The 72,089-nt window shown below is 38.4% G+C and overlaps 2 protein-coding genes and 1 non-coding gene across 3 annotated transcripts; all 3 read left to right on the forward strand.

Moving 5' to 3' along the window:
• The first annotated feature begins 11,568 nt into the window (after positions 1-11,568).
• LOC130949663 (uncharacterized) lies at positions 11,569-12,027 on the forward strand. The gene has a single exon (XM_057878321.1). It carries the CDS (start codon positions 11,569-11,571, stop codon positions 12,025-12,027), a length of 459 nt encoding a protein of 152 aa, XP_057734304.1.
• A 14,330-nt stretch (positions 12,028-26,357) lies between these two features.
• LOC130952371 (small nucleolar RNA R71) lies at positions 26,358-26,461 on the forward strand. Its single transcript, XR_009074552.1, has one exon. It is a non-coding gene; the product is annotated as a small nucleolar RNA R71 (small nucleolar RNA).
• A 33,438-nt stretch (positions 26,462-59,899) lies between these two features.
• Positions 59,900-60,307, forward strand: LOC130949664 (uncharacterized). The gene has a single exon (XM_057878322.1). The coding sequence runs from the start codon at positions 59,900-59,902 to the stop codon at positions 60,305-60,307; it is 408 nt and encodes a 135-aa protein (XP_057734305.1).
• The last annotated feature ends 11,782 nt before the right edge of the window (positions 60,308-72,089 follow it).

Below are 72,089 nucleotides of genomic sequence, written 5' to 3' on the forward strand. Positions count from 1 at the left end.
ACAGTGCCCAAGATTGATCTCCTTATAAGTTCATACCACTCTTTTGCTTCAGGAGCGAGATCCCCTCTTCTCAAATGTTTGTGCCTTCCATTGATGTCCCTCTTCCAGTCAGTATGAATCACACAGATATCACTAGCGATTTCATCATAGTTCGGATTGCCATTTATTCTCTCCTGGTAATTGGATGATCAAAGTGTGCTGCTCTCAGGCCTAGGACTTTCATGATGGTCTTCGGGCTAAAGTCAACCTCCACACCCCTTACATAACTTTTATAAGTAGTGGGAATGGTTGTGTCAAGCCTTACTGTGTTGGCGTAAAACTCCTTTATAATGCTAGTGTTGATTCTGGTGATTGGATTGGTGAGGGCTTCCCATTTTCTTTTCCTGCTCTTCTCTCAAATTTATGGACATTCATCTTCAGGTAGCTGAAAAGGGATCTCTGGAAGTATCCTTTTGGTATCTGGTGCACGAAATTGTGATCAATACTTTTCACAACTCAAATAATCCCCGGTAATGAATCCAAAAACATGGCGTTCAATACCATGGCATAAACACAACTTCGCATAACTAACCAGCAAGTGCACTGGGTCGTCCAAGTAATAAACCTTACCCGAGTAAGGGTCGATCCCACGGAGATTGTTGGTATGAAGCAAGCTATGGTCACCTTGTAAATCTCAGTCAGGCAGACTCAAATGGTTATGGATGATATATGAATAAAACATAAAGATAAAGATAGAGATACTTATGTAATTCATTGGTGAGAACTTCAGATAAGCGAATGGAGATGCTTTGTCCCTTCCGTCTCTCTGCTTTCCTACTGTCTTCATCCAATCCTTCTTACTCCATTCCATGGCAAGCTGTATGTTGGGCATCACCGTTGTCAAAGGCTACAGTCCCGTCCTCTCAGTGGAAATGTTCAACGCACCCTATCACGGCACGGCTATCCAGCTGTCGGTTCTCGATCATGTCGGAATAGAATCCATTGATTCTTTTGCGTCTGTCACTAACGCCCCACAATCACGAGTTTGAAGCTCGTCACAGTCATTCAATCATTGAATCCTACTCAGAATACCACAGACAAGGTTTAGACCTTCCGGATTCTCTTGAATGCAGTCATCAATTCTAGCTTATACCACGAAGATTCCGGTTAAAGAACCCAAGAGATATCCACCCAATCTAAGGTAGAACGGAGGTGATTGACGGTCACACGTTCATAGGTGAGAATGATGATGAGTGTCACGGATCATCACATTAATCAAGTTGAAGAACAAGTGATATCTTGGAACAAGAACAAGCTGAATTGAATAGAAGAACAATAGTAATTGCATTAATACTCGAGGTACAGCAGAGCTCCACACCTTAATCTATGGTGTGTAGAAACTCCACCGTTGAAAATACATAAGAACAAGGTCTAGGCATGGCCGTGAGGCCAGCCCCCATGATCTAAGATAGCATAAAACTCGAAGATAGCTACCAAGATGTCTAATACAATAGCAAAATGTCCTATTTATAGGGAACTAGTAGCTTAAGAATTACAAAGATGAGTAAATGACATAAAAATCCACTTCTGGGCCCACTAGATGTGTATTTGGGCTGAGCATTGAAGCATTTTCGTGTAGAGACTCTTCTTGGAGTTAAACGCCAGCTTTTGTGCCAGTTTGGGCGTTTAACTCCCATTCTTGTGCCAGTTCCAGCGTTAAACGCCGGGCAGTTTTGAGCTGATTTGGAACGCCGGTTTGGGCCATCAAATCTTGGGCAAAGTATAGACTATCATATATTGCTGGAAAGCCCAGGATGTCTACTTTCCAACGCCGTTAAGAGCGTGCCAATTGAGCTTCTGTAGCTCCAGAAAATCCACTTCGAGTGCAGGGAGGTCAGAATCCAACAGCATCTGCAGTTCTTTTCAGTCTCTGAATCAGATTTTTGCTCAGGTCCCTCAATTTCAGCCAGAAAATACCTGAAATCACAGAAAAACACACAAACTCATAGTAAAGTCCAGAAAAGTGAATTTTAATTAAAAACTAATAAAAATATACTAAAAACTAACTAAAACATACTAAAAACAATGCCAAAAAGCGTACAAATTATCCGCTCATCAGTATCATCCATTCAAATTGAATTTGGAGGAATTGTGATTTGAACTTCCATCTGTCATATTCGTTTTCACCTTCCTCAACAGGTTCTTTCCCTCTAATTGTTTTAAGGATTGAAGAGGATGGAATAACTGCCTTGGTTATTGACCGAATGAAGGTAGAAAAATGATGAGGAAGGGTGGCTGGTGTTATAGGATATAGGATGACAATATAGCTTGAAGGTAAAGTAAGGCTATTGTTCATACCCTAGGTCAAGCTATGCAACCCGAGATGGTGGAAGACAAAAGCGACCAACTTCTTTAGGTTGGGTTGCCTCCGACCTCTCCTTAAAGAGTTCGGCCAAAATCACCATAGAGGCCCAAGCAGGCCCAAACAAAAGAACACAGCCCATTCTAAAGGTGGCAAAGCCTAGAAAGATAAGGCGGTTCCCCTAAAAGATAAGATAAGATAACTATCTTATCTCAAGGAAGGCCACTCAACATTAATATAAATACACTGGAGCACCCAGGTATAACTCATACTCTGATTCTACACAAAAACCTGTCAAAAGCACGCGCTAACTTAAGCATCGAAGTCTCTTGCAGGTACCACCACCCTCGGGTGACCAAGGATCAGCAACACCACTGGCTTCAGCAAGTCGGACACCACCGCTCCGACCTCATCAGGAGATCTCCTCCGAGATCGATCTTCAGTTTCAGGTAACCCTCGAAACAGCTTTGAAGGCAAATAGAACAAGAATGATTTGCAGCACAAGAGAACACAGTTATAAATTTGAGCTTTCAGGAACACAAGACCAAGTTTATGAGTGAAAAAGGATGGACACCTGAGCTATGAGGCACGATTCACTTAAGGCTATATATAGCAAGCATTGATGAAGAATGGATGGCTAGGATTCTTTGTGAAGGGTTGAGAATGAAGGGTGTGCATGTAAAGTTGAATGAGGACAAAGTTTGCCTCTTCATTGGGCATGTGCCTCGGTCATTTAGGTGTGGTACACCTCCCAGTAATGTGCAGATTCATACTTCCCAATGAGTATCTTCCAAAGCCATGTGACCCACTTTTCCTCTTCATGTCAACCGTACTTGTCCTCTTTTCTCCCTTTCATCCATCTTCCCTTTTCTATGCTTGAACAAGACAAAATTGAATTAAAGAAGTGGCGGTAACAATTGAAAAGTTATGGCAAAAGAAAAATTAATCCCAAATGTTCCTCATGACACATCAATCAACCGTGACTCCTTTAAGCATTTATATGTCCTTGGTGGACACCAAACTTAAGATTTGGCAATGCACTCAATGAATTAAATCCACCAAGTTGTTCATGGAAACTTAATGAAGCTCTTGTCACTATTGATTTATGCATCTTGAGGGCACCTCTTCTATGCTCAAGAAAAAAATTTATATAACTAAAAACAATGCATAATATGGTTCACTTTTCATGATTACTGCCTGAGAACAAATTGACACTTCTCGACTTATAGCTTATGTCACAACACCAAACTTAGTGTTTTGCTATATCATGATGGCAATATGGTCATTACTTTTGAAAAACATCTTAGGGTGCCTATAAGCACACCAAACTTAGAGATGGATCATATGCTTCAAGATATTATCAGTAATTGTCAAATTTGTCTCTGGAAGCTTGAATTCATGTCAGGATGCCATTGAATATTCATATTAAAGAATTAAAAACAAGGAAACTAAATCATGGGCTGCCTCCCATGGAGCGCTCTTTTATTGTCACTAGCTTGACATTGGTTCTCTGTTAGGGAGGGTTATAGTGCCTCAGGTCCTCCCCTCACACAGTGAAGCTATCTCCACTTGATTCCTTGATGATTTTCACATGTTCCAAGGAGAGGATCTTTTTTATTGTGTACACTGGAGGTATCTGAGATGGAATGGTATGAAGATGAGGTTGAAGTAGTGGACAATGGGTTGATATCACTTTGTCCCTTAGGAAAAATCCTCTGTGGGAACCTTTTTATTTTTCCACCTCATTGGAATCTTCTTCTCTTTTCTTTTCTCTCCTTCAGGTGATGCTTCAGCTTGACTTGTGTTAGGTTGATCCTCCTTTCTTGTCTCCAATGAGGACTGTGACCCTGACTTCTTAGTAGATTCCTCTGTTTGTAACATCATCTTTACTTCTTTCTTCTCTTTCAGGGATGACTTCAGACTCTCTAGGGCTGATTCATTGGGTGCTTCTTTCATATTAGTATCTCCCAAATTAATCTTCATGCAATCCTTTTCTTGATCTAGATCATGTGATGGTTTGAAAACATGGAAGGTGAGTTGCTCATCATGTATTCTCAGTATTAACTCGCCCTGTTCTACATCTATAAGTTCCCTGGCAGTGGCTAGGAATGGTCTCCCCAGGATGATTGGATGAAGGTAGCTTTCTTCCATTTCAAGAATAACAAAGTCTGTAGTTAGGAAGTACTTTCCAACCTTCACCAGTATGTTCTCAACCATTCTTAGTGCTCGTTTCTAGGTTTTGTCAGCCAACTAAAGGATCACATCTGTGGGTTTAAACTCATTAATTTTTAGCTTCTTCATGAGAGATAGAGGCATTACATTGATGCTTGCTCCCAAATCACAGAATCCTCTATCAATCATGGTATCCCTATGGTACAAGGGATGTGATAGCTCCCCGGATCCTTTTTCTTTGTAGGCAAGTCCTTCTGGATGATGGCACTACATTCCTTGTTCATTACCACTGTTTGTCCTCCCTTCAGGGTGCTCTTCTTGGTAAGTAGCTCCTTCATACATTTAATGTATGTGGGCATTTGTTGCAGTGTCTCAAGGAAGGGAATGTTGACATGAAGAGATTTAAATATGTCTAGGAATCTAGTGTATGTTCTCTCCTTCTCACCTCCCACTAGTCTCTCAAGAAATGGTGCTTGTGGCACATAAGGCTTAAGGACTTCTTTCTCTTTTTATTCCTTCTTCTGTTCAGGGCTAGTCATTTCTTCTATCTTCTTTACATCCTTCTTTGACTCTCCTACATCATGCTCTGAGTGTCTGGAGCATTTTTCCTCTAGGACTTCTTCACTGCTTAGATTGATTAACTTGCATTATTCCCACCTTACCTTCTTGGTCTCTCCTCTTGGGTTCTTTTCAGTATCACTTGGGAAGCCGTCAATGGACTTTGGAAATTGTTGAGATAGATATCCCACTTGGGACTCAAGCTTCTTAATGGTTTCTCCTCGACTTTTCATACTAGTCCTCACTTCCTCCTTGAAGGTTATGTTATCTTGGACTTCTTTGCAAAGACTTTCAAGCATAGCTTCGATCATGGACATCCTATCCTCAGAAGGTGGGTTCAGAGTGTAATGTTAAGGCTGGTTGTTTTGGGTTTGGTATTGTGGCTGGGAATAATTATTTTGTGAGGGTTGACATGGTCTTTGGTTGGGGTGTTGGTGAGTGGAATTGTTGAATTGATGGGGGTTGTAAGGTCTATGCTCTTGGCTTTGGTTCTGTTGGTTTTCCCATCCAAAGTTTGGGTGGTTCTTCCAACCAGAGTTGTAGGTTTTAGAATATGGATCATGAACTTGCCTAGATGAATTTCCAATGTAATTAGCTTGTTCCCAGTCAACTTCTTCCTCTGTATTTAATTCTGCTTATGGTGATGATTGAGTATGGATAGCTGCAGCCTGATTCTTCTCCATTTGCTTGGTCAAATAAGTTAGTTGCTTGGTGATCATCTTATTTTGGGCCAGGATTGCATCCATGTTGTTCAACTCCATGACTCCTGTATTGTTGCTTCTCTCAGAGGCATAGAAATACTCATTGTCAGCCACTGTTTCTATGACATCTATGGCCTCTTCAATAGTTTTCTTCTTGTTGAGGTAACCTCCAAATGAATGGTCTACAGCTTTCTTTGATTCATGTGATAGTCCTTCATAAAAGATATGCAGTTGCACCCACTCATTGAACATATCTGGGGGGCATTTTGACATCAGGATTTTTGCCAATAAAGAATTTCATAAAAACAGTCGTGTTGTAGATATAGTCTCTAAACCGACAGAAATCCCTTCGTACAAATGTTTTGGTTGTCACAAGTAACAAACCCCTTTAAAATTGATAACCGAGTATTTAAACCTCGGGTCGTCTTCTCAAGGAACTGCGAGGAAGTATGTTCTTATTATTGGTTATAAAGGTTGTAATCGGGGTTTAGAAGGTGAGAAGCAAGTGATTTAAATGACGAGTGAATTAAATGGCAATTAAAAATAAATAATAACTGTAAAACAACTTTTGGCAAGATAAGGGAAATTAGAAGTCCAACTTAGTTATCCCTCTCAACAATAATGAAAGTTGTATCTTAATTCCACTTGGTCAACCTTTACCAGGGCAAAGGAAAGTCAAGGGACTAATTAAATTGACCTTTGAATCCTAATTATTTCTTAAGAAAAGGTTGGGATTATTTAAGTTCAGCTCAATTAGCAAGATAACGATTATCAATTATGTTGAGTTTAATAACTGTTGAGTTACTGAATTCTTAACCAGAACCAAAAGGGAAAAAATAAATTTGCTGAAATAATAAAAATATCCTTAGATGGGAAGCAATGGCAACTTAAATCAAAGAGAACAATCATAGACTGAAAATACCTCAATTATCATTAATTCAAATAACAATCTGTGACATGGAATAATTCATAAATCAGATTATAATAATCAATTCAAATGTTGGAATAAATAATTGTAGAACTAAAAATAAAAGAACATTTAAACCTGGATCTAGAGTTACTCCCAAAACAAGAAGAAGTCCTAAATCCTAAGAGTGAGAGAGAATCTCTCTCTAGACTAAATCTAAATCATAGAAAACTAGAAATTGGCGAGCTCTCCAATTGGATGCATTCCCCCACTTCTTAACCTCTGGTCTATGCCTTCTGGACTTGGATTTGGGCCAAAAAGGGCCTCAGAACTCGTTATGAGCGTTTTCTGCAATTTCTGGTGCGTGGCCTCTGTCACGCGTCCGCGTGGGTCACGCGGTCGCGTCATTCGGAGCTTTTCCTTGCCATGCGGTCGCGTCAGTCATGCGACCGCGTCATGTGCGTTCTGCTTAAGACGTGCGGTCGCGTCAGTCATGCGGCCGCGTTGCTGCTGATTCGTGCTTGGCACGCGATCGCGTCGTCCATGCGATCGCGTGGATACCAGTTTCCTTAAAGCTCTGTTTTGCTTTCTCCTTTCCTTTTAGTATGTTTCCTTTTTCATCCTTTAAGTCATTCTGCCTTAGAAAATCTGAAACTACTCAACACACTAATCACGGCATCGAATGGAAATAAAGGTAATTAAAATAATTAATTTTCAAAGCTTAGGAAACATGTTTTTCACAATATGACATAATAAGGAAGGGAAAGTAAAACCATGCAATTAATGTGAATAAGTAGGTGAGGGATTGTATAAATCATTCAAATTAAGCACAAAAGATCTCATGACATATGGGTTTATCAACCTCCCCACACTTAAACACTAGCATGTTCTCATGCTAAATCCAAGGTAAATAATTAAGGTTAAAGTGATGGAATGTCATGCAATGCAACCTAATTTAAATGCAACTACCTAATGGGTCATGCATCATGCAACTCTAATTTATTCACTCATATATAAAGCTTACATGTAGCTAAGTTAATTCACATTCCCAAGGAGTTATGTATATATATATATAGCCAACCCTTAAATAATAAAGCATTTTAGCAAATGAGATGGGGAAAGAAAACATTGTACAAACTTGCAAAACAATTAGTAAATTTTAAGCACAGATATATGTTGATGAGTGATTGAACCCTCACTGGATTTTGTGTTTACTCTCTAGTCACTCAGTGTTTATTGGGTTTATTCACTCTATTTTTCTTTTTATTCTTACTTTCTTATAGCTTTGTTTTTCATCTAACCAATCAACAATTATAGAATATAGTCGTACCAAAAAAATCATGAGGTCTTAATTAAGGTTGTAATGGGGCCAAGGTAAAGGTAAGGATTTATGTATAGGGTCAAGTGAGCTAATAAGTGAATCCTTAATTAGACTATGATCTCACCTAACATACATATTCAGCAAGATAAAACTTCTTTACCTATTTTCCATATTATCCCACTTATTGTTTACATGCTCATATTTCACTTTTTATTTTTATCCCATGTGCATTGTTTTCATTGGGGAATTTCTTTTTGTATCCTCTTTTATTTAGATGCTGAAAATATTTTTTTTAATGCACATGGTAATTGAATCACTTTGATTTTCTCATAAGCATGCTTCCCAAATTTATTTTTATTTCTTTTTAACTTTTCTAACCCTTTGTTTCTATCACTCATGTTCCCAAAAGGCTTCCCACATTTTACTCTATTCATAATTTTTTTTTATCTTAAGCTAACCAAGGATTCACTTGGGATTTTATTTTGTTTTTCTGCTTAAGGCTAGTAATTTGGCTAAATAGAATAGAGGGGTTTTAAAAGGCTCAAGGGGGCTAACAAGGGTGATGTAAAAGGTAGGCTAATTTGGGGTGAGTGAGCTAAAATCAAATGATGGCATCAATCATTCTTTTGGTATGTATCTACATTCTATATTCTATAATTGGACATATAGATTAAAGCAAAGTAAAGAACATCAGAATAAAAAGAAGCGAAACACACAGGAATAAAGTTATGGTTTGAATGCAACCATACAATCAAGCTCAAGACTCACAAGTTGTGTGTTCTCTAACTCAAGCATCATATATCATCTATATATTGTATGCAGGTTTAGTTCAAAATTCCCATTATTCTCATAAAAAAAATTATTTAGGGTAGCTTTTAAACTTTTAATGTTCCTCCTTGATGAAATGTTGTCAGCTTAACTACATCATGTAATGCTATATACAAGGTTTATAGATTGGAATCTGTTATGTTCACTTTCTTAGCTTACTTCCTTTTTATATTTTTCAATTTAAACTATGCTATCTTATGTTAAAAAAAAGTAAACTATACTAATTAATCCACTAATAGGTTAGAATTGCAAACTAAACTAAATAACTAAAATAAACTAAATGGCTAAAATATGAACTAAAAATGCAAAATGCAGAAATAGAGTAGAAATACATCAAAGTAGCAATGTATAAGTACTCAGAAAATAACAATAAAAAGGAAGAATACAGAAAAATATCCAAAATAAAAGAAAAAGAGATGTAGTGGTTCACCAAAATAAAAACGCCAGAGATGGCGACCTCCCCACACTTAAAATGAAGCATCGTCCCCGATGCTCAATCAAGCCGGGTGTGAAGGAGTGTCATCACTGGTAGGGATGGTAGCTGGGGTCTCCGTGGCGGTGGTGGGCTGAGAGTCTGGCTGCTGTAGAGGGGGGACTGACTAGAGTGGGATCTCCGGATCTGCAACCTCATGCTGGGGCATAACCTCCTGATGCGGGGCAGCCTGCTCTGTGGCTGCCTGCTGATGAGTCTCCTCCTGGAAATGAGTCTCTGCCTGGGAATGAGGCTCCTCCTCGTGCTCATCCTCCTCCTCCTCTGATGGCTCTGATGGAGTGTCAGGCTCGGAGGGGATGTCGGCGCCCTGTCTGATCATCAGCTTCAGATGGGAATAGCGTCGCCTGCTGCGGCGCTCTAATCTCTCATACCGGCGCCTGTTACGGCGCTCCATCTGATCAAGCTAGCGGAATAGACGGTGCACGAGGCGATAAACCGGCTCAGAGGCGGGTGGAGGTGCAGTGGTGGCAGCAGGGGCAGCTGTGGATGAAGAGGGTCCAGCAGACGGAGGGGCTGTCTCATCAGTAGCAGTGACAGGTGGTGGTTTGTAGCCCAAAGCAAGGAAGTTCCTGCTGTGCAGGATGATCTTCCTGCAGTCCGCTGCTGGTGGTCGCACATCGGCATCCTCCCAAGGCACATCAGCCTGACGGCCTAGCCGTGTAACTAGATAAGGAAAGGGGAGGGTGCCTCAGATGTGGGCCCTGGCCATATAATGCCGGATAAAACAAGGCAAGTACAGGTCCTTACCCTCCAGCACACACCAGAGGAGGGTAATCATGGCAACCGGGATCACAGTCTCATGAGTACTCGGCATCACATAGTTGCTCAAGATCTGATGCCATAGCCGAGTCTCATCATTCAAGTACACTCTCTTGATCCCTCTAGGCATAGAGATGTTCTGACCCATCTCCCAAGGAACAGCAGGGTCGACAGCTATCCGTGCCTTCACAGCATCCCAATCAAACTGCATATGGCCCATGTCCTCCTCAGCCTGTGCATAACCATCTGGCTGGTCAGACTTGGCTGGGAGCTGGAGAATGGTCTCTATGGCCTCCTCGGTGACCAGAATTTACTTTCCCCACAGGTTCACTGCATCTAGGGTAGTAAGGTAGTAGTTGCAATAGAATTCCCGGACCCAAGATGCATTGACCTCTGTCAGTGGTCTCTCCAGAAAGAACCAGCCCCTTTGCTTGATTTGCTCAGTGGTGTATTGCTGGAGGGCTTCTGGAATCTTCAAGGAACATTCCAGGTATAGATTTCTGGAGTTTACAAAAGTCGAGTACTTCAGCTCACAGTACCGGTTTGCAAATTTTATAGGATCAGTCGAAGGGAGCAGCTGGTCAGTTTTTTCCTGCTGTGTGAAGTTCTTCTCCCGCCATGAGGAATCGTGCATTATAGCAATGATGGACTGGAAGGAAGCTCCTCTCTTGCGCTTGCCAGTAGCCTTGCCTTTGTCTTTCCTTTGTGAGGCAGACATCCTGAAAAATAGAAAACCAGGGAATGGATAAAATAGGAAAGCAAATAGGCAATTTAAACAAAGGAAACTCAAAGCGCTAAGGGAGAAATAAAAGAAGGAAAATGAGTAATTGAAATGTGACTGAATGAATGTTAAATGGAAAGAAAAAAAATCAATATGCCATAGTGAGAAAGTTAGAGGAAGTGAAAATAATAAGAAAAGATATCAAAAGAGTTAGTATGGTAAAAGAAATTAGTAAATTAAAATTAGTGAGTTAGCAAAGTAAGTGGCATAGAAAAATTCCATAGAACAAGGATTCACAGGTAAGAATAGAAGTACTCATAATCGAACAAGCAGTTTATGAACCAGGAAATCAAAAAGGATAAGAAAGTGGCCCTAGCATTTAGGAAATGGTTTGGGGGAAGCAGAGGAAAACAGAGTTGCCAAACCAAAACAAGAATGAAAACAATTTTAAAAAAAAATTGGGCAGCATTCCGGCTAAAATTGGATTGTCCCGGAAAATAAACAGCAATCATATCAGTTCATATGAATTAAAAGAAAGCAAGCTGCATGTACATAGATATAAAAGAAACATAAAAACTCAATGTAAACAGCAGCAACATACAAGAAAGCAGCGTATGAATCATGAATATAGTAGCAGCAGATTTGCACATAGGATAAAACAGAAGTAAGAACAGTGCAAGTAAACAGACCGAGATCTACGAACCACAGCCTAAGCTACCTAACAACCTAAAAATCCACTATAACATGCAAGTCTAGCTATCCTAATTATGAATATAAACGGAGTAAAAAAATACAGAAAAGTGACGAATGGACAAAAATGGTTGCGTGTTGCGGAACCTGGTAAGCGGAAGGGGTGGAACAGGGGAGAAGGTGACTGCGGCGGCGTCCGGCGCGGTGGTGGTGCACGGCGTCGCGGTGGCGGTGGAGGGGGGGTATTAGGGTTAGTGAGAGAGGAAGAGGATAGGGGAAGGGAGGGTGGTGGTTGCTGCTGGCTGAAGGGGTGGGTGGCGGAGAGGGGGGCGCGGTGGGTTGGCCGGCGGTGGAGGGCGGTGGCTGCGGTTGGCAGTGGTGGAGAGGGGGGAAGAGAGGAAGAAGGAAGAAGAGAGAAGGGGAGGGGGGTGGTACGGCGGTGGCGTCTAGGCGGCGGCGGCGGCGTCGAGGTGGTGGTGTGGCGGCTGGCCGGCGGTGGCTGGGGGAAGAAGAAGAGAGAAGGGGGAGAGGGTTAGGGGTGAAGGGGGGGCTGCGCGACTGATAGGGTTCGCGTGGCTGGGGGGGTTATATTATCGAATCCACGCGGCCGCGTGGAGCACGCGGTCGCGTGGTTGGGATGAAAATGGGGATGATGCGATCGCGTGGGTCGCGCGATCGCATGAGAGGTGGAAAAGAGGAGTGATGCGATCGCGTGGGTCTCGCGATCGCGTCGCTGGAATTCGTGCTAAACACACGACTCCAGCGTCGTTTCACCGCAACTCTCTGTCTCCTTTTGGGGTGATATGCAATCTATACGACGCGATCGCGTCGCTCACGCGGTCTCGTGGTATTGGGGTTGGGTAAGTGACGCGATCGCATGGGGCATGCGATCGCGTGGGCCAATTTGTGCGAAACACACAAGAGCCGCACGATTCCAGCGCAACTTTCTGTTCGTTGGATCCTTACGTCGATATATATATCACGCGGCCGCGTGGATCACGCGGTCGCATGGGTGGTGTTTTTCGTGCAACCCTTTTTTTTTATGCATGAAAAAAATGCAGAATACAATGACTATCATGAATGCTTATGCATGATTCCAGGTTTAATAAATTAAAATGAAAAAGGAAAAAATGAAAGCAATTAACAAGAGATAGATTGAAAAAGAAGCGACCATACCATGGTGGGTTGTCTCCCACCTAGCACTTTTAGTTAAAGTCCTTAAGTTGGACATTGGAAGAGTATTCTGTTATGGTGGCTTATGTTTAAATTCGTCCAAAAATTTCCACCAGTGCTTGGAATGCCAACAGCCTCCGGGGTCCCAAACTAGACATGTAAAGCTTCTGAGCAGCTTCAAAAGATATTCAGCCTCCCGGGATGACGAATGTCTGAATATAATCCATGATCCCAAGCTGTGTTTTTAGATCCGCCTCTGTCTTGATTTGTAAGTTTCCATTCGGGCGGGTTAAAAAGTAGAATCTCACTGTGGTGACCAAACGTTCTCCGTGATCCATGCAATTGAGCATGATACCAATCCATGTACTTCGAGGTGAAGCGTGGAACCTTATTGAACCTGGTGCACCAGTTCTGAGTACGAGCCAATTCCCTCTTACTCTTAAAGCCGCAGAGAGCTCTAAGTTGGCCATCTGTTTCAAGCAAACCATATTCAAGTGAATAAGTAAAATTATAAGTTAAGGATTGTACCCACTTGAAGCTTGTATTAGGTGGTAATGGCCTCGGAATAGGTGTTTTTGGTGGTTCTGCAAGTTCCGTTTCCTTGTGCTCTTCTGTGAATTCTTCCACCTCCTTTCAAAGATCTTCAATTGTATTTGTATCCTAGTCAAAGTTTTCTATGTCTTCCTCATCACTCAAGTCATAGATTGGAGGTTGAGAGAAATCTACCTCCGCATCATCTTCACATTCACTTGGGGAAGATTCTTCGATCTCAGAGAATTCACTTGCGGACTGGTGGACGAAATTGTGATTCTTAAAGTTGTACTCCTTGTACTTTTATGGAATTTGAAATTGGCACGTGTGATCACAACTCCGTTCAACTTAACCAACAAGTGTACTGGGTCATCCAAGTAATACCTTACGTGAGTAAGGGTCGATCCCACAGAGATTGTTGGTATGAAGCAAGCTATGGTCACCTTGTAAATCTGTTAGGCAGATCACAACTCCTCTTGAATCTCTACTTTCTCATTGCTTTCATCCAATCCTTCTTACTCCTTCCCATGGCAAGCTGTATGTAGGGCATCACCATCATCAATGGCTACTTTTCATCCTCTCGGGAAAATGGTCCTATGCGCTGTCACTGCACGGCTAATCGTCTGGAGGCATCACCCTTGTTGATGGCTACATCCCATCCTCTCAGTGAAAATGGTCCAAATGCTATGTCACAGCACGGCTAATCATCTGTCGGTTCTCAATCAGGTTGGAATAAAATCCATTGATTCTTTTGCGTCTGTCACTAACGCCCAGCCTTCAGGAGTTTGAAGCTCGTCACAGTCATTCAATCCCGGGATCCTACTCGGAATACCACAGACAAGGTTAGACTTTCCGGATCCCCATGAATGCCGCCATCTATCTAGCTTATACCACGAAGATTCTGTTGGAGAATCTAAGAGATATGCGCCCGGCCTAAGGTAGAACGGAAGTGGTTGTCAATCACGCGCGTTCATAGGTGAGAATGATGATGAGTGTCACGGATCATCACATTCATCAAGTTCAAGTGCAACGTATATCTTGGAATAAGAATAAAGAGAATTGAATAGAAAGTAATAGTAATTGTATTGAAACTTGAGGTACAGCAGAGCTCCACACCCTTAATCTATGGTGTGCAGAAACTCCACCGTTGAAAATACATAAGTAAAACGTTCAGGCATGGCTGAATGGCCAGCCCCCTAAAATGTGATCAATAGCCTCTTAAGATGAAGAATAAAACAAAACTGAGACCAAAGATGTCTAATACAATAGTAACTTATCCTATTTATACTAGACTAGCTACTAGGGTTTACATGAGTAAGTAATTGATGCATAAATCCACTTCCGGGGCCCACTTGGTGTATGTTTGGGCTGAGCTTGATCTATCCACGAGCTGAGGCTTCTCTTGGAGTCGAACGCCAAGTTATAACGTGTTTTGGGCGTTCAACTCCGGGTCGTGACGTGTTTCTGGCGTTTAACTCCAGACAGCAACATATAATTGGCGTTCAACGCCAATTTACGTCGTCAATTCCCGAATAAAGTATGGACTGTTATATATTGCTGAAAAGCTCTGGATGTCTACTTTCCAACGCCGTTAATAGCGCGCCATTTAGAATTCTGTAGCTCCAGAAAATTCATTTTGAGTGCAGGGAGGTCAGATTCCAACAGCATCAGCAGTCCTTTTGTCAGCCTTTTTCAGAGTTTTGCTCAAGTCCCTCAATTTCAGCCAGAAATTACCTGAAATTACAGAAAAACACACAAACTCATAGCAAAGTCCAGAAATGTGAATTTAACATAAAATCTAATGAAAACATCCCTAAAAGTAGCTTGAACTTACTAAAAACTACCTAAAAACAATGCCAAAAAGCGTATAAATTATCCGCTCATCACAACACCAAACTTAAATTGTTGCTTGTCCCCAAGCAACTGAAAATCAATTAGGATAAAAAGAAGAGAATATACTGTAAATTTTAAAATATCAATGAATATTAATTCTAATTAGATGAGCGGGACTTGTAGCTTTTTGCTTCTGAACAGTTTTGGCATCTCACTTTTTCCTTTGAAGTTTAGAATGATTGACTTCTCTAGGAACTTAGAATTTCGGATAGTGTTATTGACTTTCCTAGTTAAGCATGTTGATTCTTGAACACAGCTACTTATGAGTCTTGGCCGTGGCCCTAAGCACTTTGTTTTCCAGTATTACCACCGGATACATAAATGCCACAGACACATAACTGGGTGAACCTTTTCAGATTGTGACTCAGCTTTGCTAGAGTCCCCAGTTAGTGGTGTCCAGAGCTCTTAAGCACACTCTTTTGCTTTGGATCACGACTTTAACCACTCAGTCTCAAGCTTTTCACTTGGACCTTCATGACACAAGCACATGGTTAGGGACAGCTTGATTTAGCCGCTTAGGCCTGGACTTAATTTCCTTGGGCCCTTCTATCCATTGATGCTCAAAGCCTTGGATCCTTTTTACCCTTGCCTTTTGGTTTTAAGGGCTATTGGCTTTTTCTGCTTGCTTTTTCTTTTTCTTTCTATTTTTTCGAAATTTTTTTTTCGCAAGCTTCTTCTTTTGCACTGCTTTTTCTTGCTTCAAGAATCAATTTCATGAATTTTTAGATCATCAATAACATTTCTCTTTGTTCATCATTCTTTCAAGAGCCAACAATTTTAACATTCATAAACAACAAGATCAAAAGACATATGCACTGTTCAAGCATTCATTCAGAAAACAAAAAGTATTGTCACCACATCAATATAATTAAACTAAATTCAAGGATAAATTTGAAATTCATGTACTTCTTGTTCTTTTGAATTAAAACATTTTTCTTTTAAGAGAGGTGAAGGATTAATGGAATTTATTCATAGCTTTAAGACATAGTTACTACATACTAATGATCATGAAATAAAGACACAAAACATAGATAAACACAACATTAAAAACCGAAAACAGAAAGAAATAAAGAACAAGGAATGAATCCACCTTTAGTGGCATCTTCTTCTTGAAGGACCAATGATGTTCTTAAGCTCTTCTACGTCCCTTCCTTGCCTTTGTTGCTCCTCCCTCATTGCTCTTTGATCTTCTCTTATTTCATGGAGAATGATGGAGTGCTCATGATGTTCCACCCTTAGTTGTTCAACATTGTGGCTCAAATCTTCTAAGGAAGTGTTGAGTTGTTCCCAATAGTTGTTGGGAGGAAAGTGCATCCCTTGAGACATCTCAGGGATTTCTTGATGATGAGCTTCCTCATGCATATCTTGAGAACCGTGAAGGGTCTCTCTTGCTTGCTCCATCCTCTTCTTGGTGATGGGCTTATCCTCTTCAATGGAGATGTCTCCTTCTATGATAACTCCAGCTGAGTAACATAGATGGCAAATAAGGTGAGGAAAAGCTAGCCGTGCCATGGGTGAAGGCTTGTCGGCTATTTTGTAGATTTCATTGGAGATGACCTCATGAACTTCTGCTTCCTCTCCAATCATGATGCCATGAATCATGATGGCCCGATCCACAGTAACTTCAGATCGGTTGCTAGTGGGAATGATGGAGCGTTGAATGAACTCCAACCATCCTCTAGCCACAGGCTTGAGGTCCAGTCTTCTTAGTTGGACTGGCTTGCCTTTGGAGTCTCTCTTCCATTGAGCTCCTTCCACACATATGTCCATAAGGACTTGGTCCAACCTTTGATTGAAGTTGACCCTTCTAGTGTAGGGGCGTTCATCTCCTTGCATCATGGGCAAGTGGAATGCCAACCTCACATTTTCCGGACTAAAATCTAAGTATTTCCCCCGAACCATTGTGAGATAATTCTTTGGACTCGGGTTCATACTTTGATCATAGTTCCTAGTGATCCATGCATTAGCTTAGAACTCTTGAACCATTAAGATTCTGACTTGTTGCATGGGGTTGGTTAGGACTTCCCAACCTCTTCTTCGGATTTCATGTCGGATCTCCGGATACTCATTTTTCTTGAGCTTGAAAGGGACCTCAGGGATCACCTTCTTCTTTGCCACAACATCATAGAAGTGGTCTTGATGGCTCTTGGAGATGAATCTTTCCATCTCCCATGACTCGGAGGTGGAAGCTTTTGTCTTCCCTTTTCCTTTTCTAGAGGATTCTCCGACCTTAGGTGCCATTGATGGTAATGGAAAAATAAAAAGCTTATGCTTTTACCACACCAAACTTAAAATATTGCTCGCCCTCGAGCAATAGAAGAAAGAAGAGAAGAAGAAGAAGAAGAAGAGAATATGGTAGAGAGGGAGAGGTGTAGGTTCGGCTAAGTGGTAGAAGAGGGGTTTGTGTTGTGTGAAAATGAAGGAGAATGGAAGGGTATTTATAGGGAGAGGGAGGGTGTATGTTCGGCCAATTTGGGTGGGAATGGGTGGGAAAATGGTTTTGAATTTTTGAAGGTAGGTGGGGTTCATGGGGAAGAGTGGATGGATGTGAGTGGTGAAGGGGGTAATTGGGAAGAGGAATTGAGGTGATTGGTGAAGGGTGTTGGGAAGTGTGACATGGGGAAGAGTAATCACAAAAACTAGGATTAGGAGGTAAGGTGGGAATATGGTAGGTGGGGATCCTGTGGGGTCCACAGATCCTGAGGTGATCCTGTGGGGTCCACAAGTCCTGAGGTGTCAAGGAATTCCATCCCTGCACCAAATAGACATGTAAAATGCCTTTGCACACCATTCTGGCGTCTAAACGCCGAGTGGTGCACATTCTGGGCGTTCAACGCCCATGTAAAGCATGTTTCTGGTGTTGAACGCCAGTTTCATGCTTGTTCCTAGCGTTCAGCGCCAGTTTTTCCTCTCTGGGCACATTCCTGGCGTTCAGCGCCAGAATGTTGCTTGTTTCTGGCGTTCAGCGCCAGAATGATGCTCTGTTCTGGCGTTGAACGCCGTCCAGATGCATCTTACTGGCATTGAACGCCAGCCTGTGCGTCCTCCAGGGTGCGAATTTTTTTTCTTCTGCTGTTTTTGATTTTGTTTTTAATTTTTATGATTTTTTCATGACTCCTCATGATCATGTACCTAATAAAACACAAAATAACAATAATATAGAATAAAATAAAAATTAGATAAATAAAATTGGGTTGCCTCCCAACAAGCGCTTCTTTAATGTCAATAGCTTGACAGTGGCTCTCATGGAGCCACAAGGTGATCAGGTCAATGTTGTATAGTCCCAACACCAAACTTAGAGTTTGGATATGGGGTCTTAACACCAAACTTAGAGTTTGGTTGTGGCCTCACAACACCAAACTTAGAGTTTGACTGTGTGGGCTCTTCTTGACTCTGAACTGAGAGAAGCTCTTCATGCTTACTCTCTTTTGTCACAGAGGGATGGCCATGTGCCTTAAACACAAGGTATTCTCCATTCAATTGAAGGACTAATTCACCTCTGTTGACATCTATCACAGCTCCTGCTGTGGCTAGGAAAGGTCTTCCAAGGATGATGCAATCATCCTCTTCCTTCCTAGTGTCTAAGATTATGAAATCAGCAGGGATGTAAAGGCCTTCAACCTTTACTAACACGTCCTCTACTATTCCATAAGCTTATCTCAATGACTTATCTACCAATTGTAATCAGAATAAGGCAGGTTGTACCTCAATGATCCCCAGCTTCTCCATTACAGAGAGTGGCATAAGATTTATCCCTGACCCCAGATCACATAGAGCTTTTTCAAAGCTCATGGTGCCTATGGTGCAAGGTATTAAGAACTTGCCAGGATCCTATTTCTTTTGAGGTAGAATTTTCTGAATCCAAGTATCTAGTTCATTAATGAGCAAGGGAGGTTCACTCTCCCAAGTCTCATTACCAAATAACTTGGCCTTCAGCTTCATGATAGCTCCTAAATATTGAGCAACTTGCTCTCCAGTCACATCTTCATCCTCTTCAGAGGAAGAATAGTCTTCAGAGCTCATGAATGGCAGAAGGAGATTTAATGGAATCTCTATGGTCTCTATATGAGCCTCAGATTCCTTTGGATCCTTAATAGGAAACTCCTTCTTGCTTGAGGGACGTCCCAGGAGGTCTTCCTCACTAGGATTTTTGTCCTCCTCCTCCCTTGTGCTTTCGGCCATATTGACTATGTCAATGGCTTTGCACTCTCCTTTTGGATTCTCTTCTGTATTGCTTGGGAGAATACTGGGAGGAGTTTCAATGACTTTCTTACTCAGCTGGCCCACTTGTGCCTCCAGATTTCTGATGGAGGATCTTGTTTCACTCATGAAACTGAAAGTGGCCTTTGACAGATCATAGACTAGATTGGCTAAATTAGAGGTGTTTTGTTCAGAATTCTCTGTCTGTTGCTGAGAAGATGATGGATATGGCTTGCTATTGTTTAGCCTGTTGCGTCCACCATTGTTAAAGCCTTGTTGAGGCTTTTGTTGATCCTTCCATGAGAGATTTGGATGATTTCTCCATGATGAGTTATAGGTGTTTCCATAAGGTTCACCCATGTAATTAACCTCTGCCATGGCAGGGTTCTCAGGATCATAAGCTTCTTCAGAAGCTGCCTCTCTAGTACTGTTGGATGCATGTTGCCATCCATTCAGATTTTGAGAGATCATGTTGACCTGTTGAGTCAACACTTTGTTCTGAGCCAATATGGCATTCAGAGCATCAATTTCAAGAACTCCTTTCTTCTGAGGTATCCCATTATTCACGGAATTCCTCTCAGAAGTGTACATGAATTGGTTGTTTGCAACCATATCAATGAGTTCTTGAGCCTCTTCAGGCGTTTTCTTTAGGTGAATAGATCCACCTGCAGAATGGTCCAATGACATTTTCGAAAATTCAGAGAGACCATAATAGAATATATCTAATATGGTCCATTCTGAAAACATGTCAGATAGACATCTTTTGGTCAGCTGCTTGTATCTTTCCCAAGCTTCATAGAGGGATTCACCATCTTTTTGTTTGAAGGTTTGAACATCCACTCTCAGCTTGCTCAGCTTTTGAGGAGGAAAGAATTTATCCAGTAAGGCAGTGACCAGCTTATCCCAGGAGTCCAGGCTATCTTTGGGTTGTGAATCCAACCATATTCTAGCTCTGTCTCTTACAGCAAAAGGAAAAAGCATGAGTCTGTAGACTTCAGGATCAACTCCATTCGTCTTTACAGTCTCACAGATCTGCAAGAACTCAGTTAAAAACTGATAAGGATCTTCAGATGGAAGTCCATAAAACTTGCAGTTTTGTTGCATTAATGCAACTAGCTGAGGTTTCAGCTCAAAGTTGTTGGCTCCAATGGCAGGAATGGAGATGCTTCTTCCATCAAACTTGGACGTTGGCTTTGTGAAGTCACCAAGCATTCTCCTTGCATTATTATTATTTTTGGCTGCCATCTCTTTCTCTTGTTCGAAAATTTCTGAAAGGTTATTTCTGGATTGTTGTAATTTAGTTTCTCTTAATTTTCTCTTCAGAGTCCTTTCAGGTTCTGGATCAATTTCAACAAGAGTGCCTTTTTCCCTGTTCCTGCTCATATGAACAAGAAGAAAACAAGAAAAGAAGAGGAATCCTCTATGTCACAGTATAGAGATTCCTTTATAGTAGAAAAAAAAAAGGGGAGAAGAGTGTAGAAGATGGGATTCGGATAATTAGATGGAAAGAGGTGAAGAGAAGTGTTAGTAATTAAATAATTAAATAGAAGAAAAAAAGAGAAGGGAGATTTCGAAAATAATTTTGAAAAAGGGGTTAGTAATTTTCGAAATTTAGAGATAAAATGTAATTAAAATTAAAATATGAAACATTTAGTTAATTAAAAAGAATTTTTGAAAAAGAGAGAGATATTTTCGAAAATTGAAGAGGGAAAAGTAGTTAGGTGGTTTTGAAAAAGATAAGAGACAAACAAAAAGTTAGTTAGTTGATTGAAAAAGATTTGAAATCAAATTTGAAAAATATAAGAAGATAAGAAGTTAGATGAGATATTTTGAAATCAAATTTTGAAAAAGATAATATTTTTGAAAAAGATAAGATAAAAGATAAAAAGATCTAACTTTTAAAAAGACTTAACTAACAAGAAACTACAAGATAAGATTTTAGAACTTAAAGATTGAACCTTTCTTAACAAGAAAGTAACAAACTTCAAATTTTTGAACCAATCACATTAATTGTTAGCTAATTTTCGAAAATATGATATAAAGATAAGAAAAAGATTTTGAAAATATTTTGAAAAAGATTTTTTTTTTGAATTTTTCGAAAAATAAAATAAAAAAATTGGAAAAGATATGATTTTTGAAAAAGATTTTGAAAAGATAAGATTTTAAAAATTGAAGTTTTGACTTGACTTGTTAGAAACAACTAATTTTAAAAATTTTTGACCAAGTCAACCCAAAATTTCGAAAATTTGGAGGGAAATAAGGAAAAGATATTTTTTTGATTTTTGAATTTTTAATTATGAGAGAGAAAAACAACAAAAATACTCAATGCATGAAATTTTTAAATCAAAACAATGAATGCATGAAAGAATGCTATGAATGTCAAGATGAACACCAAGAACACTTTGAAGATCATGATGAACATCAAGAACATATTTTTGAAAAATTTTTGATGCAAAGAAAACATGCAAGACACCAAACTTAGAAATTTTTAATGCTTGGAAAATATGAATGCAAAGATGCACATGAAAAACAAGAAAAGACACAAAACAAGAAAACATCAAGATCAAACAAGAAGACTTATCAAGAACAACTAGAAGATTATGAAGAACACTATGAATGCATGGAATTTTCGAAAAATGCAAGAAAAATTTTTAAAGCATGCAATTGACACCAAACTTAAAAATTGACTCAAGACTTAAACAAGAAACACAAAATATTTTTGTTTTTTATGATTTTATGATTTTTTTTGGATTTTTATTAATTTTTTTCGAAAATAAAGTTTAGAAAAAACGAAAAAGAAAAGAAAATTTTGAAAAAAAAAGATTTTTGAAAAATTTTTTGAAAAGAAAATTACCTAATCTGAGCAACAAGATGAACCGTCAGTTGTCCATACTCGAACAATCCCCGGCAACGGCGCCAAAAACTTGGTGGACGAAATTGTGATTCTTAAAGTTGTACTCCTTGTACTTTTATGGAATTTGAAATTGGCACGTGTGATCACAACTCCGTTCAACTTAACCAGCAAGTGTACTGCGTCATCCAAGTAATACCTTACGTGAGTAAGGGTCGATCCCACAGAGATTGTTGGTATGAAGCAAGCTATGGTCACCTTGTAAATCTCAGTTAGGCAGATTAAATTATGGAATTTAGAAAATCAAATAATAACAAGAAAATAAAAAGGGATAGAAATACTCATGTAAATCAATAGTGGGAGTTTCAGATAAGTGCATGGAGATGCTGTGCTCCTCTTGAATCTCTACTTTCTCATTGCTTTCATCCAATCCTTCTTACTCCTTCCCATGGCAAGCTGTATGTAGGGCATCACCATCATCAATGGCTACTTTTCATCCTCTCGGGAAAATGGTCCTATGCATTGTCACTGCACGGCTAATCGTCTGGAGGCATCACCCTTGTTGATGGCTACATCCCATCCTCTCAGTGAAAATGGTCCAAATGCTCTGTCACAGCACGGCTAATCATCTATCGGTTCTCAATCAGGTTGGAATAGAATCCATTGATTCTTTTGCGTCTGTCACTAACGCCCAGCCTTCAGGAGTTTGAAGCTCGTCACAGTCATTCAATCCCGGGATCCTACTCGGAATACCACAGACAAGGTTAGACTTTTCGGATCCCCATGAATGCCGCCATCTATCTAGCTTTTACCACGAAGATTCTGTTGGGGAATCTAAGAGATATGCGCCCGGCCTAAGGTAGAACGGAAGTGGTTGTCAATCACACACGTTCATAGGTGAGAATGATGATGAGTGTCACGGATCATCACATTCATCAAGTTGAAGTGCAACGTATATCTTGGAATAAGAATAAAGAGAATTGAATACAAAGTAATAGTAATTGTATTGAAACTTGAGGTACAGCAGAGCTCCACACCCTTAATCTATGGTGTGCAGAAACTCCACCGTTGAAAATACATAAGTGAAAGGTTCAGGCATGGCCGAATGGCCAGCCCCCTAAAACGTGATCAATAGCCTCTTAAGATGAAGAATAAAACAAAACTGAGACCAAAGATGTCTAATACAATAGTAACTTATCCTATTTATACTAGACTAGCTACTAGGGTTTACATGAGTAAGTAATTGATGCATAAATCCACTTCCGGAGCCCACTTGGTGTATGTTTGGGCTGAGCTTGATCTATCCACGAGCTGAGGCTTCTCTTGGAGTCGAACGCCAAGTTATAACGTGTTTTGGGCGTTCAACTCCGGGTCGTGACGTGTTTCTGGCGTTTAACTCCAGACAGCAACATGTAATTGGTGTTCAACGCCAATTTACGTCATCAATTCCCGAATAAAGTATGGACTGCTATATATTGCTGGAAAGCTCTGGATGTCTACTTTCCAACGCCGTTGAGAGCGCGCCATTTGGAATTCTGTAGCTCCAGAAAATCCATTTTGAGTGCAGGGAGGTCAGATTCCAACAGCATCAGCAGTCCTTTTGTCAGCCTTTTTCAGAGTTTTGCTCAAGTCCCTCAATTTCAGCCAGAAATTACCTGAAATTACAGAAAAACACACAAACTCATAGCAAAGTCCAGAAATGTGAATTTAACATAAAAACAAATGAAAACATCCCTAAAAGTAGCTTGAACTTACTAAAAACTACCTAAAAACAATGCCAAAAAGCATATAAATTATCTGCTCATCACGGACGCAAGTTCATCACTAGGAGAACTAGACTTGTGACTATCACCATCAAGGAAAATTGCTTCTTGGATTACTCCGTCTGATTCTTCGTAAACGACTTGCCTTGGAGATTGTACGGTATCCTCCTTAGCATCAACTGTGGCATCTTGGACGGAGTTTTGCTCAATTCTGGATTCCCAAGGAAGTTCAGCATCGCCTAGATCTTCAACCAACTCTTCTTCTTGAACAATGACAGCTTATTCCACTTGTTCTAGTACGAATTCATTTTCTGCCTTGTCCACTGGAGTCTCTAGTATTTCTTTCATGCTATGCTCTTCATCGGGTTGTCCACATGGAGCTGTGATTGATCCTTATATATTTGAGTGCTTAGTGGCCCATTGGATTAGTGCTTGCTCCAGTTGTTGAATGGTTGTTTGAAATTTAATTACTACTTCTTTTAGGCAATCCTCTGCTTCGCGGTTTGTTGGACTTAGACATGATACATAGGGAAGTGGTAATGACTGGGAACGATTGGATTGGTATTGGGGTAAGGAAGGATCATATGATGGCGAATGGTGAAGAAAAGCTTGTGAGTGTGGTGGTTTGAGGTTATGTTGAAGGGATGGTTCATATGCACGGGGTGGGGCTTGTTGGTAGTTACAAAGTTGTCCACCATGTCTTTCAGCTGGGTATGCGCAGTAGAATGGTCTTTGTCCAGGATATTTCGGAGGGTGTTGCTGCCAAAAGGGTTGATTAGATCCTCTTGGTTCCATCCATCCTTGATTGGTCTGACCTTGATGCACATTCCTGCTGTAACTTCTATTTCCTTTAACAATATTAGAACCAAACTCAAAGCGAGAGGGGTGAGAGTTCATAGTAGCAAATAAAGATAAAAAGAAAAAACAAAAATAAATAAACAAGAAAAAGAAGAAAAAAAATTTACAATAGCCAATAATAAGGCACACATTAGCAGTTTCCCCGGCAACGGCGCCATTTTGACGTCAGGATTTTTGCTAGTAAAGAATTTCATAAAAACGTTTTGGTTGTCACAAGTAACAAACCCTTTAAAATTGATAACCGAGTATTTAAACCTCGGGTCGTCTTCTCAAGGAACTGCGAGGAAGTATGTTCTTTTTATTGGTTATAAAGGTTGTAATCGGGGTTTAGAAGGTGAGAAGAAAGTGATTTAAATGACGAGTGAATTAAATGGCAATTAAAAATAAATAATAACTGTAAAACAACTTTTGGCAAGACAAGGGAAATTAGAAGTCCAACTTAGTTATCCCTCTCAACAATAATGAAAGTTGTATCTTAATTCCACTTGGTCAACCTTTACCAGGGCAAAGGAAAGTCAAGGGACTAATTAAATTGACCTTTGAATCCTAATTATTTCTTAAGAAAAGGTTGGGTTATTTAAGTTCAGCTCAATTAGCAAGATAACGATTATCAATTATGTTGAGTTTAATAACTGTTGAGTTATTGAATTCTTAACCAAAACCAAAAGGGAAAAAATAAATTTGCTGAAATAATAAAAATATATCCTTAGATGGGAAGCAATGGCAACTTAAATCAAAGGGAACAATCATAGACTGAAAATACCTCAATTATCATTAATTCAAATAAAAATCTGTGACATAGAATAATTCATAAATCAGATTATAATAATCAATTCAAATGTTGGAATAAATAATTGTAGAACTAAAAATAAAAGAACATTTAAACCTGGATCCAGAGTTACTCCCAAAACAAGAAGAAGTCCTAAATCCTAAGAGAGAGAGAGAATATCTCTCTAGATTAAATCTAATTCATAGAAAACTAGAAATTGGCGAGCTCTCCGAATGGATGCATTTCCCCACTTCTTAACCTCTGGTCTATGCCTTCTGGACTTGGATTTGGGCCAAAAAGGGCCACAGAACTCGTTATGAGCGTTTTCTGCAATATCTGGTGCGTGGCCTCTGTCACACGTATGTGTGGGTCACGCGGTCGCGTCATTCGGAGCTTTTCCTTGCCACGCGGTCACGTCAGTCATGCCACCGCGTCATGTGCATTCTGCTTAAGGCGCGCGGTCGCGTCAGTCATGCGGCCGCGTTGCTGCTGATTCGTGCTTGGCACGCGATCGCGTCATCCATGCGATCGCGTGGATACCAGTTTCCTTAAAGCTTCATTTTGCTTTCTCCTTTCCTTTTAGTATGTTTCCTTTTTCATCCTTTAAGTCATTCTGCCTTAGAAAATTTGAAACTACTCAACACACTAATCACGGCATCGAATGGAAATAAAGGTAATTAAAATAATTAATTTTCAAAGCTTAAGAAACATGTTTTTCACAATATTGACATAATAAGGAAGGGAAAGTAAAACCATGCAATTAATATGAATAAGTAGGTGAGGGATTGTATAAATCATTCAAATTAAGCACAAAAGATCTCATGAAATATGGGTTTATCACATTTCCTTGTCAAGTCCTTGAATCTTTCCCATACTTCATACAAGGTTTCACCATCCTGCTGCCTGAATGTTGGAACCTCCACTCTCAACCTATTGACTCTTTGTGGGGATAGAACCTTGCCAAGAATTTATTCACTACATCTTTCCAAGTTGAGGCTTTCCTTTTAAAATGATTCTAGCCACTTGGATGCTTTATCCCTTTGAGAGAATGGGAATAGAAGCAATCTGTAGGCATCAAGATGAACTCCATTTGATTTCACTGTATCACAGATCCTTAGGAATGTTGTGAGATGCTGATAGGGTCTTCTTGGGCACTTCCTCCTAAAGGAACAATTGTTTTGGATGAGAGTGATGAGTTTAGGCTTTAATTTGAAGTTATTAGCGTGGATGGTTGGCTTTTGAATGTGGTGCACGAAATTGCAATAACACTTTTGCAACTCCGCACAACTAACCAGCAAGTGCACTGGGTCGTCCAAGTAATACCTTGCGTGAGCAAGGGTCGATCCCACGGAGATTGTCGGCTTGAAGCAAGCTATGGTTATCTTGTAAATCTTAGTCAGGAGATCAGAAATTATCAGGATTGATTGTGAAAAGCAAAAGAACATGAAATGATTACTTGTATTGCAGTAATGGAGAATAGGTTGAGGTTTTGGAGATGCTCCGTCTTCTGAATCTCTGCTTTCCCACTGTCTTCTTCATCAAACACGCAAGTCTCCTTCCATGGCAAGCTCGTGTAGGGTCTCACCGTTGTCATGGCTACCTCCCATCCGCGCATGAAAGCTAATGCACGCACTCTGTCACAGTACTGCCAATCACCGGTTTGGTTCCCTCCCCTATCGGAATAGAATCCCTCTTTTGCGTCTGTCACTGACGCCTAGTAGGTTACAGGTTTGAAGCACGTCACAGTCATTCAATCATTGAATCCTACTCAGATACCACAGACAAGGTTTAGACCTTCCGGATTCTCTTGAATGCTGCCATCAGGTCCAGCCTATACCACGAAGATTCCGATTAAAGAACCCAAGAGATAACTACTCAATCTAAGATAGAACAGAGGTGGTTGTCAGGCACATGTTCATAGTTGAGAATGATGATGATTGCACGGATCATCACATTCATCCGGATTAAGAAAAGTGTTATCTTAGAATGGAAGCAAGCATGATGAATAAGAACAGTAGTAATTGCATTAATCCATCAAGACACAGCAGAGCTCCTCCCCCAACCATGGGGTTTAGAGACTCATCTGTGGAAAGAAACGTGTACAAAATGTTATGAGGTCATAAGGTTCCGATTACAATGTCAAAAGATCCTATAAATAGTAAACTAGTATCCTAAGGTTTACAGAAATGAGTAAATGACAGAAAAATCCACTTCCGGACCCACTTGGTGTGTGCTTGGGCTGAGCATTGAAGCTTTTATGTGTAGAGACGTTTTCTGGAGTTAAACGCCAGCTTTCATGCCAGTTTGGGCGTTTAACTCCAAATTTTATTCCAGTTCCGGCGTTTAACGCTGGAATTTCTGTAGGTGACTTTGAGCGCCGGTTTGGGCCATCAAATATTGGGCAAAGTATGGACTATTATATATTGCTGAAAAGCCCAGGATGTCTACTTTCTAATGCCGTTGAGAGCGCGCCAATTGGGCTTCTGTAGCTCCAGAAAATCCACTTCGAGTGCAGGGAGGTCAGAATCCAACAGCATCTGCAGTCCTTTTCAGTCTCTGGATCAGATTTTTGCTCAGAACCTTCAATTTCAGTCAGAAAATACCTGAAATCACAGAAAAACACACAAACTCATAGTAAAGTCCAGAAAAGTGAATTTTAACTAAAAACTAATAAAAATATACTAAAAACTAACTAAAAGATACTAAAAACATACTAAAAACAATGCCAAAAAGCGTATAAATTATCCGCTCATCACAACACCAAACTTAAATTGTTGCTTGTCCTCAAGCAACTGAAAATCAAATAAGATAAAAAGAAGAGAATACTATAGACTCCAATTATCAATGAAACTTAGCTCCAAATTAGATGAGCGGGGTAGCTTTTGCCTCCGAACAGTTTTGGCATCTCACTTTATCCTTTGAAATTCAGAATGATTGGCTTCTTTAGGAACTCAGAATCCAGATAGTGTTATTGATTCTCCTAGTTAAGTATGATGATTCTTGAACACAGCTACTTATTGAGTCTTGGCCGTGGCCCAAAGCACTCTGTCTTCCAGTATTACCACCGGATACATACATGCCACAGACACATAATTGGGTGAACCTTTTCAGATTGTGACTCAGCTTGCTAAAGTCCCCAATTAGAGGTGTCCAGGGTTCTTAAGCACACTCTTTTTGCCTTGGATCACAACTTTATTTCTTTCTTTTTTTTTCTTTTTCTTTCTCCCCTTTTTTTTTTGTTTTTCCTTCTCTTTTTTTTTTTTTTTGTATTCACTGCTTTTCTTGCTTCAAGAATCATTTTATGATTTTTCAGATCCTCAGTAACATGTCTCCTTTTTCATCATTCTTTCAAGAGCCAACAATTTTAACATTCATGAACCACAAATTCAAAAGACATATGCACTGTTTAAGCATACATTCAGAAACAAAAGTATTGCCACCACATCAAACTAATTAAGCTAGTTTTAAAGATGAATTCGAAATCCTGTACTTCTTGTTCTTTTGTGATTAAAACATTTTTCATTTAAGAAAGGTGATGGATTCATAGGACATTCATAACTTTAAGGCATAGACACTAAGACACTAATGATCATAAGACACAAACATGGATAAACATAAGCATAAATTTTCGAAAAAACAGAAGAATAAAGAACAAGGAGATTAAAGAACGGGTCCACCTTAGTGATGGCAACTTGTTCTTCCTCTTGAAGGTCTTAATGAGTGCTTGAGCTCCTCAATGTCTCTTCCTTGTCTTTGTTGCTCCTCTCTCATGATTCTTTGATCTTCTCTAATTTCATGGAGGAGGATGGAATGTTCTTGATGCTCCACCCTTAGTTGTCCCATGTTGGAACTCAATTCTCCTAGGGAGGTGTTAATTTGCTCCCAATAGTCTTGTGGAGGAAAGTGCATCCCTTGAGGTATCTCAGGGATTTCTTGATGAGAGGGGTCTCTTGTTTGCTCCATCTTCTTCTTTAGTGATGGGCTTGAGGTCATGCTTTGGATGCCATAAATGGTTATGGAAAAACAAAAAGCAATGCTTTTACCACACCAAACTTAAAAGGTTTGCTCGTCCTCGAGCAAAAGAAGAAAGAAGAGAGTAGAAGAAGAAGAAATGAGGAAGAAGGGAGTGACTATGTGTTCGACCAAAGAGGGGAAGAAGTGGTGTTTTGGGTGTGTGAGAATGAAGGAGTGAAGATGATAGTGAGATTTGATAGGTGGGGGGTTTTTGGGTAAGAGGTATTGAGGTGATTGGTGAATGGGTGAAGAAGATGAGAGAGTGGTGGGTTGGTTGAGGATCCTGTGGGGTCCACAGATCCTGAGGTGTCAAGGAAAAGTCATCCCTGCACCAAATGGCACTCAAAATCACGTTTTGAGGCATTTCTGGCGTTAAACGCCGGGCTGGTGCCCATTCCTGGCGTTTAACGCCAGGTTCTTGCCCTTTTCTGGCGTTTAACGCCAGTCTGGTGCCCCTTTCTGGCGTTAAACGCCCAGAATGGTGCCAGACTGGGCGTTAAACGCCCAACTGCTAGCCTTACTGGCGTTTAAACGCCAGTGAGTTCTTCCTCTAGGGTGTGCTGTTTTCTTCCTGTTTTTCATTCTGTTTTTGCTTTTTCAATGGATTTTGTGACTTCTTATGATCATCAACCTACAAAAAACATAAAATAACAAAAGAAAATAGTTAATTATAAAACATTGGGTTGCCTCCCAACAAGCGCTTCTTTAATGTCAGTAGCTTGACAGTGGGCCCTCATGGAGCCTCACGGAGGCTTAGAGCAATGTTGGAACCTCCCAACACCAAACTTAGAGTTTGAATGTGGGGGTTCAACACCAAACTTAGAAGTTGGTGGTGGCCTCCCAACACCAAACTTAGAGTTTGACTGTGGGGCTCTGTTTGACTCTGTTTTGAGAGAAGCTCTTCATGCTTCCTCTCCATGGTTACAGAAGGAGAACCTTTATAGTCTGCACTGTCTGCAAGCCACGGAACTTCCTGAATAGCAAACAATTGCTCATCCGGAAAGGTTTCAGAGATCTCAGTAGGAAGAGGGATGCTCCTGCTACTGGTTCTATCCTTGACAGGTGATCAGCTACTTGATTCTCTGTCCCTTTTTTGTCTCTTATTTCTATATCAAACTCTTGCAGAAGCAACACCCATCTTATGAGCCTGGGTTTTGAATCCTGCTTTGTGAGTAGATATTTAAGAGCAGCATGGTCAGTGTACACAATCACCTTTGATCCTACTAAATAAGATCTGAACTTGTCAATGGCATAAACCACTGCAAGCAACTCTTTTTCTGTGGTTGTGTAGTTCTTCTGTGCCTCATTTAGAATACGGCTGCCATAATGAATGACGTGCAGAAGCTTACCATGCCTTTGTCCCAAAACTGCACCAATGGCATGGTCACTGGCATCACACATTAGTTCAAATGGTAATGTCCAGTCTGGTGCAGAGATGACTGGTGCTGTGACCAGCTTAGCTTTCAGGGTCTCAAACGCCTGCAGACACTCCTTATCAAAGATAAATGGTGTGTCAGCAGCTAGCAGATTACTCAGAGGTTTGGCAATTTTCGAAAAATCCTTATGAACCTTCTGTAGAATCCTGCATGCCCCAGAAAGCTTCTGATTGCCTTAACATTGGTAGGTGGTGGTAATTTTTCAATTACTTCAACTTTAGCTTGATCCACCTCTTCCCTTGTTTGAAATTTTATGCCCAAGGACAACTCCTTCAGTCACCATAAAGTGACATTTTTCCCAGTTTAAAACTAGGTTGGTCTCTTGGCATCTTTTCAGAACAAGTGCTAGATGGTTAAGGCAGGAGCTGAATGAGTCTCCAAATACTGAAAAGTCATCCATGAAGACTTCCAGAAATTTCTCTACCATATCTGAGAAGATAGAGAGCATGCACCTCTGAAAGGTTGCAGGTGCATTGCACAGACCAAAAGGCATCCTCCTGTAGGCAAATACTCCAGAAGGACATGTAAATGCTGTTTTCTCTTGGTCCTGAGGATCTACTGCAATTTGGTTGTAACCTCAATAGCCATCCAAAAAGCAGTAGTATTCATGACCTGCTAGTCTTTCTAGCATTTGGTCTATGAATGGTAAAGGAAAATGATCCTTTCTGGTGACTGTATTGAGCCTTCTGTAGTCAATACACATACGCCACCCTGTAACTGTCCTTGTAGGAACCAGTTCATTCTTTTCATTATGAACCACTGTCATGCCTCCCTTCTTAGGGACAACGTGGACAGGGCTCACCCAGGGGCTATCAGAAATAGGATAAATAATCCCAGCCTCTAGTAACTTAGTGACCTCTTTCTGCACCACCTCCCTCATGGCTGGATTTAGCCGCCTTTGTGGTTGAACCACTGGCTTAGCATCATCCTCCAATAGGATCTTGTGCATGCATCTTGCTGGGCTAATGCCCTTAAGATCACTTATGGACCACCCAAGAGCTGTCTTGTGTGTCCTTAGCACTTGAATTAGTGCTTCCTCTTCCAGTGGATTTAAAGCAGAGCTTATGATCACTGGAAAAGTGCCACCTTCTCCCAGAAATGCATATTTCAGGGATGGTGGTAGTGGTTTGAGCTCTGGTTTAGGAGGCTTGTCTTCTTCCTGAGGAATTTTCGGAATTTCTTTTATTTCCTTTAGTTCCTCCAGATCAGGATGAACATCTTTAAAGATGTCATCCAGCTCTGATTCAAGACTTTCAGTCATATTGACCTCCTCCACCAAAGAGTCAATAATATCAGTGCTCATGCAGTCATTGGGTGTGTCTGGATGCTGCATAGCTTTGACAACATTCAACTTGAACTCATCCTCATTGACTCTCAGGGTTATTTCCCCTTTGTGTACATCAATGAGAGTTCGTCCAGTTGCTAGGAAAGGTCTTCCTAGAATAAGAGTTGCACTCTTGTGCTCCTCCATTTCCAGCACTACAAAGTCAGTTGGAAAGGCAAATGGCCCAACCTTGACAATCATATCCTCTATTATGCCTGATGGATATTTAATGGAGCCATCAGCAAGTTGGAGGCATATCCGGGTTGGTTTGACTTCTCCAGTCAACCCAAGCTTTCTGATAGTGGATGCAGGTATTAGATTGATGCTTGCTCCAAGATCACATAGGGCTGTCTTGGTGCAAGCGCCTTCTAATGTGCATGGTATTATAAAGCTTCCAGGATCTTGAAGCTTTTATGGTAAGCTTTTTAGTATGACTGCACTGCATTCTTCAGTGAGAAACACTTTTTCAGTTTCTCTCCAATCCTTCTTATGACTTAAGATCTCTTTCATGAACTTAGCATAAGAAGGTATTTGCTCAAGTGCCTCTGCAAACGGAATCTTTATTTCAAGAGTCCTTAGATAGTCTGCAAAGCGGGCAAATTGCTTATCCTGTTCCGCTTTGCGGAGTTTCTGAGGATAAGGCATCTTGGCTTGATATTCCTCAACCTTAGATGCTGCAGGTTTATTCCTTACAGAAGTGGTTGAAGAAGCCTTGTTAGAGGGATAATCATCAGCACTCTCAGGTGTCTGATCCTCCTTGGGTGTTTGAACGCCAGGATTGGGTGGAAAATGGGCGTTAAACGCCAGCTTTTCCCCCTTTTCTGGCGTTTGAACGCCAGAACTGGGCAAGGAATGGGCGTTTAACGCCAGCTTTCCTTCCCTTTCTGGCGTTTGAACGCCAATAACATTCCTCTCTGGACTCTTACTGTCCTCAGAGGGATTTTGAACAGTGGTTTGGTTATCCTCTGTCAATTGTTCGTTGTTTGGCTTTTTGCTCTTTTGAGCAGTGGTATTCAGTGTTCTCCCACTCCTTAATTGAACTGCTTGACATTCCTCTGTTATCTGTTTAGATATTTGATGTTTTGCTTGATTCAACTGCAGTTCTATGCTCTTGTTAGCAACCTTAGTATCATGGAGCATTTCTTTAAATTCTGCTAACTGTTCAGTCATCCGGAGCAATTGTTGATTAAGCTCAATTATCTGTTCTTGAGGATGAGGGTCATTGACTACTGTCATGATTTCCTCTTTTGGAGAGAACTCATTGCTAAAGTACAAATATTGGTTTCTAGCAACAGTGTCTATAAGCTCTTGAGCTTCTTCAATTGTCTTCCTCATGTGTATAGATCCACCAGCTGAGTGGTCTAAAGACATCTGAGCTTTTTCTGTAAGCCCATAGTAGAAAATGTCTAACTGTACCCACTCTGAAAACATTTCAGAGGGACATTTCCTTAGCATACCTCTATACCTCTCCCAGGCATTATAAAGGGATTCATTATCCTCTTGTTTAAAGCCTTGGATGTCCAGCCTTAGCTGTGTCATCCTTTTTGGAGGGTAAAAATGATTCAGGAATTTGTCTGATAACTGTTTCCATGTCTTTATGCTTGCTGTAGGTTGGTTATTTAACCACCTTTTAGCTTGATCTTTTACAGCAAATGGAAACAGTAATAGTCTGTAGACATCCTGATCTACCTCTTTATCATGCACTGTGTCAGCAATTTGTAAGAACTGTGCCAGAAACTCAGTAGGTTCTTCCTGTGGAAGACCGGAATACTGGCAATTTTGCTGCACTATGATAATGAGTTGAGGGTTTAGCTCAAAGCTGCTTGCTTTGATGGGAGGTATACAGATGCTACTCCCATATGCAGCTGTAATGGGGTTAGCATAAGACCCCAGAGTCCTCTTGGACTGATTAATTCCACTTGAGTCCATAATGGACAAAAGGGAAATGAGAATGGTTGCAAAGAGATAAATTTTGTTTATCTTTATTTATTATTTTTTTTTTTGAAATAACCGAAAAAAATAAAATATAATAAAACAAAATAAAAGGAAAATAAAATAAAATTCGAAAATTAAAAATAAAATAAGATCAAAGCAAATTGAGAACTGAATCAATTAGTGAAAAAAAAGATTTGAAAACAGCAATTAAAAGGATATGATTGAAAAATTTTTTATGAAAAAGATTTGATTTTTAAAAAGAGGAAAGAGAAAAACAGCAAAAAGACACCAAACTTAAAATTTTTAGAAATCAAACACTAATTTTTTCGAAAATTTTAAGAGAAAAACACAAAGAGGACACCAAACTTAGGATTTTTATGAATCAAAAAGGGACTAAGACTATGCAAAAACGAAAATTTTAAAAGAAAAACAAAAGCATGCAATTGACACCAAACTTAGAATATAAAACTAGACTCAACTAAAAGACTCTAAACCAACAAAAAAGAAAACAGTCCTAATCTAAGCAACAAGATAAGCCGTCAGTTGTCCAAACTCGAACAATCCCCGGCAACGGCGCCAAAAACTTGGTGCACGAAATTGCAATAACACTTTTGCAACTCCGCACAACTAACCAGCAAGTGCACTGGGTCGTCCAAGTAATACCTTGCGTGAGCAAGGGTCGATCCCACGGAGATTGTCGGCTTGAAGCAAGCTATGGTTATCTTGTAAATCTTAGTCAGGAGATCAGAAATTATCAGGATTGATTGTGAAAAGCAAAGAACATGAAATGATTACTTGTATTGCAGTAATGGAGAATAGGTTGAGGTTTTGGAGATGCTCCGTCTTCTGAATCTCTGCTTTCCCACTGTCTTCTTCATCAAACACGCAAGTCTCCTTCCATGGCAAGCTCGTGTAGGGTCTCACCGTTGTCATGGCTACCTCCCATCCGCGCAGTGAAAGCTAATGCACGCACTCTGTCACAGTACTGCCAATCACCGGTTTGGTTCCCTCCCCTACCGGAATAGAATCCCTCTTTTGCGTCTGTCACTGACGCCCAGTAGGTTACAGGTTTGAAGCACGTCACAGTCATTCAATCATTGAATCCTACTCAGAATACCACAGACAAGGTTTAGACCTTCCGGATTCTCTTGAATGCTGCCATCAGGTCCAGCCTATACCACGAAGATTCCGATTAAAGAACCCAAGAGATAACTACTCAATCTAAGATAGAACAGAGGTGGTTGTCAGGCACATGTTCATAGTTGAGAATGATGATGATTGTCACGGATCATCACATTCATCCGGATTAAGAACAAGTGTTATCTTAGAATGGAAGCAAGCATGATTGAATAAGAAACAGTAGTAATTGCATTAATCCATCAAGACACAGCAGAGCTCCTCACCCCCAACCATGGGGTTTAGAGACTCATACTGTGGAAAGAAACGTGTACAAAATGTTATGAGGTCATAAGGTTCCGATTACAATGTCAAAAGATCCTATAAATTGTAAACTAGTATCCTAAGGTTTACAGAAATGAGTAAATGACAGAAAAATCCACTTCCGGGCCCACTTGGTGTGTGCTTGGGCTGAGCATTGAAGCTTTTATGTGTAGAGACGTTTTCTGGAGTTAAACGCCAGCTTTCATGCCAGTTTGGGCGTTTAACTCCAAATTTTATTCCAGTTCCGGCGTTTAACGCTGGAATTTCTGTAGGTGACTTTGAGCGCCGGTTTGGGCCATCAAATCTTGGGCAAAGTATGGACTATTATATATTGCTGGAAAGCCCAGGATGTCTACTTTCCAATGCCGTTGAGAGCGCGCCAATTGGGCTTCTGTAGGTCCAGAAAATCCACTTCGAGTGCAGGGAGGTCAGAATCCAACAGCATCTGCAGTCCTTTTCAGTCTCTGGATCAGATTTTTGCTCAGAACCTTCAATTTCAGTCAGAAAATACCTGAAATCACAGAAAAACACACAAACTCATAGTAAAGTCCAGAAAAGTGAATTTTAACTAAAAACTAATAAAAATATACTAAAAACTAACTAAAAGATACTAAAAACATACTAAAAACAATGCCAAAAAGCGTATAAATTATTCGCTCATCAGAATGCTGCTCCCACAATTCCCAGGATTGGGATTAATGTAGGAACCCAACACTCTCCGCTCTTGTGTAGCAGGGTTAGCTGCACCTCCTCTGGCATGATTGTTTACCTCTCCTTCATGATGGTTTTCCATATCATCCTCTATGTTTATATCCAAGTCTTCCTCCTCTTCCTTTGCACCAATAGCCTTCTTTCCTCTTGATTCCCTCTTTAATCTAAGGATCTCTAGTTCACTATCAAAGGAGGTTGAAGTTTCTCTTCTTCTACCTGTCATACAATGAACAAATACATGAAACAGCAAGTGCAGAATCCACTAAAATAGAGTATAGTTAGCTTGGTTAGAGCAATTTAACAAGTTGTTAGTGGGTTAGCTTACTAGAAAGTAAGGAAATATAAAGAGAAACAGCGAAAATTGTAGAAAGTAAAATTAAACAGCTGAAATTGAAATTCAATTAATAAAAGAAAAAAAGAATGCTCAATCTAGTTATCCTCCAATTTAGTAATTGTCAATACAAAACCAATCCTCGGCAACGGCGCCATAAACTTGATACATGAAAACTTGTCTCGCAACAAATTTCCTACCGGCAAGTGCACCGGATTGTCGTCAAGTAAAAACTTACTATAGAGTGAGGTCGAATCATAGAGGGATTGGTTGGTTGAGCAATGTTAATTGGAGAATTGTTCTAGTTGAACTGAATTAAATTTGAAGTTTGGATTGCAGAAATTAAATTGGCGAGAAACTTAAAGTGCAAGAAATGTAAATACCTGAATGTAAATGGCTGAATCGAAATGGCCGAAAGTAAATTACAGGGAATTAAGGTGCATAAACTTAAATTGCAAGAAATTAAAAGGGAATGGGGATTGTTAAGCATCAAACTAAGTTGCAAAAATAAAAGAATGGGTAAGATCAGAGAGGGGGAGCTCATTGGGGTCAGGAGATGTAATAATCCTCCAGATCAACTTCATTTTCATCTCTTCCTCGATCAATGCATTCATTGATCTCCTTGGCAATCTTAAGTGATTAGATCCCAATTCCTTGGCAATCTAATCTCTCTAAGCATGAACAATTGCCCAGTTCCTTGATTTAAGTGCTTATGGGAAGAGATGAAGTATGGTCACTGATTATACCACACATATTCATAGATCAAAGTGTTGGTAGGATTACATGTCACGATATCCATCCAAACCATAATTTAATCCAATGTGAGAAAGCATTTCTAGCATGATCTCCTCATTCCTCTTCCAAGGTTCAGAGGAGATCCAATTATGAATAGCTTCTTTTCCAAGACAACTATCCAATTGGATGAAAATCGAAAGCTTTCTAGCAAAATCAAGAGAAAATAAAGAAGAAGAATAATGAAAACTAATATTGATCCATTGAATTACACAGAGCTCCCTAACCCAATGAAAGAGGGTTTAGTTCATCATAGCTCAATTCAAATTACAAGAAAAGAGAAAGAGAAAGTCCAGAAAGTGAAAGAGAAATACAGAGTGGAAATTCCCAATTGAGTTTCTCACTGTCCAACTCCCTTTATTAACTTAAACTCTAAGTTATTTATACACTTTCTTCAATTGATCCTCCAGTCTCTGAACTGGGCTTCTGGCCTTTGTTTAAAATGGGTTGAAGTGGCTCCAATGCTGTTGAGAATAGCTGCACTTGAATTACAAAGTTCTAATGCTCACGTTGGAGTCCACGTTTGAGGGAAAACGTTGAGTCAAACATTCATTTAGATAAAATGGGTTTTGGGTGTTGCATTCAACGTTTGACTCAACGTTGGGGTACCAACATTCACCAATCCATGCCTGCACGTGGCATACGCGTACGCGTGGATGGCACATTTTACAACTTCATGCGTTTGCGCTACCTATGCGTGCGCATGTTGGGACCAGAATGCACATCCACGTGTGCACGTCACCTACGCGTGCGCGTGGATGAAAAATACCCAATTCCAATTTTTGAAAGATTTTCGAAGACGTTGGATCCAGCGTTTGAGTGGCAACGCTCCCTCCAATGTTGATTTATCCACGTGTGCGTGTGGATTGACAAAATGTACGTTCACGCGTACGAGTTGCATACATGTGCACGTCGATGCGCTTTTCCAAAATTGAGTTTTGAACTTCATATCGTGCACATTGGCATCAATGTTTGAGTGGCAATGTTCTCTCCAACGTTGCCCTATCCACGCGTGCGTGTGACCTACGCGTGCGCGTGGATTGTCAAAATCCACTACCCACGCGTGAGTGTATTGTACGCGTACGCGTTGCCACAAAATTTCCAAATTTTCTGAAAGCATATTATATTACAAACATTGGGGGTAACGTTGGCTTGCCAACGTTCCTTCCAACGTGAGTATCAGAATTATGCAGTAAATTTGCTCTGCCTTCCCTCCAACATTTGAGGCAACATTTGTGGTCCAACTTTGGCCACCAATGTTGTTTCTCCTCCTTCTTTCCATGGCCATTCTTCAACCTCCTTCCATGCCTTTCTTCACCTACCATCAAGCAATACATGCATCAAAGCCTTGCTAAAGTCATGAGAAATTGTAGTATTCTTAGAACACAAGTAATTATGGCCAAAATCTCATAGAAATCAATCAAAATAACCATGTTTGAATGTTTCAAGGTATACATGAATATGCAACCCAAATGATTGCTTAAATCTCAAGAAATTGCATAAATCCTAATGAAATCAAAAGAAAAAGGCTAGTGAAACTAGCCTAAGATGCCTTGGCATCAGTGTGAGAATGATGATGATTTACGCAAATGCGTACATGGAACGGCAGCATGGATTGGATAATTTGGCATCCACGCGTATGCGTAAGTGACGCGTACGCGTGGGGAGCACTCATGGTGCGAGCGCTACGCTCATTTAGAGAGCGCTACCCCAGGACGTGCATGCATATATGATATGCGCAAGCATTGCAGAGGCTGAAGATAGCAATGACGCGCACGCGAATGCTACGCATACGCATGAATGTGCAAAAAGGCAAGGGATGCGCACGCACATAGAATGTGCACGCGTGGGCAAATGAGCGCTGCGTGATAAGCAGATAATTTATACGCTTTTTGACATTGTTTTTAGGTAGTTTTTAGTAGGATCTAGCTACTTTTAGGGATGTTTTTATTAGTTTTATGCAAAATTCACATTTCTGGACTTTACTATGAGTTTATGTGTTTTTCTGTGATTTCAGGTATTTACTGGCTAAAATTGAGGTACCTGAGCAAAAATCTGATAGGAGGCTGACAAAGGACTACAGATGCTGTTTGATTCTGACGTCCCTACACTCAAAATGGATTTTATGGAGTTACAGAACTCCAAATGGCGCACTCTTAATTGCATTGGAAAGTAGACATCCAGGGCTTTCCAGTAATAGTCCATACTTCATTCAACGCCAGTTCCATGCTGCATTCTGGAGTAAAATGCTAGAAACACGTCACAAACCAGAGTTAAACGCCAAAAACACGTTACAACTTGGCGTTTAACTCCAAGAGAAGCCTCTGCACGTGTAAAGCTCAAGCTCAGCCCAAGCACACATCAAAGTGGGCCCCGGAAGTGGATTTCTGCACTTAGACTTATTTTTGTAAACCCTAGTAGCTGGTTTAGTATAAATAGAACTTTTTACTATTGTATTAGACGTTTTTGACCATATCTTGGATCAGTTTATACGATCTTAAACATAGGGGGCTGGCCTCTCGGCCATGCCTGGACCTTGTTCTTATGTATTTTCAACGGTGGAGTTTCTACACACCATAGATTAAGGTGTGGAGCTCTGCTGTACCTCAAGAATTAATGCAATTACTACTATTTTCTATTCAATTCAAGCTTATTCTTGTTCTAAGATATCACTCGTACTTCAACCTGATGGATGTGATGATCCGTGACACTCATCATCATCCGACCTTATGAACGCGTGCCTGACAACCACCTCCGTTCTACAAGCGAGAGCTAGAGTGCGTATGTCTTGGATTCCTTAATCAGAGTCTTCGTGGTATAAGCTAGAATTATTGGCAGCCATTCCTAAGATCCGAAAAGTCTAAACCTTGTCTGTGGTATTCCGGGTAGGATCTGAGATGGGATGACTGTGACGAGCTTCAAACTTGCGAGTATTGGGCGTAGTGACAGACGCAAAAGAATCACTGGATACTATTCCGACATGATCGAGAACCGACAGATGATTAGCCGTGCTGTGACAGAGTATTTGGACCATTTTCACTAAGAGGACGGGAAGTAGCCATTGACGACGGTGAAACCCAACATACAGCTTGCCATGGAAAGGAGTAAGAATGATTGGATGAAAGTAGAAGGAAAGCAGAGATTCAGAAGAAACACAGTATCTTCATGCGCTTATCTGAAATTCCCACCAATGAATTACATAAGTATCTTTATCTTTATTTTATGCTTTATTTATCTTTATTTCCGAAAAGCATTCTAACCATTAGGATCTGCCTGACTAAGATTTACAAGATGATCATAGCTTGCTTCATACCAACAATCTCCGTGGGATCGACCCTTACTCACGTAAGGTTTATTACTTGGACGACCCAATGCACTTGCTGGTTAGTGATGCGAAGTTGTGAAGAAAGTGCTGAGTTTATAAACACACGTACCAAGTTGAGCGCCATTGTTAGAGATCAAAATTTCGTGCACCAGCACCAAACTTGAGTGAACTCAAGTTCGGCGTGAGGTTGCACGCAAGCCTTTCTTGGGATCTTTGTTGTTGACGCCAAACTTGAGTAATCTCAATTTTGGCATTGAGGTGGCAGCGTGTGTTTCTCAAGCTTTCTTGTTGTGGCGCCAAACTTGGAGAATCCAGGTTTGGCATGGATGAAGCAGTGTTGCGATCTTTGGAGAAACCTTGGTGGCGCCAAACTTGAGCTTTCTCAAGTTTAGCATGGGGTGAGCAGCCTTGCGTTCTTCACTCTCTCCATTCTCCATCCTTGATTTCAAATCTGTTAAATTCATCCAAAATGCTACCTGAAATACACAGAATTACGCACAACTCAAAGTAGCATTCATAGTGGCTAAAATATATTAAACCTTGATTAAACTTATCAATTCAAATGCAAATTTACTAGGAAAAGACAGGAAAGATGCTCACGCATCATTCAGCCAAGTGGTAGTCTCCAACAAGTGGCAACCATCCAACCAGCCAGCTTGTCAGTTCGGCAACAGCGAAAGGCCAAAAGGAGCGTCAATAGACGGGACATTAGGAAAACCATTTAAATCATTTTCCTGAGTGGGTAAGTTTACCAACTACACCCTTGTAACCACTCCCATCATTGAGGTCTACTAGCATATCATAGAAAACGGTATCCTAGCAAAACCAAGGCAACTCAAGGATAGGACAAGGGGAATAAAAGGCCTTACCGCGATTACCATAAAGGTTTCGGGCAGAAAACACAAGATTGTTTCCACTTGAAAGATGGACTAGAATAGGTCATCTGGGATGGAAAACTATGTGAGTTCTTACAATTTATCCGGGAACTAAGAAGGAGACAAAGAGTGTGTTGTAAGGAAAATTGGAGGTGAACTGTGAAGCCAAGGAAAGGTCCGCCTGAGAACCCGAATGTAACTCCAATGATGGTGGTAAATGTAGTGGTCAGGAGGAATGCTCTGCCTAAGTCGAGATTAATGGTGAAGATGGATGCCAGGGTGTTAGCCGTGTCTTTGAGAAACCCAAAGGTTCATTTTGGGGAACGTCCCAAGGGCCCGCTGATGGTAATCATGGCGAGGAACGGGACTGGCCTAGCCAAACAAATCTTGGTGGACACAGGGGATGAATTGAATAACATGTTCTGAAACGTGTTCGTCGCCATAGGACACACGAAAAAAGACTTAAAGGACCACCATCACAGGGTCTTAGGGTTGCGAGACAACTACATCAAGCCTGACGACTCTGTCACCCTCCCGATTTGTGTGGGTTCTGAGGCAAATAGAAAGTCGCCAATGGCTGAGTTTGTGGTCCTGAGGGATTTTACGGTGTATAATGTCATCCTTGAAAGAAGGACCATCAACGAATTATCGCCCATCATTTGCACGAAGCTCCTTACAATGATGTTCGTGGTAGACGACAAATCTGTGGGGTTGATCCGGGGACACCTAGAAACGGCGATTGCTTATGACAATGCCAGTATAACTCTGAGAAAGAAATCGAAAGAGGCAGCAGGGGTGTTCTTGGCGGACCTAGATGCTAGGGTTGACGAGAAACTGAGGCTCGAACCACAGGGAGACCCGGAGAAATTCTGGGAAGGGAACATGGAGGATAAGTTTATGTTTGTAAACTGAAACCTTCCCCATAAATTGAAGGAACCTTTGATGGAATTCATTAGAGCAAACAGAGACATTTGTGCTTGGACTCCAGCTGACATGCCGGGGATAGACCCTGACCTTATGTCACATCGCCTGGCCCTGAAGTCGGAGGCACAGCCGGTCGCGCACCAAAGAAGAAAAATGTCATCAGAAAGAGCTAACAAGGTAGCCAGGAAGATGGCTAGCTTGTTGGAAGATGGCTTCATCAGGGAACTCGATTACTCCACATGGCTCTCAAATGTCATGCATGTGAAAAATGCGAATAGGAAGACGAAGTCTGTTGATTAGTCAGATCTCAACAAGGCTTATGTGAAAGGAATTAGTGTTGATCTAGAATTTCTCAAAATAGAATCACTTTGTTGCAAGTATAGCCATATTAACAACTAACTCCTAATATCAAAGTTTAGTTTTCAAATTCAAACATTAAACCGAGAGTAATAAAACCTCGGGTCATCTTCCCTAGGAACCAATGCCTAAGAGCGCACAATTTTGGTTGTGGAAAGCAAAGGGTTTCAATGATTGAAGTAAACAAATAAAGAGATAAAAGAACGAGCCGAAATTGCAATTAACAAACAAATAAAAGAACTAAAGAACTACGTATGTAATATGGACAAATAAGACTCAAAATTGAGGAAATTGTGGTTCAAAACAAAAATGGAACCTTGACATGGGATGAGTTATTGAATTCCTTCCTTGCCATAACCACAACTATGATAATTATGATGGATTAATCTCAGTAAGTCAACCCTTAACATCGAAGGATAGGACAAGTGAGCATAATTGTTATTAATCCACAAATCCTAGCTAACTTACTAATTACCTTAGTAAGAAGTTAGCGTTAATGGAAACAATAACAACTAACAACCCAAGAATTATCACTAAATGTCGGCCATTATGACTCTAATGTCCCATATACTTATTTTTCCCAAGCCAAGGGGTGAAAATTTATCCCATAATCAAAATTGGCATTTCATCAAACACATAGAGGGCATAATCATAAAATATGGCGAAATTGAAAAAATGATGAAAACTATGAACCACAAAAGAACAAAATCAACAATGGCAATCCAATAAACATATAAAAACCTTCAAACATCAAATTCATGAACCAAAACTCAAAATTGCAAAACTATGTGTATATTGACAAAGGAAAATTAAAATATATGAAAGTGTAGAACAAGTAATGTCATAAAAGAGAAAATTAAAGAATACTTACAATGAGGTAGCTAAATCCAAGATCAAAATTGAACTATAAAATGCTACATTCAAAACCTAATTAAAACCCTAAAAGAGAATTTGTATGCTCTACTATTCCTACTCCTACTATGTGTTTTTCTAATTTAAATTGAGCTCCCCTTGATATGTGAATGATGCCCTTCAATATAGCACTCCAATCATGGCTTCAGCACTTTCAAAATTGGGCCTAAGAGCCCCAAATTCACGAGCCACGTGACTTTTTAATGAAATCACGCTCTGGTACCTGTGCGTACGCACATATACGCACATATATGTGCGTACACACACATGCTAAAATTTCCTCTTGTGCGTGCGCACATATTGCTGTGTGCTTCTCCTTTGTTTTATTCACGTGTTCTCCCTTCTACATGCTTTTTTCCACTTATACCAACCTAAAATCACTCACAAAACACATCACGGTATCAAATAGAATAAAAGTGGGATTAAATTGCTTAATTTAAGCACAAAAATGCATGTTTTCACAATCAGACACAATTTAGAGAGAAAACACAAAAGCATGCTATTTACATGAATAGATGTGGGTTTATATGGTCAAATCCACTCAAATCAATCCAAAATTTATCGTCAAATATGGATTCATCAAAGGCATGTCCCAATGACGAATTTCCCCTCCAGGACATTGACGCGCTGGTAGATTTGGCGGCAGGATACATATTTTTGAGCTTTATGGATGCATATTTGGGATACAATTAGATCCCAATGCTCCAACTTGAAGAAGACAAAACGGCGTTTAGAGCTCCAGTAGGGACCTACTGTTATAAGGTCAAACCGTTTGGGCTGAAAAATGCGGTGGCGACGAACCAAAGATTGATAAGTGATACGGAAAAATTAATTTCACATATTTACTGGTAAGTATACTCGGTCATGTCAAGTAATAAAACTCACAGAGAGTGAGGTCGATCTCACGAGGATTAACAGATTAAGCAAGCTATAGATCATTAATTATTCTAGTTCGGTGATTATAATTTTGAGTGATGAGCAACAAGAAATGAAAATAACACGAAATTAAATGAAAGCAATAAAGTGCAAGAAAAGTAAATGACAAGAAATTAAAGTGCTAAAAATTAAAGTACAAGAATGTAAATTTCAAGGAATGGAAAGTACAAGGAAGTAAAGTGCAAGAAAGTAACTGCAAGAAAATCCTTTTTGGAAGGCATAAATAAGCAAAAGTAAATAAAGCCATAAATGTGCATAAGTAAATGACAAGAATTAAAGACAAGAAGTAAATAACAAGAATTAAGGAGGAAATTAACATTGGGATCAAGAGATATTGCATTCTTAGTATCAATAGTTTTCACCTCCTCTTCAATCATGCAACTCATTGACCTCTTGGCAATCATGAGTGAAGTCCCAATGCCTTAGTAACTCAATCTCCCCAATCTTGATCAATAGCCAATTCTTTGGTCTAATTGCTCATAAGAAGAGATGAAAAATGGTCCCTAATTATACCATACACTTTTTTAGACCCAAATAATTGATAGATTAGATGTCACAATATCCCATCCATACCCAAATCTACTCAAGTGTGAGAAGGATTTTCAAGCATGGTTTTATGATTCTTCTTCCAAGATTCACATAAAACCCAAGTACATTCAATCTCTTTTCCGAGATAATTGAATGCTAACATGAAGAACGAAAATCCTTCAAGTAAATCAAAGAGAGATGAAGAGAAGAAGAAGAATAAAAATAAATTAATCCATCAAATAGCAATAGAGTTCTCTTTTCCAATGTTGGAAATTAGAAACTCATAACTAAATATTTACAAAAAGTGTGTATGAAAGAAATGGAAGAAGAGAAGAGAATGAGAGTGAGAGGGGAGTCGAGTCACCTCCATTCCTCCATGGTGCGTGTGAATTGATGTATCTAAGGTCCTATTTATAAGCTACCTAAATTACAAATTCAAATGAAATTACAATCAAATGCAAATTTCCTAATTACTTCTAGATGATTCTTGTGGCATTGATTGATTGTTAATTGTGGCTTGACTTGGGCTTGTTAACTTTTAATTCTCTTCATGAAAGCTTCAAACATTGAAGAATAAAGGAAGGAATTGGAGTATTTGGAAGTGGCCCAATATGGAATGTCATTGAGTGGCATTTTGGGTTTTTGAAGGTTTGGAAAACCTTGCAAGCTGAAGTATTGATCTGTTTGGATCCCGAAATTAAATTCTCACTATAGACTATTATATATCATTGGAAAGCACTGAATCTCAGCTTTCCAATGCCACTGAAAGCATGTCATTTTGACTTCTCTATCCCGAGTTATGATCATTTGAAGATGAAGAGGTCAGCCTGGCGAAGTGCAGGGATTTGTTTTACGCTGAAATTGTGAAGCTAAAAAAATAGAACTTTGTACCCTTAAATTCAGTGTCCAATATGATGTGTTATATATGGTTGGAAAGCTCTGAAAGTCTACGTTCCAATGGCACTGAGATCACCTCGATTGAAGCTTTGCAGCTCGAGTTATTCTTGTTTCAGTGTGAAGAGGTCAGGGTTGCAAATCCTCTTTGCTCCTCTTTGAGTTTGTTTCCAACTCTTTTTCCACCTTGAGAGTGTGCTTCCTCTATTAGTGCTTTTATCGCTTCTTTTTCTATCATTTCTTACAAAATTCATTAACTCAAGCATAAGCACAACAAATACTCAATAATTGGGCATTATAAACTAATTTTTTATATGAAAAAGCATAGAAAAACCTAACACGATGTGCATTCATCACAACACCAAACTTAAACTTTGCTTGTCCTCAAGCAAACAAAGAATCATGCAATAAATTTTGACAAACCAAGGTGAGAAGAATAGCAATTTGATGTTCATGGTTGGCTATTTTCTTATGCATGCAACAATTACAAAAGGAATTTAAATGATTGATGCCTCTATCTAGCTCAATTTATGAAATTTTTTCTTTATATTTCTTCCTTGAAACAATCTCTTTTATTTTCTTTTTTTTCTTGGGTGCTTTGCAGCATGAGTTGAAGGCTATGACTCTAAATACTTTGTTTTCAAGTATTACCACTTGATACATAAGCACCACAAGCATTTAATTAGAGGACTCTTTTAGCTCATTCGTTTCTTTTCCTAATTTTCCTTCTAATCATTGGTGCTTAGAGCCTTGAGCTTTGAGGGAGTGCTTTACACTTGAGCCTAGCCTTGACTCTAAGTGTTTTGTGTTCAAGCTTTTTGCTTGATACATAAACACCACAAGTACTTGACTAATGAATTGTCATTGGTACTCAGAGCCTTCAACTTTCTCAATTTTCCCTTTTTCTTTCTTGATCTTTTAATTAATTTGCTTATTCAAGGTTTTCAATATTTCAAAAATTTCATAAAATGCCCAAGATGAAAATTTCAATTGAACAAATCAAATGCAATTGAGCAACAATAGTCATGCTAGCCTTCCAATACTTATAGCCCATGCTAGGTTCTTCTTTAATTACCTTGTTTGTTTATGATCGTGATACTTAATTACTTTGACTCAAAAAATTCAAGATGGTAGTTATAATATCATAGCAACATGTTACAATTCAAATATCAAGCTATGCTTATTCTTAAGAGAAGAACACACATGCATATAAAAGAAATGGAAGACAATCATGCAATTAAAAGTATAGGAAATAAATAAGAGAAAAATGAACTTAACCACCTTGTAGATCTTCATCTTTGTTGTCATTTTCCTCCTATTCCTTCCTTCTCCAACACCAAATTAGAATGATTGCTTGTCCTCAAGCAAAAAGTAAAATAGTGGTGATGGAATCTAAGATTAATCATAAATGTCTTCAAGAAGAGATGTGAGTGATGCATGTGTTTAAGCAAGCAAAACTAAAGATAATAATCAAGGTACAAAGAAAAGAGACAATGTGATTGCATTCATAAGTGAGTTGTGCATGGTACTATGCATTAAAGGTAAGTGGCAACACCAAACTTAGTGTGACACTTTCGTTTTAGAATGATGCAAGTACCCACTAAAGATTGAAGATCAAATTGTTGCATGCAACTCCAAACTTAGAATGCAATCATATGCCAAATTATTGAAAGTAAACTAAGTAAAGCAAGAAATTATTACCAAAGATTGGGTTGCCTCCCAACAAGCGCTCTTTTAGTGTCATTAGCTTAACATGTTGGTTCTTGAATTTTCTTTCTCTTCTTCTAATTGGTTAGGAGAAATGACTTCAAGGGAGAAGAAGAGAAAATTGATGCCCCTTGATTTGATTGCCTCCTAACAAGCCTTCTTTTGTTGTTATTAGCTTGATTCCTCTTACTTGTTGGGGTAGGAGTTGGATTGCTTTTTGTTGACCTTCTCTTTTTCATGGATGTCGTCTTTTGTTTCTTGGTGACAATCCTTCTTTGAGTGTTTTTATTGATTGCCTTCACTTTCCTGATTTTAAGACTTAGGTGTTGTGTGATGGTTGGAGTGTCCTCTTCATCAAGAACCTCTTGGATTGATGGTTCAATTAAATCATCCTCCATACAACTTTCTACTTTATTGGAGTGGGGACTCCCTTGGTTGTTTTCCTCCCCTACAACCTCCTTCTTCATTGGGATTTCACTTGGTTTAGGGGCCCCTTTTTTTGCTCTTCCAATTCCTCCTTTACACCCACAAATTGGCCTTCATCCTCTTTGCCAAGCATTCCTAAGTGTTTTGCCATTTGGTCTAAAAGCACTTCCATGTTCTTAAAAGAGATTTCTTGTTCCTCACAAAGTTTTTCAAGCATAGATTCATATTTTGAGAATGCTAACTCAAGAGATGAAGGTTGAGAATGATTTTGTGGATATGTGAGTGTTGTGGTGAAGTTATTTTGAGGGGTATGGAAGGAGTTTTGTGAGTTATGAAATGAATTTCGTGAATTTTGAAATGAGTTTTGTGTGTAGTGAAATAAATTTTGTGGTTGATGAATTGAATCGTATGAATTTTGGAAGGAATTTTGTGTTGAAGCATACTCAAGTGGTGAAGAATTTTAATATGAAAAATTTAGAGGTGAGGTTGGACAATTTTGCATAAATGAATCTAAGGATGATGGCTCTTGATGGATGGAATAGGAACCATTGAATTATCTTTGGTTTTGGCATTCCCAATCATAATTTGGATAGTTGTCCCATTCATATGAGTATGAATCATTTTGTGTTCTTGGAAAGTATCCCTTTTGGTTTGATTGCTCAAACCCCATCATTCCTTGATCTTGATATCCCTAACCACAATTAGTATAGTAACTTGAATCATTTTGTGGTGGTGGAAAATACCCCATATAACTTTCTTGATCATTGTGTGACATTGGGGCATATCCCATTTGGGTTGATTGCTTATGATCCATCATTTCTTGTTGATATTCCCATCCACCATGAGGATAATGACATGAATCATTTTGTGGTGGTGGGCAGTATCCAATGTAATATGATTGATCAACATGTGAGGTAAACTCCATTTTAATTGAAAAATGTTGTATAAAACATAACCAATAAGAGAAATTGAAATTTCTTGTGTCACAACTAAAGAATTCTTAGTGAGTCAATAACACAAACACCTTACTAGCAATAATGAAAGTGAAATAAAAAAGGCAAAGTAAATGACAAAAAACAAAAAAGAAAAAATGCATAATCTAGATAATCAATCAACTGATATTTTGTCAATCACAATTAATCCCCGACAATGGCGCCAAAAACTTGATACGGAAAAATTAATTTCACGTATTTACCGGAAAGTATACCGGGTCATATGAAGTAATAAAACTCACAAAGAGTGAGGTCAATCCCACGAGGATTAACGGATTAAGCAAGAAATAGTTGATTAATTATTCTAGTTAGGTGATCATAATTTTGAGTGATGAGCAACAAGAAATGTAAATAACATGAAATTAAATGAAAGCAATAAAGTGCAAGAAAGTAAATAACTAAAAAGTAAAACCAAGTGAAGCATTTCTACAAACACTTGGAAGACATAAATGAGCAAAAGTAAATAAAGCCATAAATGTGCATAAGTAAATGACAAGAATTAAAAACAAGAAGTAAATAACAAGAATTAAGAATGAAATTAACATTGGGATCAAGAGATATTGCATTCTTAGGATCAATAGTTTTTACCTCCTCTTCAATCATGCAACTCATTGACCTCTTGGCAATCATGAGTGATTGAGTCCCAATTCCATAGTAAATCAATCTTCCCAATCTTGATCAATAGCAAATCCCTTGGTCTAATTGCTCATGAGAAGAGATGAAAAATGGTCCCTAATTATACCTTACACTTTCCTAGACCCAAATAATCAATAGATTAGATGTCATAATATCCCATCCATACGCAAATGATTTTATGATTCCTCTTCCAAGGTTCACATAAAACCCAGGTACACTCAATCTCTTTTCCAAGATAATTGAATGCTAAAATGAAGAACAAAAATCCTTCAAGTAAATCAAAGAGAGATGAAGTGAAGAAGAAGAATAAAAACAAATTAATCCATCAAATAGCAATAAAGCTCTCTTTCCCAATGTTGAAAATTAGAATCTCATAACTAAATATTTACAAAAGTGTGTATGAAAGAAATGGAACAAGATAAGAGAATGAGAGTGAGAGGGGAGTGGAGTCACCTCCACCCCTCCATGGTGTGTGTGAATTGATGAATCTAAGGTCCTATTTATAAGCTACCTAAATTACAAATTTAAATGAAATTACAATCAAATGCAAATTTCCTAATTACTTCTAGATGATTCTTGTGGCCTTGATTGATTGTTAATTGTGGCTTGACTTGGGCTTGTAAACTTTTAATTTTCTTCATGGAAGTTTGAAACATTGAAGAATAAATGAAGGAATTGGAGTATTTGTAAGTGGTCCAATATGGAATGTCATTGAAGTGGCATTTTGGGTTTTTGAAGTTTTAGAAAACCTTGCACGCTGAAGTATTGATCTGTTTGGGTCCCGAACTTAAATTTTCACTATAGACTATTATAAATCATTGGAAATCCCAATATCTCAGCTTTCCAATGCCGCTGAAAGCATGTCCTTTGAACTTCTCTATCTCAAGTTATGATCATTTGAAGGTGAAGAGGTCAGTTTGGCGAAGTGCAGGGATTTGTTTTACGCTGAAATTGTGAAGCTAAATGGTAGACGAAATTGTGATCACATCAATGTAGTACTCTTTGTTATTGTATGGAATCATTATTATGGCTCTTTGCTATGTGTGGACACAACTCCATTCAACTAACCAGCAAGTGTACTGGGTCGTCCAAGTAATACCTTACGTGAGTAAGGGTCGATCCCACAGAGATTGTTGGTATGAAGCAAGCTATGGTTATCTTGTAAATCTCAGTTAGGCGGATTATAATTGATTATGGATTTTCAAATAATAATAAATAATAAACATAAAATAAAGATAAAGTTACTCATGTATTTCCATGGTGGGAATTTCAGATAGGCGTATGGAGATGCTGTGCTCCTCCTGAATCTCTGTTTTCCTACTTCTTCCTTCTTCCTTCTCATCACTCCTTTCTATGGCAAGCTGTATGTAGGGCATCACCGTTGTCAATGGCTACATCCCATCCTCTCAGTGAAAAAGGTCCAAATGCTCTGTCACAGCACGGCTAATCATCTGTCGGTTCTCAATCAGGTTGGAATAGAATCCCTTGATTCTTTTGCGTCTGTCACTAACGCCCAGCCTTCAGGAGTTTGAAGCTCGTCACAGTCATTCAATCCCGGAATCCTACTCGGAATACCACAGACAAGGTTAGACTTTCCGGATTCCCATGAATGCCGCCATCAATTCTAGCTTATACCACGAAGATTTTGATTAAGGAATCCAAGAGATATGCGCCCGGCCTAAGGTAGAACGGAAGTGGTTGTCAATCACGCGCGTTCATAGGTGAGAATAATGATGAGTGTCACGGATCATCACATTCATCAAGTTGAAGTGCAACGAATATCTGAGAACAGAAATAAATCGAATTGGATGGAAAAGAGTAGTAATTACATTAAAACTTGAGGTACAGCAAAGCTCCACACCCTTAATCTATGGTGTGTAGAAACTCCACCGTTGAAAATACATAAGTGAAAGGTTCAGGCATGGCCGAATGCCCAGCCCCCATGAAGGTCTAAGGACTAGGTGTCCAGAGATGTAACGTCGTCCAAAAGATGTAACGTCATCCAAAAGATGTCTAATACAATAGTAAACTATCCTATTTATACTAGACTAGCTACTAGGGTTTACAGGAGTAAGTTATTGATGCATAAATCCACTTCCAGGGCCCACTTGGTGTATGTTTGGGCTGAGCTTGGTCTATCCACGAGCTGAGGCTTTATTGGAGTTGAACGCCAAGTTGTAACGTGTTTTGGGCGTTCAACTCTGGGTTGTGACGTGTTTCTGGCGTTTGACTCTAGACAGCAACAAGGAACTGGCATTGAGCGCCAGTTTACGTCATCAATTTCAGAATAAAGTATGGACTATTATATATTGCTGGAAAGCTCTGGATGTCTACTTTCCAACGCCGTTAAGAGCGCGCCATTTGGAGTTCTGTAGCTCCCGAAAATCTATTTTGAGTGCAGGGAGGTCAGATTCCAACAGCATCAGCAATCCTTTGTCAGCCTCCTTTTCAAAGTTTTGCTCAAGTCCCTCAATTTCAGCCAGAAATTACCTGAAATCACAGAAAAACACACAAACTCATAGTAAAGTCCAGAAATGTGAATTTAACATAAAAACTAATGAAAACATCTCTAAAAGTAGCTTGAACTTACTAAAAACTACCTAAAAACAATGCCAAAAAGCGTATAAATTATCCGCTCATCACAACACCAAACTTAAATTGTTGCTTGTCCCCAAGCAACTGAAAATCAAATAGGATAAAAAGAAGAGAATATACTATAAATTCAAAATATCAATGAATATTAATTCTAATTAGATGAGTGGGACTTGTAGCTTTTTGCCTCTGAACAGTTTTGGCATCTCACTATTTCCTTTGAAGTTCAGAATGATTGGCTTCTCTAGGAACTTAAAATTTCGGATAGTGTTATTGATTCTCCTAGTTAAGTATGTTGATTCTTGAACACAGCTACTTGTATGAGTCTTGGCCGTGGCCCTAAGCATTTTGTTTTCCAGTATTACCACCGGATACATAAATGCCACACACACATGACTGGGTGAACCTTTTCAGATTGTGACTCAGCTTTGCTAGAGTCCCCAGTTAGAGATGTCCAGAGCTCTTAAGCACACTCTTTTGCTTTGGATCATGACTTTAACCACTCAATCTCAAGCTTTTCACTTGGACCTGCATGCCACAAACACATGGTTAGGGACAGCTTGATTTAGCCGCTTAGGCCTGGATTTTATTTCCTTGGGCCCTCCTATCCATTGATGCTCAAAGCCTTGGATCCTTTTTACCCTTGCATTATGGTTTTAAGGGCTATTGGCTTTTTCTGCTTGCTTTTTCTTTTTCTTTCTATTTTTTTTTCGCCAGTTTTTTTTCGCAAGCCTTTGCTGTTTAACTGCTTTTTCTTGCTTCAAGAATCAATTTTATGATTTTTCAGATCATCAATAACATTTCTCTTTGTTCATCATTCTTTCAAGAGCCAACAATTTTAACATTCATAAACAACAAGATCAAAAATATGCACTGTTTAAGCATTCATTCAGAAAACAAAAAGTATTGTCACCACATCAATATAATTAAATTAAATTCAAGGACGATTTTCAAAATTTATGTACTTCTTGTTCTTTTGAATTAAAAATAATTTTTTATTTAAGAGAGGTGAAGGATTTATAGAATTTATTTATAGCTTTAAGACATAATTACTACATACTAATGATCATGAAGTAGAGATACAAAACATAGATAGACATGGAGGATAAAAACCGAAAAAGCAGAGAAAATAAGAACAAGGAATGAGTCCACCTGAGTGAGGGTGGCACCTTCTTGAAGGTCCAATGGTGCTTTTTGAGCTCCTTTATGTCTCTTCCTTGCTTCTGTTGCATGATCCCTAGTGATTTTGGTGTTCCTATCCTTAGTTGCTTCCAATAATTATGTGGAGGAACATGTATCCCCTGAGGTATCTTAGGGATTTCTTGAAGAGGGAATTTCTCATGCTCTCTTGATGTGCAGTCAAGTGCTCTTCTACTGAGCTATGGACCCTTGAGATGAATCTCTCCATCTCCCATGACTCAGAGGTGGAAGCTTTTGTCTTCTCTTAGTTTCCTCTTCAGAGTCCTTTCAGGTTCAGGATCAGCTTCAACAAGAATGCCTTTTTCCTTGTTCCTGCTCATATAGGGAAGAAGAGAACAAGAAAAGAAAGAGGAATCCTCTATGTCACAGTAAAGAGGTTCCTTATTGTTAGTAGAAGAAGAAAGGAATAAAAGTGGAGAATCCAATCACAATGGTGAGGATAGAGGAAGTGATTGGAGATGAAGAGAGGTGAAGAGAAGTGTTAGTAAATAAATAATTAAATAGAAGAAGAGGAGAGATAGAGGATTTTGAAAATAATTTTGAAAAAGTAGTTAGTGATTTTCGAAAATTAAAGATAAGATATAATTAAAATTAAAATTTAAAACAATTAATTAATTAAAAAGAATTTTTGAAAAAGGGATGAGATATTTTCGAAAATTAGAGAGGGAAAAGTAGTTATGTGATTTTGAAAAAGATAAGAAACAAACAAAAAGTTAATTAGTTGGTTGAAAAAGATATTAAAATCAAATTTGAAAAGATAAGAAGATAAGAAGTTAGATAAGATATTTTAAAATCAAATTTTTTAAAAAGATAAAATTTTGAAAAAGATATGATATAAAAGATAGGAAGATGGATTTAATTTTTTTTAAATTAAAATTAATTGTTTAACTAACAAGAAATTAAAAGATAAGATTCTAGAATTTAAAGATTGAACCTTTCTTAACAAGAAAGTAACAAACTTCAAATTTTTTGAATCAATCATATTAATTGTTAGCATAATTTTCGAAAATTTGAAATAAAATTAAGAAAAAGATTTTTGGAAAATAATTTTCAAAATTTTCGAAAAAATAGAAAAAAAATGAAAAAGATATGATTTTTGAAAAAGATTTTGAAAACATAAGATTTTTAAAATTGAAAATTTGACTTTACTTACAAGAAATAACTAAATTTAAAAATTTTTTGCTAAGTCAACTCAAATTTTTGAAATTTTGGAGAGAAATAAGGAAAAAATATTTTTTTTATTTTTGAATTTTTTTATGATGAGAGAGAAAAACACAAAAGTGACCCAAAACATGAAAATTTTGGATCAAAACACAAGATGCATGCAAGAACACTATGAATGTCAAGATGAACACCAAGAACACTTTGAAGATCATGATGAACATCAAGAACATATTTTTGAAAAATTTTTAATGCAAAGAAAACATGCAAGACACTAAATTTAGAAATCTTTAATGCATGGACTCTAAAAAACGAAAAATGCATATGAAAAACAACAAACAACACAAAGCAAGAAAACATCAAGATCAAACAAGAAGACTTGTCAAGAACAACTTGAAGATCATGAAGAACACTATGAATGCATGAATTTTCGAAAAATGCAAGAAAAATTTTTAAAGCATGCAATTGACACCAAACTTAAAAGTTGACTCAAGACTCAAACAAGAAACACAAAATATTTTTATTTTTATGATTTTATGAATTTTTTTGTATTTTTATTATTTTTTCGAAAAACATTATTAGAAAAACGAAAAATAAAAAAAATTTTGAAAAATTTTTTGAAAACTTTTTGAAAAGAAAATTACCTAATCTGAGCAACAAGATGAACCGTCAGTTGTCCATACTCGAACAATCCCCGGCAACGGCACCAAAAACTTGGTGGACAAAATTGTTATCACATCAATGTAGTACTCTTTGTTATTGTATGGAATCATTATTATGGCTCTTTGCTATGTGTGGACACAACTCCATTCAACTAACCAGCAAGTGTACTGGGTCGTCCAAGTAATACCTTACGTGAGTAAGGGTTGATCCCACAGAGATTGTTGGTATGAAGCAAGCTATGGTTATCTTGTAAATCTCAGTTAGGCGGATTATAATTGATTATGGATTTTCGAATAATAATAAATAATAAACATAAAATAAAGATAAAGTTACTCATGTATTTCCATGGTGGGAATTTCAGATAGGCGTATGGAGATGCTGTGCTCCTCCTGAATCTCTGCTTTCCTACTTCTTCCTTCTTCCTTCTCATCACTCCTTTCTATGGCAAGCTGTATGTAGGGTATCACCGTTGTCAATGGCTACATCCCATCCTCTCAGTGAAAAAGGTCCAAATGCTCTGTCACAGCACGGCTAATCATTTGTCAGTTCTCAATCAGGTTGGAATAGAATCCCTTGATTCTTTTGCGTCTGTCACTAAGGCCCAGCCTTCAGGAGTTTGAAGTTCGTCATAGTCATTCAATCCCGGAATCCTACTCGGAATACCACAGACAAGGTTAGACTTTCCGGATTCCCATGAATGCCGCCATCAATTCTAGCTTATACCACGAAAATTTTGATTAAGGAATCCAAGAGATATGCGCCCGGCCTAAGGTAGAATGGAAGTGGTTGTCAATCACGCGCGTTCATAGGTGAGAATGATGATGAGCGTCACGGATCATCAAATTCATCAAGTTAAAGTGCAACGAATATCTTAGAACAGAAATAAATCGAACTGGATGGAAAAGAGTAGTAATTGCATTAAAACTTGAGGTACAGCAGAGCTCCACACCCTTAATCTATGGTGTGTAGAAATTCCACCGTTGAAAATACATAAGTGAAAGGTTCAGGCATGGCCGAATGGCCAGCCCCCATGAAGGTCTAAGGACTAGGCGTCCAGAGATGTAACGTCGTCCAAAAGATGTAACGTCGTCCAAAAGATGTCTAATACAATAGTAAACTATCCTATTTATACTAGACTAGCTACTAGGGTTTATAGGAGTAAGTTATTGATGCATAAATCCACTTCCAGGGCCCACTTGGTGTATGTTTGGGCTGAGCTTGGTCTATCCACGAGCTGAGGCTTTTATTGGAGTTGAACGCCAAGTTGTAACGTGTTTTGGGCGTTCAACTCTGGGTTGTGACATGTTTATGGCGTTTGACTCTAGACAGCAACATGGAACTGGCATTGAGCAACAGTTTACGTCATCAATTTCCGAATAAAGTATGGACTATTATATATTGCTGGAAAGCTCTGGATGTCTACTTTCCAACGCCGTTGAGAGCGCGCCATTTGGTGTTCTGTAGCTCCAGAAAATCCGTTTTGAGTGCAGGGAGGTCAGATTCCAACAGCATCAGCAGTCCTTTGTCAGCCTCCTTTTCAGAGTTTTGCTCAAGTCCCTCAATTTCAGCCAGAAATTATCTGAAATCACGGAAAAACACACAAACTCATAGTAAAGTTCAGAAATGTGAATTTAACATAAAAAATAATGAAAACATCCCTAAAAGTAGCTTGAACTTACTAAAAACTACCTAAAAACAATGCCAAAAAGCGTATAAATTATCCGCTCATCACTAAACAAATACAACTTTGTACCCTCAAATCCAGTGTCCACTATAAAGTGTTATATATGGTTTGAAATCTCTAGAAGTCTACTTTCAAATGGCACTAAGATTACCTTATTTGGAACTTTGTAGCTCGAGTTATTCTTGTTTGAGTGTGAAGAGGTCAGGGTTGCAAATCCTCTTTGCTCCTCTTTGAGTTTGTTTCCAACTCTTTTTCTACCTTGAGAGTGTGCTTCCTCTATTAGTGCTTTTATTGCTTCTTTTTCTATCATTTCCTACAAAATTCATTAACTCAAAAAATCAAAGCAATTTTCAACTTAAGCATAACAAATACTCAATAATTGGGCATTATAAACTAATTTTTTATATGAAAAAGCATATAGAAAAACATAACATGATGCGCAGTCATCAATAACTGCTTCTTTACTAGGTTAGGCGTCCGACTTCCCTTTACTTCCTTTGAGATGGATGTTCCCAGGTCTTGTAACCTTTCCCCTTCTAAATTGCACCTGAACTCTTGGGCTTTTATGAAGATGTACGAGCTCTTGTGTCGAGAGTTAAGTGTTGAACCTTCTTTAAAAATTTTCTTTTATCTTTTTGTTACCACGAAGCCTTACAGTTCTTCAAATATGTTGGGATGGATGTCCCTCTGAGCTGTACAAGGACAGAAGGTATTTTCTATTTTTGACGAGTCTTTCCATGATTTCAAGAACCACTTTTTTAAGGTCCGAGCTCCTGACAAAACCCAACCTTTCTTTATTCCTGAAAACCAAGAACCTCCTTTTCCTCTGTACTGGCAAGACAACATCATAATTTGTAAAGTTGACTTATCTGAGTTAGATTAGGGTCAACCTCCCCATTTGGATACGAAAAGAATTTTGGGAGATCCCGGCCTTCTGAAGTTCAAGCTTGGTAGCTCCCTCTCATTTTTCTTGTTAAATCTTATTTGTTTGTAGTTTGTTGTTTCTATTATATTCTATTTTGTTTTGCAAAATGTATGACTCCTAAGTCCGCTATGAAGCTTCTCCGTAAAACTATGAAAACAGTTGTAGCTCATAACCTCCTGCGGCAGAAAGAGGTCGGAGTGGGCTCTTCGCAGTAGGAGGTAGTGAGGACTGTCCGATCTTCTCCTAGGAAGAGGTCGGTGTCGGATCGTTCAGATCCGAAAGTTGTTATTCCTACTCCCCTCTCCTGCCTTATCCCTCAGAGTCCACTCCTTCCTCTCCTTCTTCCACTATGTCTCCCTCAAGAAAACAAAAAATTAATGAAGAGGAGAGTATCCATACCAAAAACTTTGATGCTTTAGCTTGGGAGAAGAGAACCTTCTCCCTCACCACCGTGTGAACATGGATGATGTGGCGATTCAAACCATCTCCAGACTCTAGCTTGTGGGGGACTTCACATCGTGGGAGTTTTCTCTCAACTTTCTAGAGAGCCGAAGAGCTCTCCCATCTAAGCTACAACTGGAGGCTTGGTGGCTGCTCGAGCCGATGTGGAGAGGCTTAGTGAGATCAAGGTGGAGTTGGAGTAGGAGAGGAGTACATTAAGGGCCGACTTGGATAGAGCTCGGGAAAAAGCGAGCAAGGCTAAGGCTGCTGCTACCTTGGCTAAGGAAAAGGCCAAAACATTCCAAGAGCGCTATATTCGGGTTTTTAGGGAGAGGATGGCCCGAAAGGAGCAGTTAGATAAGCTGAAGAAGGAATTGGTTGGGTTTCAAGAGTCAGCTGCTCTGGACATGGATGAAATGTTTGAGAAACTGGAAGCCCAAATTAAGGTCTTAGCTCCCGACCTTGACCTCTCCCTCTTCAGGATGGATAACATAGTGGTGGACGGGAAGATAGTCCCTGCACCCGAGTCGGACAATGAGGAAGAGCCTCCTTAGAATCTGAAGACTTTGGGACCTCAGGTCAGTCCGTCTTCCACCTCGGGTCCTCAGACAAATCCGATTTCTTCCCCAGGAGCCCAACCTAAAAATGTTGCTGTTAAGGCCTCCTCGGTTGCTGTATCAGTCGTGCCATTTTCGTACTTCCTCCTTCTCCAAAAAAAGACGAGGCCTCTGGCGAGAAACTTAATCCCCTCTTTGGCGAGAAGCCTTGAGTTCTTTTCAGTTTTCTTTTGTTGTTTTTGTAGTAGCCCGATCTGTGGACTTTTATAACACTCTAATTTTTTGTAATAGTTTGTAGTTTTTAAATATTTTTACCTTTAGTTGTCTTATTCGCAATTTTCGTTAAATAATGTTCAAAACTTTATTACGGTTGTAAAGTATCCTTTTGTTGAATACTTGTAGTAGGGTATAATTTGTTTTAACTCTTGGCTCTTTCCATTTTATTAATTTCCATATAATTAAAGGCTAATCAATAATCAGAAAACGTGAACCTAGGGCAACCGTTACCTTACACACATATAAACCATGTCCACAAGACATTAATCAACCAAATTAAAGTATACGAAGTTATATGCCCTTGCTCACACATCCAACCATCAAAACAAAACGCTAAAGATTCCGACATTATTATTGTTTTCGGGTCAAAATCACAATGAGCGAAGAGGTTATTAACAGCACCACCGTAACGAATTTCATTGACGACAAAGATGGCTTTGACAAATTTGTCCAGGAATGTTTCGACATGGTGGACGAAAATGGGGACGACATGCTTTCCCTTGAGGAAGTACGTGGTGGATTCCGAAAGCTTTTGCCATTCGGTTCGGAGTCACAACCAATGAAGCCAATGGATGAGGGCATGTTGAAGTTAATATTCGAGAGGTTCGACCAGGATAAAAACGGAAAACTCGATATAACGGAGTTTAAGTCATTGATGACGGAGATCATGAACGCCGTAGCCCGTGGGATTGATGGATTTCCAATCATTGTCAATCTTGAGAAAGATAGCATGCTGATGAACGCAATTCAACATGAATTGGTCACACAATCATCATCTAAGTAAACATATATACGTTTTTCTTGTCATTTTATTTTTTGATTTTGATGTACATTATTATCATTTTTTTTAACTTTTCGGTCGTAAAAGAGAAGTTGATTTGTCTTCTTTTTTTTGGCTGTCTTCTTAAAAATTAATTTTCATTCCTGGAGAAAAGCAATTACACGGTGGATCAAAAGGATCTCAAGAAGAAGAAGTGGTATTCTTTCGGAAGCAAAGATTAGTTGATAGAGGAAAAGCTAGTTCTTTGCATCATACAATCATGTAAGTTTAATTTTGTTATTGATGGAAGAATTATTTTAATTAGTAATTTGTAAATATATTTATGAATGTTCAAATTTTTACAGTACGTATAGCAAAATTAAATTTATCTAAACTTTTATCTCTTCTACCTTCTGCCTTTTTGTAAGTCGCACTATCGTATGAGTCACCTTTGATTTATTTTATTTATTGCAGTAATAGAATAGTTAATTATATATTATATTATATATATTCAATATAAAAGAAATATAGGTGGCCAACCCTTTTTATAGCCAATTTTCAACTAGTTTTTCTTACTTTACTCTACTAACTTTTTTCTTTATCCACACTTATTAAGATCTAAGTTCTAGTCTAAATACATATGTATTATCCATTTCGTGGCTTTCAACAAAATTATTACTAACGTTCAAAATTCAATTTTATTTTAGGATATTTTTTTTAATGAGCTTTGAATTTTTTTTAATAATAATATTAGGTTACATTAATAATAACTATTCAAATTAATTATCAGTAAAAAACACATATTAAAATATAAAATATAAATAATAACTGATTTGGTAGTTAATTTTTAATACGTATATAGCATTTTTTATTTTCCTAATATATGTTTTGAATGCTCATTTGAATGTTAATGCGAGCTAAAACAAAATTTTAAAAAAATAGTTGATATTAGCTGATAAATGATTAATTCTCCAATTAAATTTCTGTACATACGAGTTTTAACTCTAGGTTAAGTTGTTGTGAAGTTATTTTATTAATATGATTTTAATTTAAAAATATAATGGTGCGTTTGATTTGTATTTTTATTTCTGTTTTTATTTTTAGTATTTTCTGTTTTTTTAAATTTTGTGAAAAAAAAATAAAAATACACAAATTCTAAAAAATATAAAACAGTAAAAATAAAAACAGATGGGGTCTATTTATTCAGATTTGACAAAAAATTTAAATCTATATAAATTAAAAATAAACGCATCAATTTTTAATTTGATTGAATTGGGTTTGAGCACTCCTAATTTTTCACATTTATATTTTTGTAAGAGAAATAATGTGTATAAAAACACTTTAAAAACCTGGTTTCAAAAGAAATTTTATTCCTTTATTTTTTTGACATGCCAACCAAATTATATTTAAAAAGGAAAAAAAAAGTTTATTCACACTCACTTAGAACTAAACTTTAATTAATACTTGGATTCATCAAATTTTTTAGTTGATAGAACCCAATTTATAAACTAAAAAATGCAAACATTCTCTTGAATTTAAAGATAATTGGTTTGATATCTAACTGGTGTCCGTGACAAGTTTTGTTTGAGTTTTCGTTTTGAAATATAGGATATTGGTTAAGCAAAAGGCATCACAATGAGTTATAGTGATTGTATTGGAGTAAACTTAGAGTTGTTAGAAAGAAGAGCTCATACTCTACAACTTTTATATTGAATATTTTTTCTAATTCTCAAGGATACTAAGTGAAATCACAACCATTGATTAGTGCCAAGAATGTTTCGAATGCTGTCAATCCTAACCTCTTCATATTAATTTGATCATAATTTGAGTTATAGAGGTTGTTGCTATGAAGATTGATCATATGCTTGAGGTTTCTCGCACCTTTGATTATTCCATCTTTGATGCATGTTCTTATTGTAATTTCCACCTCCTACAACATAGTTAGAACCACACTCATAGGCAAAAGGGTGAGAATTCATAGTAGAAAAAGAGAATCAAAATAAAAACTAATAAGAAACAAAGAAAACAACTCCTAAAACTAGCAAGAACAAACAAACAATCCAAAAATCAAGCTATTCACAATATCATCATATATATACAATAACCAATAACAAGCGCACATTTGCAAGTCCCTGGCAACGGTGCCAAAAACTTGATATGAGGGTTGTCCATAAGATTGAGGCTCCTCCCACCTTTGATATTTCCATCCTTGATGCATATCCTCATTGTAATTTTCATTTCCTACAATATAGTTAGAAACAAACACATAGCCAAAGTGGTGAGAATTCATAGTAAAAAAAGAGAATAAAAAAAAAGCTAATAAGAAACAAAGAAAACAACTCTGAAAACTAGCAAGAACTAACAAATAAACTAAAAATCAAGCTATTCACAATATCAACATATATACAATAACCAATAACAAGTGCACATTTGCAAGTCTCCGGCAACGGCGCTAAAAAGTTGATATGAGAGAAATCATCGGTTAAGAATTTTCAAAAAATAATCCCATCGAAGTATAGATCTAAACCAACAAACATCCCTCAATTAAAGTTTAATTTGTTTGTCACTTAAGTCAAACCTAATAAAAACCGAGAGTATTTAAACCCCAGGTCGTCTCTCAAGGAATTGCAGAGAAATGTGCATATTATTGGTTATGAGAAAGTATTTTTGGGATTTTGGAATAAGAGACAAGAAATGCAAATAACAAAAAGATTATCTAATACCTAAGAAAGGTCTTGGCAAGAAGTGAGAATTGGAATTCCTATCCTCATTATCATCCTCAATTGTGATAGTAATTGTCTTTTGTGCTCACTTAGTCATCCTCTAACAAATGAAGGAAAGTCAAGTGAATAGAATTAACTTGAGTTCACAAGTCCTAGTCAACCCATAGCGAAAGACTAGATTTAGTGAAATTGAAGCCAACTAGCAACCTTCAATTACCAATCAACAAGAGATTTAGACAATTCAAGAGTCTACAATTACTCAATCCAAGCCAAAAGTATAAAAATCTACTCTAAAATCAAGCCAAGTATTTTATCAAACACTTGGAAGGCATAAAAGGAAAGCATCATAAAAGTGCAAAAATAATAAAATCTAGAACTACGAAATGCAAGATAACAATAATAGCAACTCAATTAAACATTAATAATATAGAAACATAAAATTTCATGAATAAAAATCAAAACTACAAGAGTTCATAAGCATAAAGACAACCAAATAAAGGAACATTCCCCTTTATGACTACCTCCCTTCATTCTCCCTCAATCCTTGGGTTCAATAGCATTAGAAATGGGTTGGATTGGGCTTTGGCAGCGGCAAAAATTGCCCCATCGTGTTTCATTAAGTGGGTCACATGCTGCTTGTCACGCGTAGGTGTGGGTCACGCATACGTGTGGCCTGGCGAATTTCTCCTCACACGTACACGTCACCATGTATTTCTCCAATTCCTCATTTCTTCACGAATTCTTCACTTTGCTTGCTTTTTCTTAACTTCTTCAATCCAATCCTTGCCTTATAAACTTGAAATCACTAAACAAATATATCAAGGCATCGAATGGAATTAAAGTGAATTAAATTTATCAATTTTAGGGCTCAAAAAGCATATTTTCACTCTTAAGCACAATTTTGGGAGAATTTACTAAACCATACTATTTTAGTGAATAAATGTATGAAAAGTTGATAAAATCACTAAATTTAGCACAAGATAAACCACAAAATTGGGGTTTATCAATGAATTTCGGTGGAAGTTTAAAGAAACTTAATTGAATTGAATTTGAAGTTCCAGTTACCAAAAGTGGGGGAACCGTATGGGTCTTGTGCTCTCTTGGGTTCCTTTCTTTAATTTCATGGGCTTGTGATTGGGCTTGTCTTTTCTTTCTTATTTTAAAGTTCGGCCATTAAGTTTTGGATCAAGTTGATGGCTGAATTTTTATTGATAAACACGGACTTGCTCATTTCCTGTGAATTAAACAAAATTCATTAAACAAACATTTTGTAATAATTTAATAAACATCTAATTAACATTTTAATATTAGGTTTTCAAACTCAACAATCTCCCCCTTGATAACAAACATTATTAAAATAAATTGAAAGAATTAGGAGTGAAAACTTTCCATTGATGATTCACAAATTGCTCTCCCTTTCTTTTGATCAATATGCTCCCCCTTAATGTGTACTCTGAATAACCTGTTTAGAACACAGAGATAATTTCTATATACAAGTACTAATGTGTTTCAAAAGATAATCCAATAAAAAAAGGATCCTTTAACGAGAGAAATATTAGAAACTTCTAAAGTCATTTTTGGAAAGCATGTTATCCTTGTATGATCAATCAGGGCATAATATTCCCAAAAATTATGTATTAAAAACTGATCTCATACTCAAACTAAAATCCAAAACAAAGCATGAAAATTCATAAGCCAATTAGTCCCATGTTCTTAGTCAGATCCATATGTAAATCAAGGGATAAATCAGGAACAAAAATTACGCAGAACAAGTAGAAACTAAAACCGTTTCTAAAATAGATGACATGTAACATGATTACATTTAAAACAGAGGACATAAAACAGTTTCAGTTTCAATTCATTTGTATGCTTTCTCTCCCTTTTGACATCAAGGAGGGACACCTGCAAACATAAAATATCATATAATGCAGCCAAAATTAAGTCATGCATACCAAGAAAATTGTACCAAAGTTAACGTTATTACAGTCATCCAGCAAATATTAAAGTTCAAGATAAAAGAAAATATTATCAAATTTTCAAATCCAGAGTCAACATAATAGAGATCAGTCAGAGGTAGCAAGGAGAAAAACTAAGTATCAAATTCCTCTTCATCAAATTCCAGGTAGTCATCTTCTTTCTCTAAGGTTGTTATATCCTCATCAAATGAGTCCAGGTGCTTTAGAAGCACAGCAACCGTATCATGAGATTTCATCCAGGATTTTTCATTTTACATTGAAAGCTTTCTGGCTTCCTTACAAGATTTGACCATTTGTTTGGTCATTGAAGCAAATTCCTAAAGGATATCCTTAACAACCCCTAACAATAGGTATTTGTAGGAATTAGATGTACCAGTAATTGAAGGAGAGGGAAGGATTTCATCCTCATTTTCAAACATGGCCATAGCCTTAGTGCCTTTGACATTTTTACCTTTTGCTTGCTGAGGTCTACCGCCACCTTTGATAATAGATACCTTTTTTTTTCAACAGGCTCATTGCTCAAATCAATATTAAAATATTGAAACAAACAAGTTAAAAATATGACATAGGGGGAGAGAACACTTTTTATCACTTTTTACACAATCCCACATGTGGCGAGTCATAGGATATACGAAGGAAATGGGAATGGAATTCAAAATAGCATAGAGCACAAAGGTGTCACAAACAATTACCCTTAGATAAGAACCATTTTGAGTCATGATAATATGAGTGATGATGCGATGCAACAGAGCCCTAACAGGTCATAGGGCCTTATAAGTGGGAGTTATATCATCCATAGAAGAAAAATTTTCACAAATTCGAGCCAGGACTCCTTGATGAGAAATGCCAACTTGGTTATCCCATTTACCAACCATATACACTTTTACCCCTGTGTCTTGATATCCAAGGGCTGCACCAATGGTTTCAGCATTCAAGACAAACTGAGTGTTTTTTAAAAAAGAGTGAAGTTCTACTTCATGAAAAAGCGAGTTCGTATAGAACTCATGCACCAAGTTCGAGTAGACAGGTTTTCTAATTTTGAAAATGGGAGTACATTTCAGATCATGAAAATTAGTTTTAAAATCAATCTCTTTTTCAGATAAAGCATCGAGATCAACAATAAAGGAAGAACAGAGAGTACGGTTCGCAAGAATTTGTTTATGAAACTCAGAATCAGCACATGTTGCAAATCGGTGAGGATAATAGGGAGAGTGAGTTTTACCATACTTTTACATGAAATCTAGACAGCTAAGATTAGGAGGTTCCCTAGTGTTTTGAAGTATGGTTCTTTTTGGACCTCTAGAAGGACGATTGCTTGGTGCAGAACGACCAGTGGGATGTGGGGTGGAACGGTGAGGAGGTGATGATCGTTGGTCTTCTTCTTCACGCATGGGTCCTTTCCCTTTTCCTCCTTTACCATGAGAGGATTCAACCTCCTTTCTTGCTAAAAATGCTTTAGGATGAATAACTTTTCTTGCCATAGATTCGGATGAGTGGGACAAACGAAAAGAAGACGAATGGGAGTGAATGTGTATGTGTGTGTGACTGGGGTTGTTTAGAGTGAGGAGGATTTTTCGGGGGTATGAAGGCTCCTGTGATTCTTCTGGTTATAATCTTCTTTCTCATATTGAAAAAGAAAAGAGATGGAGAAAGGAAGATAGGGAGAGACGAAGGTGGAAAGTTGAAGAGAGAGGTTAGGAGTGATAAACTGTCATTAATGCTGAGTGAAAACCTTCTCTTTTAAAGCAATAAACCTTAAATTAAATGGTTTTTAAAATTTTGAATTTTAAAACAATAAAATATGAAAAGACAAGTCATGATGAAGGATAAAAGATTAAAACTGACATGACTTGATATGGAATGGAATGACACCGAAGGATTTATAATAAAAAGATTAAATAAAATTTAAGATTTAAAAATAATAAGCCCATATCATGTGAACAAGGTTTATCTTTCATAGGCCCAAATGACAGTGACAGCATGCTAGGCTATTGGGCATAGATTTTCATTATTCAATCCAGAAATTTTTTGGATACTGTACAAGCCTTCTTTTGAAGATTTCATCACTTGCCCAGTTTTGTCTCCCTGCTACCTACGAGACAAAATAACACAAAGAGAAGAAATACATTATTAAACAACAAAATCAATATGAATCATTCCCAGTTCAGTTCTCAGCTTGCAAAATCTTTCTTTACACAGTGGCTTAGTAAAAAAGTCAACCAATTGCTCTTCGAATTTTACAAATTGAATATCAATAGTTCCCTTATGCACATGTTCTCTAATGAAATGATATCTCACTTCAATATGCTTGGTTTTTGAGTGCAACACAGGATTTTTTGAAATATTTATTGCACTCATGTTATTACAAAGTAAGGGAAAACTATTAATTTTCATTTTGTAATCCTTAAGTTGAGGTTTTAAGCCAAATAAGTTGTGAACAACAAGCAGATGCAGAGATGTATTCAGCTTCGGCTATGGATAAAGCAATAGTGGCTTGCTTTTTGCTTGACCCAACATTTAGAGAATTTTCATGAAAGCAACACATTCTTGAAGTGCTTCTTCTATCCACTCTATCACCCGCATAATCTACATCACAATATCCTACTGCATAAAAAACATTATTTCTAGGATACCATAAACCGAAATCAAATGTGCCTTTTATGTATCTAATAATTCTTTTAACAGTTGAAAAATGTGTTTCTTTTGGGTGAGATTGAAATCTAGAGCATACACCCACACTGTGAACTATATCCGGCCTTGAGGATGTAAGATACATGAGTGATCCTATCATTCCTATATACCTAGTTTCATCAACATCTTTATCATTCTCATCATTGTCAAGGTTAGTATTTGGATGCATGAGAGTACACGCTTGTTTGGAATTTTCTAAACCAAATTTTTTTATTAATTTCTTCGCATATTTTCCTTGGTGAATAAAAATGCCACTAGGAGTTTGCTTGATTTGAAGTCCAAGGAAGAATGTTAGTTCTCCCATTAAACTCATTTTAAACTCACTAGTCATTAGATTTCCAAAATCTTTACACAGGGATTCATTAGCCGATCCAAACACAATATCATCCACATAAACTTGAACAAGCAAGAGATCATTATTAGATTTTTTAATAAATAAAGTAGTATCGGTAGTACGCCTTTGAAAACTATTTTGCAGCAAGAAGGCACTAACTCTGTCATACCAAGCACTAGGAGCTTGCCTAAGATCATAAAGAGCCTTGGATAGTTTAAAAACATGATTAGGAAAATCTTTGTTTTCAAAACCTGGGGGTTGAGCTACAAAAACTTCTCTATCAATAGACCCATTCAAAAAAGTACATCTAACATCCATTTGAAATATTTTAAAACCTTTGTGGGCAGCAAAAGCAAGTAGCAACTGAATTATTTCTATTCTTGGTACTGGTGCAAAAGATTTATCAAAATCAATACCCTCTTCTTGATCGTAACCTTGGGCCACTAATCTAGCCTTGTTACGAACAACACTATCATCCTTATGATATGGAAAAATTATGCAATGATTCCACCGGCAAGTACACTGGGTTGTAATCAAGTAATAACTCACTTTGAGTGAGGTCGATCCCACGGAGATTGATGGATCAAGCAACTTTGGTTCAGTGGATATTCTAGTTAAATAGACATTTAATAATTTTTTTGTATATTCAATAAGTATAATAACAAGAAAAGTAAAATTCATAAAGAGCAATGGAATTTAAATGACTGAAAGTCAAAGCTTAGGGTAAACAACTGGAAAGATTAAGAGAAATGTAAATGTAAATGGCAAAAACTTAAATTACAAGAAACTAAAAGCAGTAATTTAAATGGCAGAAAAATGTAAATTTCATATTTGTAAAGGGCATTAGGGTAATGGGTATCAAATTAAATTGGTAATTTAAGAGAATTAAGATGAAAAATGATAATGGGTGATATCATTAGGGATTGGAGATATTTTAATCCTTCCTGAATTAATAGTTCATCATTTCCTTCTCAATCATGTGAAATAGATCTATGGCAGATTATAAGTAATTAGATTCCAATCTCTCGGTAATCCAATTTCTCTTGTCATAAATAATTACCAATCTCTTGATCTAACTGCTCATGAGAAAAGATGAAGCTCAATTCCTAATCTTAATGCCACACAACCCCCAGGATTTTAATTCAAAGAGATTATATCTCACTTATCTACTAAGAATGTATCAATCAAGAGGGTTATGAGAGACAAATTTCAATCTGAATTTCATGACTCCTTTCTCAAGTTCATCATGAAATTCAAGTAGATCCAATCCCTCTCTCGATGGTGATTGCGTCTATGAAGCACAAAGATTTTTTGTAAGATAAACAATACTTGAATTGAGAAGAAGAGAATAAGTATTAATCCATTGAAACTAAAACAGAGCTCCTCCCCCTAATGAATTGGGGTTTAGTGACTCATAGCTCAAGTACAAAGAAAATTCCAAACTGGAAATTAAACTAAGTATACAAAAATAAGAAGAAAAAGAGAAGTACAAGCAAGAGAGACGAAAGTAAAAGTGATCTAGTGTGGTATTCAGAGTGTCCCGAAAATCCTTTCCTATTTCAAAGTACCACCTATTTATACAAATTTTGTAGCTCCTGAGGTGCACCTTCAAATCTCTGAAAGTGGGCCTTTCAAATCTTCAGTCGGAGCCTTTTTGTGTGCTTGGCATTGTTAACATGGAGTTCGCGTTAGTGGGTTGACGTTAGCGTTGCTAACGCTACAAAAATTCTGCTCCAAGGCTCACATAGCGTTTCCCCAGCGTTAGGTTTACCAATGCTTTTCTTCATCTATGCGTACGCACCACTGCACGTGCGTATGCACCATTGTAAAATCTGCCCTTGTGCGTAAGTATTCTGTCCCATGCGTACGCATGCCTGCCATATCTCCCTTTTGTTCGTATGCACACTGGGTCGTGCATACGCACCATAGGTAATTTCTCTAATCTCAAGTTCAAAAACTATCGCAGGCATTATTGTGCATAGAGTTAGCAGTAATAACGCTGAAGCATGCATGCCAGTTAGGCCCTGGTGTTGCTGGAGTGGCGCTAGTGCTACTAATGTTGTGCCTAGCGTTAAGCTAGCGTTAGCATTACTAACGCTACATTGCGTGGTCCTTGTTGAGCTTGGGCGTTGTTGGGACAGCGGTGGCCTTACCAATGCTCTCATCTCTTCGAGTCTAGTCTTATTGAGCTAACGTTAGTGCTGCTAACGCCTTTTGATATCTTGCATGGCATTTGTGAGGGTCAAGTTAGTGCCAATAACGCTGCCACTATCTCTCTTTGCTGGCGTTTGTTAGGCTAGCATTAGTGCCAATAATGCTACCACCATCTCTCTTTGCTAGCATTTGTGAGGCTAGCATTAGCACCAATAATGTTCTCCCCTGGCGTTTGTCACCTGCACGTTAGCATTGCTAACGCTCTCCCCTAGCGTTGCTAGCATGAAACGTTAGCGTTGCTAACGCTCTCCCCTGGAGTTTGTGACATGCAATGTTAACGTTGCTAATGCTCTTCTTCTTGCCTTTTCCTGTTTTTTCTTTGCTTTCCCTGTCATCAACCACAACAATTGCATCCAAGTTTTAACATTCCATGAATAATCACAAGATATTTCATTGATTTAAAAGCAATATCATCTTCTTGTATTATTTTCATGAAATTGACCACAATTCAACTAGTAGTTGATGCATTAATGCATGAAGAAATAAGTCATCCAAATGCTTGTTTATAACAAGGAAAATGCATGAAACTAAGCTAAAACCAACTAAACTAGCTCACTAATCTATCTTAGATGCATATGCATCACAACACCAAATTTAAAATGTTTCTTGTCCTCAAGCAAAGAGAAAAGAATTCTGACAAAAATAGAATATAGGAATTGAAATAATCAATTAAGAGTTAGTCTTTATTTAGAGGTATATCATTATACTACTTAATGGAGTCACTATGCCTTATGAATTTAGTCATGGCTTATCTCTGTACGAGCTTACTTAAGTTCCTAGAATAAGATACTTATTTGAACACTAACTTTGTTGACTTTGTGAGACTTCCTTCTTATTGTATTATTTGATGCATGTGCATCTTAGTTAGATTAGCTTGTTAGTTTAGTTAGTTTTAGCTTAATTTCATTCATTATCTTTGAAATAAACAAGCCCTTTGATGAATTTTACCTCCATGCATTAAAATACCGAGAACTAGGTAAATATTGGCCAAATTCATGCAAATAATTCAAGGAACTTATAAATGAATTAGTATGGATAAATCTCTTGAAATTGGTTGCATAAAATAGCAAGACTTTGAGGCAAGTTCTTTGGTTAATGATAGATGATGAAGCAAAAAAGCCTTGGAGCTACAATGAAGCCATCAAGGGCGTTGCCAACTCCAGCAGCAAGTTGGCAACTCATGTTGCCAACTCCAATACAAGATCCTGGAGCAAGAGAGAAAACAATGAAGGCGTTGCCAACTCTAAACAGAGCGTTGCCAACACCAATTCATGATAGTAAGGAAGCAAGGTGCCCTGGATCAAGGAGGAAGATATTAAAGGCATTGCCAACTCTAAACAGGGTGTTGCCAACGCCAATGTGTGCAACTCATGAAGCAAGGAAGCCCTGGAGCAAGAAGGAATTGAGGGCATTGCTAACTCCAATAGGGCGTTACCAACGCCATGAAGGCCAATAATGAAGTGAGAAAGCCCTGGAGCAATAAGGAAGGAATTGAGGGCATTGCCAACTCCAATAGGGCGTTGACAACGCCAATGAAGGCCAGTAATAAAGTGAGGAAGTCCTGGAATAAGGAGGAAGATAGTGAAGGTGTTGGCAACTTAGAATCTAAGTTAGCAACGCGCTTGCAAGAATTTGGCTCCCTGGGAGGCAGAATGCACATTGCCAACTTGAGGAAGGTGAAGGCGTGTTTGCCAGCAACGCCTGCGAGCTTGGCAGCCTTAGAAGGTAACCCACGTTCCAACTTCAGGAATGTGAAGGCGTGTTTGCGAGCAACGCCTGCGAGCTCCAACCCTGGGAGGCAGAATGCACGTTGCCAACTTAAGGAAGGTGAAGGCGTGTTTTCCAATAACGCCTACGAGCTTGGCAGC

Source organism: Arachis stenosperma, chromosome 9 (assembly GCF_014773155.1).
Source record: "Arachis stenosperma cultivar V10309 chromosome 9, arast.V10309.gnm1.PFL2, whole genome shotgun sequence".
Classification (NCBI taxonomy): Eukaryota; Viridiplantae; Streptophyta; class Magnoliopsida; order Fabales; family Fabaceae; genus Arachis; species Arachis stenosperma.

Bases quoted from the DNA above. Each gene is read 5' to 3' on its own strand.
- LOC130949663 (XM_057878321.1), top strand. From the start codon at position 11,569: ATGAATATAAACGGAGTAAAAAAATACAGAAAAGTGACGAATGGACAA.
- LOC130949664 (XM_057878322.1), top strand. From the start codon at position 59,900: ATGAGCGAAGAGGTTATTAACAGCACCACCGTAACGAATTTCATTGAC.